General features: G+C 40.1%; 1 protein-coding gene across 2 annotated transcripts; it reads left to right on the top strand.

Annotated features, from left to right (window-relative positions):
- The first annotated feature begins 29923 nt into the window (after positions 1–29923).
- On the top strand, positions 29924–63747 carry akirin1 (akirin 1). 2 transcript variants are annotated; one of them, XM_048557961.2, is made up of 6 exons: positions 29924–30427; positions 48111–48254; positions 53185–53205; positions 54087–54218; positions 58000–58071; positions 60184–63747. In XM_048557961.2, the coding sequence occupies exons 1-6, from the start codon at positions 30232–30234 to the stop codon at positions 60192–60194; spliced, it is 576 nt and encodes a 191-aa protein (XP_048413918.1). In that variant the 5' UTR covers positions 29924–30231; the 3' UTR covers positions 60195–63747. The 2 variants fall into 2 exon arrangements, with proteins under 2 accessions (XP_048413918.1, XP_048413919.1); XM_048557962.2 differs by lacking the exon at positions 53185–53205 and having other exon boundaries at positions 29928–30427.
- The last annotated feature ends 8342 nt before the right edge of the window (positions 63748–72089 follow it).

The raw sequence follows: 72089 nt of genomic DNA, 5'->3' as shown, positions 1-72089 counted from the left end.
AACACCTTGTTAACCGGCAAACTTGTCTGATTAATATTCAGCCTCCCATTGCATCAAAATCTTACATTCTAAGTGTCAATAATAAAGCCTAGGATATGCTATATATTTATTAAATGCTATCTCAACTTGTCCTGCTACCTTCAATGAAGTATGTGCAGATACACACATTTCCCTCTGCTGCTGCACCTTCCTTGGAATTTTATCCTTCATAGTCTATTGTCTTGCCTTTGCCTATTAATTTTGTGAACACTCAATGCCTATAAGATTGAATGTAATCATTGCTTTGAATTTCTATGTATCTAGTTCCTTCTGAGGAACTACATGAGACATGCGCTGACTCTCATAGGCAACAGCACATAACTGTATAAAGGATATGACATATGTCTCAATTAAGAGGGCAGCAAAACTTGCATACTACATTAGTAGCCCGACAAAGACGTTCATCAGTTTGCAGGATTTCCTCAAGTGCAAAGTGTATTAAATTACAACTCTATGGTCATCAAGTCTCACTCAGATCAGCAGTAGTCTTCATAAACAAGAAGCAGGTTCACAGATAACAAAGTGTGGGGCTGGATGAACACAGCAGGCCAAGCAGCTTCTCAGGAGCACAAAAGCTGATGTTTCGGGCCTAGACCCTTCATCAGAGAGCTGAAGCAATTCACAGAACCACCTTTCAATCTGTGGTAGCCTTCATATGCCATATGTATATGCTTCCGCATTCCCATGTGCCACAGTTGTTCTAGGCCCATGTACACCTTCGGGGGGTTCTCAGGGACAAGTGTTACCCACTGAAGACATGGTTACTAGCACCATTGAAGAACTTAAACATTGTGGTGGAGCAAGTTTACAATGCATGGCATAACTTGATACAAGCTGTGAGCCAGAGCCTCCTGTAGATGAGATCCCTGATAGATCTGGGGAAACATTGATGGATGTTCTAGTGATGATTTCTGTGCCATTGCTATTTGCTGTGCTGTATTCAACCTAGTAAAATATGCAAACGGGGAATAAAGCAGACAGGCAGGTGACGAGCAAAGGAACTTGGGAACTTCTAATTCGTGTTAATACCTGCAACTTTGGAGCAAGTAAAGACTGAAAACTTTTGTGTGGAAATTTTAGTCCAGTTTCTTATCTAACATATTCAAAGTGTGGTTTTATGACGTTGAGAAACTTATTTCTAATATTATGCAACAGTCTTAATAAAGAATCCAAGTAAACTCAAGGTACTAGGAGCCAATTGCGTTCTGAATCCATATAAAATGTGCGACGTTTGGAAGGACTTTCCGGCATATTAGTGCCTCTGATGTCCAAGATACGTAGGAGTATTTTAAAGTATATGTAGTTGGAGAATCCTCTTGGTCATCCCTTTCTATGAACTGTTGAAGAAAATGAAGGGATGAGAGAGGGACAGGCCTATTTGTATTAGACATACTCACACACCTCCAATTATTTTCCAGGAGCACGTGTAGAGATAAAATGCGGTTACCTCTAAGTATCTCTGAGGGCATCTGTCTTCGGTGGCTCCATCTTAAAGATGAAGTTACCATGTTACATTATGTCCCTGGAATAACCTTCAGACAAGATCAATAGCAGAAATGCCTTAGTGAAGGTCACCATAGTAAAGGTGGCAATGTTGGTGGACAGGACATAGATTCCTCTGGATCCCTTGCTGTAAGAAATAGCAGCTTTGGCATGCTGGGTCAAGTGGAGACAGAGATCATAGACAAGGGACAAAACAAGAGGTCAGGATTTGAGACTAAAAAGTCTCTGATGATGGCCAGAAAACCAAGTGGAATTGAAGCTAGCAGGCACACAATTGCTGGATACCTAGCCAGACCAAGTGATATAACTGCTGAGATAGAAAATCTTATGGAATGAGGGAAAAAGACAGAGACAGAGAGATAGAGAAGGGCAAGAATTGGAGTTGGAGCAGGAACAGCCATGACTGGTGAGCCAGGGCCATGAACAATGCAGACTTTGGCCACCAATAGTGCTTGAAAAGTTGGGAATGGTGGTGGACTGAACAAGTTGCAGCAGAAGATTTAGGTGGAACATATAAGCAAACGCAGTGAATTTGAGAGGACAGAAGGAGAGAAAATTGTGTCTGGGAGGCAGGGTAATCTTCATTAAGGGAAGGATCTTCTCCAGTGGAACTAGTTACCTGGCTGATTGCAGATCATGAGTTAAGCTCCGCAACAATAACCTGATCAATCTGTAACATCGAGTGAATATGTTAATAGTTTATTCCTCTAAGCTGTTTTTCATTATTTTTATGAAAATTTGTTGCCAGTGGAATAAAGTACCCTGCTTTTATAATCTTTATAGAAAGCATGTGTTTAAATTGCCTGTTACAATCATTTAAACTTCTATGCACATCCTCAACCATTCAAAATCACTACAAAAGAATATATTAAGCTCAGTGAAATAGCAGTTCACCATTGTTAAGAATAGGTTCCTATAATGTTGTATTCTGTGGAAACTGTTAACGGGGTAAGAATATATTTCACGTTTCCTATGTTGTAGATTTTTTCACATTGCAGATTGTTGTGGAGCGTACAATGTGGACACCTGGATCTGTCCACAAATTCCATTGGCTTTGTGAACTGATGCAATTTTTAATTTGTAAGTGTTCTTTAACCAAATACAAAAATTATCCAAAAAATGTCAGTTATCCAGCACTTATGGCTTTAATATTGTTTAAAAGTTGCAGTATTCCAGGAAGCAATCAAAGTGATCAAATATGCATTCTCTGACCATTATTGATAGCCTCCTTGGAACAGTGATGTTGCAGAGGATTGTAAAGGGGTTCAGGTATTCTTATAGATGAAAACATGTCCTCCAGGGTTGCCATCTTCATATCTAAATCTCAGTAAATGCATTCAGCAAAGAGGTATAGCAGACAATTACACATGGACTGGTTGATGAAAAGACACTGAAATCAAGTTTAGTTATGCCAGCTGACTGCCCTTTTTCAACCATGTCTAAGTCACACACAGGTCGAACTAATGAAAGTTGGGACAGATTCTTTTTCGAGATGAAAAATAGTAGAGCAGCTTGTTAGATTTGAAGCATCACAATATCCAGTGACTCAGCTTGGCAAGATCCAGATCATGAGAAAGTCAGTTTTGATACTTGATTTGAGTAGCACAAAAGCATTATTAAAAATTATGTTTAGGCTTTTTTTTATTACCAGCTGGACAGAATCGACAAGGTGCATACTCCACCCAGGATTGGCATCAAATGGTACCTTTTATTTGGATATTGAAAACTCATACTAACTGACTAAAGATAACAAAGTGTGAAGCTGGATGAACACAGCCGGCCAAGCAGCATCTCAGGAGCACAAAAGCTGATGTTTTGGGCCTAGACCCTTCATCACCCTCTGATGAAGGGTCTAGGCCCGAAACGTCAGCTTTTGTGCTGCTGAGATGCTGCTTGGCCTGCTGTGTTCATCCAGCTTCAGACTTTGTTGTCTAACTGACTAAAGAGACTGACTAGAGAGAGTTCTGGCTCAACAGTAGATCCAAGGAATTATTGCAACACTGAGCACTTACTTCCGCCTTTCAAACAATAGAAACTTGCATTATTCTTCCATTGGAGCTATTACTTACCTGTTGCAAAATACATTGAAAAATCCACTATAAAAATAAATATGGTTTCATTTCTTCACCAAAACTTTACTTCAAGTAGAGTCGCAGAGCTGATCTCAGGGATCATCCACTCCTATCAGCTTTCTTTCTCTTTCTTTTATCTTTTCTTCTTTTTACTCCTGCCGTTACTCAATTTTAATTTTTCTTCATTTTGTTTCTTCAAAGCTCGGCAGATAACAGAGGAGGCCTCTAGCAACAACGCCAGGACAAACTGGATACTGACCCACCCGAGCGTGGGGTCTCCCAGCAAGTGAGGAGCACGTCCCAGGCCAACACCACTCAACTGCCCAGACTCACAGACTGATCCAAGGCTCCAAGTCTGCAGCTAGGCCCAGGTGTCTGAAAGAGCAGAAGCATTGACGAAAGGGATGGACAGCAGACTGGTGGCAGTGTCTGGAGAAGCATTGGATGGGGAGCAGGAGGTATGGAACTGGCACATCCCTAAGCCTGTGGCTCCAGCTGGGAGATGGAGGTTGTGGGAGTAGTGGCAGCAGAGGCCTGGAACCATGACCACAGAGTGCATTTTAGAGATCTTGGCTGATGTTGAGCAGCAGAGGAGGACTAAGAAGAAGAGAGAAAAAGGAACTCTATTGCAGTAAAATCTTGCATTATATTCAGTGTTTCAAGATGGTGCTGGAGCATGGCAACACTTTGCAAACAGCATGTGAAAAAACATTTTTTACTGTATCTTTACATGTGACAATAAATCTAAACCTAATCTAATCTAATCCAAAACAGCCAGATTTAACTTTGCATCAATCTGTGTCCAATAGTAGTTTTGGAAAAATGGCTCTAGTTTAAGCAGGACTTCATGAAAATGTTGTCAATCGTAATTTAGATATCCTGTGCCCAAATAGCAATCAGTGGTAATTCTAACTTCCAGGTGTCACCCAATTAACACTTGGACTTTGAGTGTAAGAATTGACGTGGAATCACAAATGCATCTGATTATTCAGGTGGTGCACGTTAATGGTTTGCAATGAAGAAGCACTGTTACATTAAACACAAGCTGCAGTTAGCAATATTTATCATTGCTGTATCTGATGTACTATCACTTTAAGAGGGCTGTAGTTTTAAGAGCTATATATGCAGATAGGCCTAAGGCATTACTCTAGCAGAGGCCAGAGGCATTCTAGACCAAGGATGTCTAGAAATACAACAATTGTATCCAAGCGGGTTTGACAGCATAGGAAATTTCAAAGGTAAATGCTAAATTGTGCCTCAGAGAAAGCATAATTCCATCAATTCCAAAAATGACATGTGGACATACAAGAAAGCTCAAATGTGAACTGGATGATATGGAACTCAAGTGGCATCATCCACCGCATATACCACCAGACAGATAGCTTAGCAATGCTGAGCAGATTGACACAACCAAACAAGGATGCAGACATTTGTGGTAATACTATTACTTTAGGACATGTAGTTGGTACTTTTTTTATTATGTAGAAAAGTTGAGACAGCTACGAAGAGCAGTTTACTTCAAAGCCCATAAAGTAAACAGCTTGTGAGGCCTAGGAGATTTTTTTTCTAAATTAGGAACAATAGAAGTAGCCTGAATTATGCCATTTTATCCTTTTGGTACCTCCATATTATCCAAGTAGACAGCTGGAGGGTCAACATTTGAATTTTAAATTTCAGTTTCATTCTCCAATTATTCTAATATTTGTACTTCACTACTAACTTCTTTCACTACTTTTCTTCTCTTGCACCTGTCATGATGTCACTTTAGCATGTTAACATGTCACTCTCACTAATCCTTTCCCCTGTTTAGAGTACTCACTGCACAATTCACATCACTGAGTTTCTATTTGATTTGATAAAGTCCAGTGAACTTTGCTTGTAATGGTTTCCTAGAGCATATCTTGTCTATGCCAACAAAATTTCAAACTTTGGTGTTTTACCTCCTTTAGTTTTGATTATTTGTTGAACATCCATCAAATGCTTTGCAGCCAATTCAACCGTTTTTACTCTGAAATTTGAAAACAATATTTGAAGCAAGGTCTCTGAGCTTCAATTTACCAATTTTCCATGAATAAATTTAAAAGGTTCTCTCACCTCATGTCCTGCTATTAGTTAAAAGGAACTAAATCCTGTGTGTTCAATAGGAGCATTCCTAATGGCAAATAGTAACAAAAGATTTCCTTTATCCCAAACAATAGGTCATTCTTGACAATAAGCTTGAATCATGGTCTTCAAAATTTGATACAATCTTTCCAATGCACGTTGAGATTGTGGGCACTGAGCAGAAGATGTAATTTGTTTTATTCCTAAACTAGTGGTCACTTACTTGAATATTTGCAGCATAAAATTTTTGATTTTGATTTTATTGTGACAGTATTTTACAATAAGAAATAACAAAATACAAGGAAAATCTTTCATTTACCGCCACAATATGGTGGCATTTTGAATAATTTAAGAATAAGGCAGCAAAAAAAAGATATAGCTTAGAGAGTCCATCAGCCTTAAGCCAGCTGGTCACCATCAATGAAGCCTGCACTGTCATCCGTCCAGCAGCGCTTCACCACTCTCCACCCCAGACCCAACTAACATCAAAGTCACCAATCCTCAGGCGCTGTCTTTGCTGTTGGGCCGATACTCCTCTGCCACAGCCTCACTGTTGCCTGCATCAGAGCAACCAACATCAGACTCATGTCTGTTGCCACTGGACCCACCTCATCAATGTTGCTGCGTAGCCCTTCTTCGCTGGACCCAACCAACAACGAAGCTGCCAATCCTCAGGCACCAGCTTTTGCTACTGGGCCTACCTCATCAACATTGCCACTACCGATGTAGCAGCCGCCGATTCCAGGTCCTGCGTTTTCTCTGAAAAAGTTAGCGCACTCGAGGTCTGCACCCTGGGCCCAGTTTGGGACCCACACCATGGAGAGGAACTTGGATCAAAAACAACTGTACTAAGCTTAAATAAAGGTTATTATAAAGGTTTCATGGCAGAACTAGCTGAAAAGGACTGAGAATAGGAAATTAGCAGCAAAGATAGTTAGGGAAAATGGCAGACATTTAAAGCAATATTTCATGGCTCATAGCTAAAATGTATCCAATGAGAAAGAAGAATTGTAGGGGAAGGAGGCAAGCCAACCTTGGTTAACCAGGAAAGTTTCAGCTAGGATCAAGTTGAACCAAAAATCATGCAATGTGACTAAGATCAGTGGCATGTCAGAACATTGGGAACATTTTAAAAACAAACAAAACATAACCAAAAAAGATGAAGATATACTATGAGGGTAAACTTGCAAGTAATATCAAGATGGACCGCAACTTCTTTAAATATACTAAAAAGGAAGAGAGCGGCCAAAGTTAACATCGACCCCTTAAAGAACAAGGCTGGTGAAGGAATATTGGGGAACGAAGAAATGGTACAGGACATGAATAAATACTTTGCACCCATCTTCATGGTAGAATGCAATAATAGTATTTCAAAATTACTAAATAATTTTTGGGAAGGAGGAAAGCAAATAAATATAATATCACTTGAGAAAAAGCTCTAGGGACAAAAGCCAGTAAAGCCCCTGTATGTGATGGGATGCATCCTAGGATATTAAAAGAAATAGCTACAGAAATAGTAGATGCACTGGTAGTAATCTTCCAAGAATACTTAGATTCTGGATAAGTCCCAAAGGACTGGAAAACTACCAATATCATACCATTATTTACAAAGAGAAGGAGACAAAAACAATAGGCCATTTAGCTTACTATCAATTATTGGGAAAATGCTAGAGTCTAATATAAAGGATATAACATCAGAGCACTTTGAAATATCTCTTTTCGAATCATTATTTCCATTATGTCTCCATTTACCAAGTCACTCTTTAATTTAACTCTCTGTAATGAGACTCATTTGTAATTTCAATGTATATCTACGGTTAATATTTTCTCCTTCATTGACCCCTCTGGAAGGTAAGTAATATCATTTTCCAGCATCAGTTACTGACTTTTACCAGTGTCTCAGTGTCTCTCGATATCTTTATTTACCTCCCTGATCAGAAGCACAAGGAAATGACATGAAATACTCAGAACTTCCAGTAGTCTAATTTTCCTTATCAGTATTCAAAGAAGAATTTCCATGATTGTCGTGAGCCAATTCTCCATTCTTAGTACCTTTATCCTTTCCTGATGTCTCCCTTTTCTGAAGATTCCTCAGACTTTTCTACCCTTGCAATCAATCTCCTACTTAACTTGCAGTAAATGGCTTTGGTGTGTCCAGCTTTAGAATATATCACTTTCTCTTTATCACTTTTTAGTTGCAGCCTTTATTACTTTGGTGTCCTGCTGTCTATTTTTAGAAAACAATATCCTTTCATTCGCAGATTTTTTATTCAGCCAATTTCCTTGTAGATTTCCATATGACCATAGTCTATCTGTATTTGTACGTACTTATAAACTTATGCCGGAAGCTTGTCAATTAAAATTTTGCACTACAGGAAGAAAACTTAACATGGCATTTATAGAGTTTGCATGGGAGAAAAGTACTGCAGGATCAGTAGCTTAGATCTCTCAAATCAGGGGGAAAATGAGAATGTAAGAGAAATGATGATCTTGGAAGAAATAAGATCCATTCATCCTTCAGCCACTTTCTGGCCACCTACCTTCTAAAATGATGTAAAATATCTTTTGATTCCATCTTCATAATTTTTGGTATTAAGTGCTGATTCTTTGTTGGATCAAATTGCTCATTGGAATTAGCACCATCATCCAAGGTGCTATCTCTTCCTTTCTTCTTATCTGTAAAAGTTTCTTTGGCCAACTCATGTTCTCTAAGTTCTTCATTTCATTGGAGTTCAAGTTTTTTTTTACAAAATAATTCCATTACTCTCTACTTTTCCTTCTCTTCATTTTTCATCTTGCTCTGTTTTCTTTTTCCTCAATTTCAATTATCTTTTTTTCTAACTCAAATCTTTTCATTTCTGACTATCTCAGCCAATTCCAGCTGTGGCATCCCAACTTCAGGTTTCCTTTTGACCAATTCTAAATGTTCAATTATCACCTAAAGTACTTCTTCTTTAGGAAATCATGCCTTTACTTCCACTTTCAGTTTACCTGCCAACTGCCTCAGCTTAGATTTTGTCAAACATTGCAAATAATCCAGTTATATCTTCCACAACAAGAAAACACTGAGCAACGTTTAAATTTCATGCAATAGACTTCACTTACAATGCAGCCATTTTATGTTCAGAACCACAAGGGTAGCTGTTAGATAAAAAAAATCTTTTTTAAATCCAATGAATTTAAATCTAGCAGGAGTGTTGAATTGTTATGTTACTAGCTGATGTTATTACTGGACAAATCAGATTGAAGGCTGAAATCTGGTAGATAAATCATAATTTGTTTTTGTTTTACTGAGGTGGTCTTTCACTGAAACAAAAACATGCAATGCCACAGATCTGGATTGAACAATAAAACAGTCTACTACACAAAAGAAAAGAAGATGTTACGGAATAAACCAAACCTTTTTTCTCATATGATTCAATTTGAAAGATTTCAAAACACAAGTAAACAATATAATGCCATCAATTTTACAGTACTCAAATAGCAGAAGCCTTTCTTTATCACATTGATAGGTTTGATTTAACTGTTTATTTCAATTCACAACTAAGCTTAAACTTTATTAGCTTTAAGTAACCCCTTTGTGGTTCTAACCAACAGTCTAGGTCTTGAACTTTCACACTAAACCCTTATGATGAGGTAACTTATTTCCTAACTGTCAAAATTGGCTCCTTTTTCTCAGAGAACCTGTTCTTCACATTGAACTTTAGCCAGGGCTTCTGAAAACTGAAACAAAAAGCTTTCCAAACTATGTTAAGATTATTCCCCTAAGCAAAAAATAAAACTCTGAGACTTCTAAACTGAAAGCAAGCTAATACTCCTCAATGTTTATTTTGTCCAGTCATAAAACTCTGCCAATGCAAACAAATTCCTATTATCAGCTCTGGGACTCTCCCACTTATATTAAGTTTTAAACAAAATCTTGGCTACATAAAAATTGAAAAGTTGATAATTAAATCTGCTCATACATGTAGACCAAAACCCATAAGCCACTAGTTCGAAATCCAAATGTAGAAATTAATTATGTAAATGAATGTGCATAAATTGCATCTCTTATATCACAATGGGCAAAAGAGATATACCATTTATGACAATGTACCTTTAGTTGAATGTTGCATCAAGTGAAGTTAGAGAGTCGTTCAGTGGAATGTCAAATATAAAGAATAGAGGTTGTAGTTCTTAGAAGTCAACTATCTCAGTCTAAGTCTAACCATCTTCTGTTATTTCTTTAGTAACATTTCCCTGTAGTCTGAATCGAGAATGTCCACTGCTAATTTCACATTGTAATGATCATTGCTACTTGTTGGAGACTTAACCAGTCCACACATGCAGCAAGACATGGACAAAATTAAGATTTGGTATATGTCAAGTAATATTCACGCCATCCAAGCGCCAAACATTGATCATCTTCAAAAAAAAGGATTTAACCATCTGCCTTAATAGTTCATGGCATTACCATTGCTGAATACCCCATAAACAACATCCTGGGAGCTACCAATGACCAAAACCACAACTGTACCGCATGTAAAAATAATATGAATATAAGAAAAGTTGAGGTGTTAGGAATTCTAAAGAAAAGATGGAAGTGAGAAGCATGAAATTATGCCGTCCCCTAGTCTTAATATTTACAATTGCAACAAGACTCAAAACTCAAAACAATCCAGGAGAAAGCAATCCACTTAATTGATAGCTGTTTAAACATTCTCCGCCACCAGCAGTTCAGTGACATCAGTGTGTAGTGTATACAAAATGTACTGCAACAACTCACTAAATCTCTTTCAACACAACCTTGAAGAATAAGGACAGCAAAGATGTGGGATTGCCACAACCTGCAAACCTGCAAGTTCTGCTTCAAGTCACACACGATGCTGGCTTGGAACTTAATCCCATTTCCTTCACTGTTGCTAGATCAAAGACCTGAAACTGCCTTCCCAACATATTATGGATATACCTATACTTTAAAGATTACAGTGGTTGAAAAAGGCAGCTTGCTAATCCCTTGACAAAGGCAAATAGAGTTGAGAAAGAAATGTTGGCTTTTCTTGTAAACTCATCCCATTACAGAATAACAACAATGTTAGTTGTGGTACATTTTATGTAAGATAACACAAAGTAACACTTTTTTTGGAATGTTAAATTACTTTACTGCACTGTATATCGCTGTACAGAGCTTAAAAACAAACTATGCTTCAGAAGAAGCATTTCAAATGAAACAGATCAGTCCACATATGCTGTGCTTGCACCAATGTGCACAGGTATGTTCCAAACCATCAAATTTTAAATATCACAGCTCAAAATATTCCCTGCCTGTCTGTCTAAATGCCTTTTAACATTGTTTTCATATTCATTTCTACCACCTCCCTGGCAGTGCGTTCCAGTCGCCTACCACCCTCTGTGTAAAACATTTACCTCACACTACTTCTTTAAGGTTTCCCCACTCTCACCTTAAACTTTTGCCCCTAGTATTTGACATTTCCAGCCTGGGAAAGAGACTCTGACTTTCCTTGCCTCTCATAATTTTGTATATTTCCATCAGGTCACCCCTCAGCCTCCGATGTTCTAGTGAAAGCAATCCATCTTTATCACTTCTAAAACAAAATTCAATCAAATCTGTGAAACAAGACATCTCTTGTACAAAGCCATGCTGACTGTCCCTAATAAGTCCATTCTTTCCCAAATGCACGTAAATCTTGTCCCTAGGAATCTTTGTAAACAACTTCCCTACCACTGATGAAAGGCTCACTGGCCTATAATTTTCTCGATTATCCCTGTTGCCCTTCTTAAGCAAAGGAACAGCATTGCTTTTCTACAGTTTTCTGAGACCTCACCTGTGGCTAAAGAGGGATACCAAGATCACTGTCAAGGCTCCAAAAATCTTCTCCCTTGCCCCTCCCACTACTCTGGGACAGATTCCATTTGGCGCTAGAGCCTTATCTACCTTAATGTTTTACAAGACACCTAATACCATTGCTTTCTTGATATCAACATGTCCTAGAGTAACCCCTCCTAATCTTAACATTATCCATATCCTTCTCCTTGGTGAATATTCATTAAGGACCTCATCCACTTCCAGTGGTTCCACACATGAATTCCCTCTTTTATCCTTGAGTGGGCCCAACCATTCCCTAGCTATCTTTTTCCTCATAATACACATATAATGCATTGGGATCCTCCTCAATTCTTCCTAATGACTTGTTTATTATGACACTTCTTTTGTTCATTCACAGGATGTAGACATCAGTGGCTAGGCTAGCATTTATTGCATATCCCTAGCTATCCTTGAGAAGATGGTAGTGAGTGCCTTCTAAAATTATTTTTGTCCACTTGGAGTAGATACACCTACAATGCCAATAGGGAGGGTGTACAAGAGTTTTGTCTCAACACTGAAGTAATGGAGATATATTTCCAAGTCTGTTGAATGATTGGGAGGGGAACTTGCAGTTGGTGGTATTCCCATATCTTTCGCTGCCTTTGTCCTTCTAGTTAGTTATGGTTGTGGTGTCTAAGAAGCCTTGGTGAATTTCTGCAGTGCATCTTGTAGATGGTACACACAGCTGCTCTTGATTGTTAATGATGGAGGGAATAAATGTTTGTGAACACTGTATCAAATAAATAGGCTGCATGCCCCGGATAGTGTCAATCTTCTGGGGTAAGGTTGGAGCTGCACTCATCCGGGCAAGTGGGGAGCATTCCATTACACTCCTGACTTATGCTTTGTATATGGTAGAAAGGCTTTGGGGAATCCGGAGGTAGGTTACTCAGAGATTGATGCTGGGTCCACTTTCGTTTGCTGTTTATATAAATAATTCAGATGAGAACATATAAGACATGGTTAATAAGTTTGCAGATGACACCAAAATTGGTGGTACAGAGGACAGTGAAGAAGCATATCAAAGATTACAAAGAGATCTTGATCAATTGGGTCATTTGGCTAAAGAGTGGCAGATGGAGTTTAATTTGGATAAAGGCGTGATATCAAATTTTGGTAAAACAAACGAGGGGAGGACTTATACAATTAAAAGTAGACCCTTGGGTCATGTTGTACAATGGAAAGACCTCGTGGTACAGGTACATAATTCTTTGAAGTTTGCATCACATAGGATGGGTAGGAAGGTGTTTAGCATGCTTGCCTTCATTGTTCAGACCTGTGAGTACAGGAGTGGGCACATTATGTTGAGGTTGTACAAGATGTTGGTGAGGCCCTCTTCTGGAGTACTATGTCCAGTTCTGGTCACCCTGCTACAGGAAGGATATTACTAAGCAAGACAGTGTTCAGAAAAGACTTATCAGGAAGTTGTCAGGAATGGAGGGTTTGAGTTATGAGGAGAGGCTGGATAAACTGGGACAATTTTCATCTGGAGCATAGGAGATTGAGGGGTGGCCTAATTGAGGTTTATAAAGTTTATACACGGGGTATAGACAAGGTAAATGGCAGGTGTCTTTTCTCTAGGGTGAGGGATTTCAAAACCAGGGGACATATTTTAAGTTGAGAGGGGTAAGATTTAAAAAATACATGAGGGGCAATTTGTGGTTCATACGTGGAACGAACTGCTTGAGGAAGTGGTGGGTGCGCTGTACAGTTACAATATTTAAAAGGCATTTACATAAATACGTGAATACGAAACATTTGGAGGGAAATGGACCAAGTGCAGGCAGGTGGAACTAGTTTAGCATGGTCAGCAAGAACTGGTTGGACCATAAAGTCTGTTTCTATGCTGTATGACACCACTTGTTGCACGATTCCTTGCCCCTGACCTGCTCCTATAACCACAGTACTTCAATGACTAGTCCAGTTCAGTTTATGAGCAGTGATAATCCCCAGAATGATGGTAGTGGGGGACTCAGTGATGGTCATTAAATATCAAAGGACAGTGGGATAGATTCTAGATGGTCACTGCCTAGCATATGTATGGCACAAATGTTACTTGCCACTTGTCAGCCCAAACTTGTGCAGGCATTGCTACATTCGAGCGTGGACAAATTCAGTATCTGGAGATTCAGACTAGTCTGAACATTGTGCAATCATCAAAGACATCCTCACTTCTGACCTTATAGTGGAGGGAACATTATTGATGAGGGAGCTGAAGATAGTTGGGTCATGGGCATTACCCTCAAGATCTCCTGTAGGGATGCCCTGGAGCTAAGATAACTGACAACCATTTTCCTTTGTACCAGGTATGACTCCAACCAGCAGAGAGTTGTCCCCCGATTCCCATGACTCCAGTCTTACATGTGCCTTCCCTTCATGGTAATTTCCCTTATTTCTGCCTTAAAGGGACCATTTATTTCACTTTGCATTTAATTTATTTAACATTTACTTTCACGGTCGTCCTCTCTTATATATTTGGACAAGTTCTTACAATCTGCTTTTATATTCCTTTTTTTTATTTACAATGTTTATTCTGCTCTTATATTCTATATTTTCCCCTTATAATAAAATTTTTGGTAACACTTTGCTGGTTTCCTAAACTCTCCTAATCCTAAGATTTACTATAATTTTTCAAATATTATAAACATCTTTTTTCTAATCTAATACTATCTTTCCTATATTGATTTCTCTCACTTTGTTTATTAATTGAATGTATTTTCTCAAAAACTTTGGATTATTTCTTTAAATTTATCTTGCTATTTATTTCCCACCGCACATTTTACTTTATCTACCTAATCGTCTTTACTCAGCTTTCCCTAATGCATGTCTAATTGGCTTATATTTAAGATGCTTGCTTTGAATTCAAGCATGTTCAAACCCAATGTGAATTTGTATTGTGATATTGTTTTCCCAGATAATCTTTTAAAATGAGATTATTAATTAACCTTGCCTCATTGCCCAACACTATATCTAAAATATCTTTGTTCTTAGTCAATCTCACAATTTTCTTTTAGGAAATTTTCTTAAAAGCATCCTATAAACTTATATAGATGGTGCAGAAGTACTTGCTGACATCAATGCATAAATCAATGATTCTTAGGTGTGAGTACATTCTCTTTGGTATGAACACAACTAATAGAATGGGCTGAGACTGTGTACAGCAGGATAAACCTCTCGGCGGGGCAGGGGGGAGCGGGAGAGGGGAAAGGGCTCTTAGCAGGACATATCCACTCAGGACGCTTACAGAGAAATTCACCTACCTCAATTCAGCCAGGAATGGTGCATAGATTTCTGCACTTTGTTAAGGAGATAAGGCTGAATTGTAACATATGTCAGCAAAGTGTAACTTTAGTTGGGTTTCATGAAGGATTTCTATCTGAGCCTAGTACGTTTTCTCACAACGTCATCCCAAACTTGGCATTTTTCTTTAATTTCAAAAATATATTTTACTCATAAAAGTCTTTATACACATACATAGTCACTTGAGCACTTTTATTCTATCCAGTCTTTACGTATGGAGAACAAACAAACCCAAGACATTTCGTACTTAGACAAGACTATATCTACATACATTTAAGGCACCGGGAGGGCCCAATATCGGAACAGACCCTTATATAACTTCAGTAGCAAGACCTTAGATGGTGGTATTCCCCCGCTGTGCCTTAGTGATAGCTGTCCCAAGCTTTAGTGTTTCCCTGAGCGCATAGTCCCAGGCCCTGGAATGTTCTAGTGTACAACACTTGGCCGAGGTCAGCACCTTGCTCTGAAAGACCAACAAGGCTCCACAAGGTAGACGCCATCACCTCACTGCTACTCACGCTCCATCTGCCTCTGCTAAGCAGAATACCTCCCACAAAGCATCATGTTCTACTATTCTCTCTATTGCATGCAACAGGGCGGAACTTGTACACTTATTGGTATGGTCCTGGTCTGTGTTGCTGAACAAAGAGACATTGGAGTACAGGCTCATAGATAACAAAGTGTGGAGCTGGATGAACACAGCACACCAAGCAGCATCTTAGGAGCACAAAAGCTGATGTTTTGGGCCTAGACCATTCATCAGAAAAGGGGGAAGGGGAGAAGATACTGAAATAAATAGGGAGAGAGGGGGAGGCAGATCGAAGATGGATAGAGGAGAAGATAGGTGGAGAGGAGAGTATAGGTGGGGAGGTAGGGAGGGGATAGGTCAGTCTGGGGAGGACGGACAGGTCAAGGGTGCGGGATGAGGTTAGAAAGAAGGAAATGGAGGTGCGGCTTGAGGTGGGAGGAGGGGATAGGTGAGGGGAAGAACAGGTTAGGGAGCTGGTTTTGGGATGCAGTCAGGGAAGGGGAGATTTTGAAGCTGGTGAAATCCACATTGATACCATTGGGCTGCAGGGTTCCCAAGCGGAATATGGGTTGCTGTTCCTGCAAGCTACGGGTGGCATCATTATGGCACTGCAGGAGGCCAAGGATGGACATGTCATCTAAGGAATGGGAGAGGGAGTTGAAATGGTTCGCGACTGGGAGGTGCAGTTGTTTATTGCGAACCGAGCATAGGTGTTCTGCAAAGTGGTCCCCAAGCCTCCGCTTGGTTTCCACAATGTAGAGGTAGCCACAACGGGTACAGCGGATGCAGTGTACCACATTGGCAGATGTGCAGGTGAACATCTGCTTGATGTGGAAAGTCATCTTGGGGCCTGGGATGGGGGTGAGGGAGGAGGTGTGGGGGCAAGTGCAGCACTTCCTGCAGTTGCTGGGGAAAGTGTCAGGTGTGGTGGGGTTGGAGGGGAGTGCGGAGCAAACAAAGGAATCACAGAGAGAGTGGTCTCTCCGGAAGGCAGACAAGAGTGGGGCTGGAAAACTGTCTTTAGTGGTGGGGTCGGATTGTAGATGGCGGAAGTGTCGGAGGATGATGCGTTGTATCCGGAGGTTGGTGGGGTGGTATGTGAGGACTGGGGGATTCTCTCTTGGCAGTTATAGCGGGGGCGGGGTGTGAGGGATCATAGTTCCTTGAAAGTGGAGTCTCAGTTAGGCAGAATAGTGAAGAAGGCATTTATTACGCTTGCCTATATTGATCAATGCATTGAGAATAGGAGTTGGGAGGTCATGTTGTAGTTGGACAGGCCATTAGTTCGGCCACTTTTAGAGTATTGCATGGAGTTCTGGTCTCCCTGCTAGAGGAAGAATGTTGTGAAACTAGAAATGGTTCAGAAAAAACTTTCAAGCACGTTTCCAGGGTTGGAGGGTTTGACCTATCGGGAGAGACTGAATAGGATGGGGCTATATTCCCGAGAGGTCCAGAGGGGGAGGGGTAACCTTAAAGAGGTTTATAAAATCATGAGGTGCATGGGTAGGGTAAATAGCCAAGGCCTTTCCCGGGAGCAGGGGAGTCCAAAACTAGAGGGCATTGGTTTAAGGTGAGAGGGGAAAGATATAAAAGGCATCTAAGGGGTAAGTTTTGTGTGCAGAGAGTGGTGCCAGAGGAATTGGTGAAGGCTGCTAAGATTACAACATTTAAAAGGCATATGGATGTGTATGTGAAGAGGAAGTGTTTAAAGGGAGTAGATTTATATAGAATATCTGGTTGGCATGGACAAGTTGACCGAAGGGTTTGTTTCTGTACTGAGTATATCTATGACTCTGACTCAATAACATAGGAAGATGTTACTGAATCACCCAATACCCCCAGTGCTGTATGCCCTCTGTGCTGCCTATTCAGTCGCTTGGGCCTCCTGACATCTCCACCTGCACCAGCACTAACAGCTGTACCACCCATTTTCACCTCTCTTAATCCTTCCCTTTCTTTCACTCAGGAAGAAAACAGCATATAACAATGCCAAGATGAGCCAGGATGGGTGTTCAGGTGTCAAATATTCTTTTCTTCTCCCCTATCAGAAGAAGATCTTGGCGCTGATAGGCAAAGTGTGGGATTGTTCATGTGGGTCTTTGAAAGCTTTCATGTTCTGGAAACTAACTAAAAAACAATGTTCATTGTTATGCTACACTCCAATTATCCACAATGTGCATTTAATATTAACATGCCATAGCTTTTAGCCCTTGATTGTGATATTCTCTTTTGTATCCTGCAGAAACCAGTCGGACATCTAAACTATTTATTACAATGAAAATAGTAGAAAACAAACTAGTACTCATCAAACAGCTTCTTCACTGCACCAAAGTAAAAGAAAACAACAGTAGACTGACAATTGCAGAAAAAAGAGGTACTTCTTCAACTTCATTTGTAATATCTTCCAGGTAACAGTTTACTGTTGCAAACAGGAGTCTGCACGGGTTCCTGGTGAGTGTAATATAAAGATTAGTTTCTCCTTTATTTAGCAACTGATTAAACATTACACTTTAACTTAAGAAACGTTAAGTTTTATTGCAAACATAAAAACCGGATGAATAAGCTTTCAAACTCTTTGCTTTGCACCGTAAGAACATTTTTAAAAATCATTCTTTCATGGGGCAGGGTGTAACCGTCAAGCATTGGTTGCCTGTCCTGAATTGCCCTTCCACTGAGTGACTTGCTGGATGGCTTCAGGGGCAGGTAAGAGTTAACCACATTTCTGTGATCCTGGAGTCACATAGGCCAGACAAGCTAAGGATAACAGGTTTCCTTCCCTAGCCGGCATTAGTGAACCATATGAGCTTTAATGACAATTGAGTCACTATTATTTAGTACAGCTTTACACTTCAGATTTTATAAATTGTACTTAAATTCCACCAACTGCAATGTCTTCTAGATTACTTGTACAATGACATTATCATTATGCCACCATCAATTTCTGCTACATACAGTATCACTCAGGATCCAGGATAACATAAAAAGGTTTGCATTTAACGTTGTTGAATCTTTGGGGATCACTTTAGGAAATTTTATGGTGCAGTGAGTAATGTCCCTGCCAGATGATCTGGGTTTGAATCCCAGGACACAATGGCCAAGGCTAATTCATTTGTATTGCAGCCAGTTTGATTATCAACCCGGAAAATCCTCCCAACTTGTGTTAACAGCAGTTGGTTAGAGTAGATTACTGGATTGGAATAAGATGGAAGGAATGTTGGTGTTTCAACCATTACTATCCATAGTTCTACAACACAACGTGTATGTGAGAGTTCATATTGCCACAACAATTCAGAATTCCTGAGTGAACTCTAACATACCACCACCACAGAACTACCTTTATGTTTTTATAAGATCCCATCGCAGCCTTTGGAAGTGGTAAGATCACAACAAAACTTACTTAATGTTTGAAATATGAAGTAAAATTACTACACAAATGTATATAAACAAATACAGAAAAAGCTGGAAATATTCAGTAGGTCTAACAGCATTTGTACAGAGAAGTAGAGTTAGCATGCTAGTTTAACAATTTTTTGTCATTTATGCTTGTGACTCAAAATATTTAAGTAAATAAACAGCACATTTTCAAAAATATCCATGGTAATAGAAATTATGGTGCAGTAGAAAAATTACGTTAGTGCATTTACACGATCACAGTTTTGCAATTGAAAAACTTAGTTATCTATCATGTTAACTATAACTAAACTCTTGACATAAATCAATGATTATAATTAGTGTTCTACCATGATAACAATTTAAATGAATATTATGGACTGTAATAATTCAAGGCCTATCAAAATTCTCTTCATTCCTATTAAATGTATAAAGACTGTTTCCATAAATGGGTACACGCCTATTATGATATGACATTTGCAACTTTACATGATAGATTTACCATTGGACAAGCCTTTCATCTTTTTATTGCAGCATTTTGCACTGGAGATTGCCAAGCCAACTATCACATTCTCTTGCCCAAGAAAGAGTGGGAAAGCTCTAGACCATGCCGTGTTGATTAAAACCACTAACTGAATTTCCAGATAGACTCATGCATCATTTTATCTTTACTACCCATCAAAAACAATCCTTTATTAACTCAGCCAATAACTTCTGAATACATAGCATATCTAAAACTTCATACATTAATGTGTAATAGAGAAACTATCATTTCAAGCAAGATACGACAGTGCTCCTGATCAATAAAACTATACATTTCACTGAATAGTACTGTGTAGGAATTCATAAAGGGCATCCTTGCCTTTTTCTGAGATTCAGACAGTCACATTATAGTCTGATTCTTCTTCAAAGTCACTTTGACCTTCTGCTGATATAACACAGTTTTGAAAATTGAGAAGGTAAGGCTGAAGTATTTGCAACAATCTTTAACTTGAAGTGCTAAGTGAATGATCCATCTCATCCTCCTTAAGTGTTCCTCTGCATTAAACAGTCTTCAGCCATTTCAAGATATCATGAAATGGTTGCAGGCACTGGATAGAGTAAAGGCTACAGACCTGATAACATTCCATCAATAGTACAATAGAATACAAAGTAATACAATATAATAATAATGATAGAACATACCGCTCCCCTAGCCAAGCTGTTCCAACATAGTTACAACAATGGCATCTACCCGACAATGTGGAAAATTGCCCAGATATGTCTAAACACAAAATCAGGACAAATCCCAACTGGCCAATTACCACCCCATCAGTCCACTCTCAATCATCAGTAAATTGATGCAAGGTGCCATCAACAGGATTATCATGCAGCACCTCCTCAGCAGTAATCTGCTCACTTACATCCAGTTTGGATTTCTCCAGGACTATTCAGCTCCTGACCTTATTACAGCCTTGGTTCACACATGGACAAAAGTGCTTAATTCCAGTGGTGAGGTGATAGTGATAGCAAGGCTATATTTGACCGTGTGTGCCATCAAGGAGCCCTAGCAAAACTGGAATCAATGAGAATCGGGGGCAAACTGTCTGCTGATTGGATCATAGCTGGTAATTACGAAGATGGTTGTTCTTGTTGGAGGTCAGTCATCTCAGCTCCAAGACATCTTTGCAGGAATCCATCAGGATTGTTTCTGAGGTCCAATCACATTCAGCTACTTCATCAATGACCTTCCCTCCACTATAAATGGGGATATTTGCCTGTGATTGCACAATGTTCAGCACCATTTATGACCCCTCAGGTACTGAAAGGGTTCATGTTCAGATACAACAAGATCTGGACAATATCCAAGCTTGGGCTGACAAGTGACAAGTTACAATAGTGCTACACAAAAGCCAGGCAATAACTATTTCCAATAACAGACAATATAACCACCACTCCTTGACATTCAATGGTGTCACCATCAATGAATTCCCCATTATCAACATCCTGGGGGTTACCATTGATCAGTAACTGCATGCGCCAAGCATCACAATGGCTAAAATGGCAAGTCAGAGGCTGGGAATACTGCAGTATGTAATTCACGTCTTGATTCTCCAAAGTGTGGCACAGCATCAACAACGCACGAGTCAGGTGTGTGGTGGAATACTCCCCATTTGTCTGGATGGGTGCAGCTTCAATAACACTCCAGAATCTTCACACCATCCAGGACAAAGTAGCCTGATTGATTGACACCTCATCCACAAACACCCACTCCCTCCACCACTAGACACTCAGTAGCAGCAGTGTGTATTATCTCTAAGATGCGCTGCAGAAATTCACTAAAGATCCATAGACAGCATCTTCCAAACCTATGAGCACTTCCATCTAGAAAGACAGGGACAGCAGACACATGGGAACACCAATACCTATCAATTCTCCTCCAAGCCTCTCACACTGACGAGGAAATATATTGCCATTCTTTCACTGTCACTGGGTCGAAATCCAAGAATTCCCTCCTCAACAGCCTTGTGGGTCTACCTGCAGCACTTGGACTGCAGCAGTTCATGTAGGCAACTTGCCACCATGTTCTCAAAGGCAACTAAGGATGGGCAATACATGGCAGCCATTTAGGAATACCCACATCGCAGAAGTCAATAAAATAAATCCATTCCTGCAATACTTTTTTTTTAATGTTTAAAATAAAATTAAGGAAGTTATAAAGTAGTTTAATATTTTGCTAAGTATGCAGAAGGATCACATAGATTATTAAAATTCCAGTATGTAGCACCTTGGAATGCTGCAGGAGTTCCTGAACAGACTCACTACCTGTTTGCTAACAGTCTGATGTCATTTCAGAGAATCACAATCACTAAAGTAGAAAGCAAGAAATGTATCAAAGATAATAGTAACTGCAGATGCTGGAGAATCTGCAATAACAGGGTGTGGAGCTGGATGAACATAGCAGGCCAAGCAGCATCTTAGGAGCAGGAAATTTGACGCTTTGGGCCTAAACCGTTCTTCAGAATTGTGGAATGGGAAGAGAGTTCTGAAATAAATAGGGAGAGGGGTAGGCGGATCACAGATGGATAGAGGAGAAGATTGGTGGAGAGGAGACAGATAAGTTAAAGAGGCGGGGGTGCACCCATTAAAGGTGAGTGTAGGTGGGGAGGTACGGAGGAGTGGGTCAGTCCAGGGAGAATGGACAGGTCAAGGGGGCGGGATGAGGTTGGTAGGTAGGAAATGGGCGTGTAGCTGGAGGTGGGAGGAAGGGATAGGTGAGAGGAAGAACAGGTTAGGAAGGCGGGGACAAGCTGGGCTAGTTTTGGGATGTGGTGGGGGGGGCAGATTTTGAAGCTTGTGAAATCCATATTGATACCATTGGGCTGCTGGGTTGCCAAGCGGAATATAAGTTGCAGTTCCTGCAACCTTCGGATGGCATCATTGTGGCACTGCAGGAGGGTCAGGATGGACATGTTGTCTGAGGAATGGGAGGGGGAGTTGAAATGGTTCGCGACTGGAAGGTGCAGCTGTTTATTGCGAACCGAGCGTAGGTGTTCTGCAAAGCAGTCCCCAAGCCTCCGCTTGGTTTCCCCGATGTAGAGGAGGCCACAATGGGTACAGTGGATGCAGCATACCACATTAGCAGATGTGCAAGTGAACATCTGCTTGATGTGGAAAGTCCTCTTGAGGGAAGAGATGTTGGGGCAGGTGTAGCACTTCCTGTGGTTGCAGGGAAAAGTGTTGGGTGTGGTGGGGCTGGAGTGGAGTGTGGAACGGACAAGGGAGTCACGGAGAGAGTGGTCCCTCCAGAAAGCAGACAAGGGTGGGGTGGGAAAATTCTTTTTGTTGGTGGAGTTGGATTGTAGATGGTGGAAGTGTCTGCAGATGACGCGTTGTATCCGGAGGTTAGTGGGGTGGTACGTGAGGAGGAGGGGGATTCTCTTTTGGTTGTTATTGCGGGGATGGGGTGTGAGGGATGAGTTGTGGGAAATGCGGGAGACACGGTTGAGGGCTTTCTCGACCGCTGCGGGGAGGAGGTCGCGATTCTTGAAAAACAAGGACATCTGAGATGTCTGGGAGTGGAATGCCTCATCCTGGGAGCAGATGCAGCGGAGGCGAAGGAGTTGGGATTAGGAGATGGCATTTTTGCAGAAAGTTGGGTGGGAGGAGGTGTATTCTAGGGAGCTGTGGGAGTTGGTGGGCTTGAAATTGATATCGGTTTCTAGGTGGTTGCCCGTGATGGAGACAGAGAGGTCCAGGAAGGTGAGGGAGACTTAGAGATGGTCCATGTGAACTTGAGGTTGGGGTGGAAGGTGTTGGTGAAGTGGATGAACTGTTTGAGTTCCTTGTGGGAGCACGAGGCGGTGCTGATACAGTCATCAATGTAAAGGAGGAAGAGGTGGGGTTTAGGGCCAGTGCAGGTGTGAAAGAGGGATTGTTCCACGTAAACTGAAAAGAGGCAGGCGTAGCCTGGGCCAATATGGGTGCCCATGGCCACCCCCTTTGTCTGTAGGAAGTGGGAGGAATTGAACGAGAAGTTGTTGAGGGTGAGGACGAGTTCAGCTAAGTGGATGAGGGTATCAGTGGAGAGCGACTGGTGAGGCCTGCAGGACAGAAAGAAGTGGAGGGTCTTTAGGCTGTCTGCGTGGGGAATACAGGTGTATGGACGTCCATAGGGACTGGATGTTCATAGTAAAAATGAGGTGTTGGGGACCGGGTAATTGGAAGTTCTGGAGTAGGTGGAGGGTGTGGGTGGTGTCACGGACATAGATAGGGAGTTCCTGGGCCAAGGGGGAGAAAATGGAGTCCAGAAAGATGGAGATGAGCACGTTGGGGCAGGAGCAGGGGGGGACAATGTGTCGACCAGAGCAGGAGGATTTGTGGATTTTGGGAAGGAAATAGAAGCAGGCAGTGCGGGGTTGGGGAACGATGAGGTTGGAGGCTGTGGGTGGGAGGTCACCTGAGGTGATGAGGTTGTGGATGTTTTAGGAGATGATGGTTTGGTGCTCGGGGGTGGGTTCATGATCCAGGGGGCAGTAGGAGGTGGGGTCGGAGAGTTGGCGTCTGGCGTCAGCGATGTCGGGGCCAGTGTGCCATACTACAACTGTGCTTCCCTTGTCCGTGGGTTTTATGGTGAGGTTGGGATTGGAAGGAAGGAAATGGAGGGCTGCACGTTCTGCAGGGGAGAGGTTGGAGTGGGTGAGACGGGTGGAGAGGATGAGGCGATTGATGTCTCGACAGCAGTTGGAGATGCAGAGGTCGAGGGAGGATAGGAGGCTTTGGGGTGGTGTCCAGGAGGAGGGCATGTTTTGGAGGCGGGGGAAGGGGTCACTAGACAGAGGGATAGGCTCAAGGTTAAAGAAGTAAGCGTGAAGGCAGAGATGGTGGAAAAACTGCTCAATGTCCAAACATGATGATTGCGGAGGAATGGAATTGTGGGAGATATAGCAGTTTGGATCGGAAATTGGCTTGCTGAAAGAAGACAGAGGGTGGTAGTTGATGGGAAATATTCATCCTGGAGAGCAGTTACTAGTGGTGTACCGCGAGGGTTGGTGTTGGGTCCACTGCTGTTTGTCATTTTTATAAATGACCTGGATGAGGGCGTAGAAGGATGGGTTAGTAAATTTGCAGACGACACAAAGTTTGGTGGAGTTGTGGATAGTGACGAAGGATGCTATGGGTTGCAGAGAGACATAGATAAGCTGCAGAGCTGGGCTGAGAGGTGGCAAATGGAGTTTAATGCAGACAAGTGTGAGGTGATGCACTTTGGTAAGGAGTAACCGGAAGGCAAAGTACAGGGCTAATGGTAAGATTCTTAGCAGTGTAGATGAGCAGAGACATCTTGGTGTCCATGTACACAGATCCTTGAAAGTTGCCACCCAGGTTGACAGAGCTGTTAAGAAGGCATACAGTGTTTTAGCTTTTATTAATAGAGGGATCGAGTTCCGGAACCAAGAGGTTATGCCGCAGCTGTACAAAACTCTGGTGCGGCCGCACTGGAGTATTGCGTACAGTTCTGGTCACCGCTTTATAAGAAGGATGTGGAAGCTTTGGAAAGGGTGCAGAGGAGATTTACTAAGATGTTGCCTGGTATGGAGGGAAGGTCTTACGAGGATAGGCTGAGGGACTTGAGGCTGTTTTCGTTAGAGAGAAGAAGGTTGAGAGGTGACTTAATTGAAACATACAAAATAATCAGAGGGTTAGATAGAGTGGATAGGGAGAGCCTTTCTCCTAGGATGGTGACGGCGAGCACAAGAGAGCATGGCTTTAAATTGAGGGGTGACAGATATAGGACAGATGTCAGAGGTAGTTTCTTTACTCAGGGAGTAGTAAGGGAATGGAACGCTTTGCCTGCAACAGTAGTAGATTCGCCAACTTTGGGTACATTTAAGGTGTCATTGGATAAGCATATGGACGTACATGGAATAGTGTAGGTTAGATGGGCTTGAGATCGGTATGACAGGTCGGCACAACATTGAGGGCCGAAGGGCCTGTACTGTGCTGTAATGTTCTATGTTCTATGTTCTATGTTCTATGACAGGTATTCGTTGATATCTGGGTTGAGGGAGACAAATGTTAGCCCCTTACTGAGGACTGACTGTTCGTCCTCAGTAAGGGGGAGGTCTGGGGGGATGGTGAAGACTCGGCAGGGCTCAGTGTTGCTGTCTCCTCTGCAGCTGCTGGCTGTGGAAGCTGTGGAAGCTGTGGACACAGCGATGTCAGCATCGGTGGTGGATGGAGTTGGGTCGGCACTGATGGGCGGAGTTGCACCGGCGTCAGCTGTGGGCGGGTTTGCAGAGTTCTGTTGGTGTCAGCAGTGGGCGGGGTTGCAGGCATTCCACTCCTGTACGTCTCAGATGTCCTCGTTTTTCAAAGACTGCAACTTCCCCCCCTTCGTGGGGTTACAACAGTGATTTTCCAACCATCTGGGACTTTCCCTGACTCCAGTGACTTTTGAAAGATCTACACCTGCGCCCATACCTCCTCCCTCACCCATCCAAGGCCCCAAGAAGACTTTCCACATCAAGCAGATGTTCACCTGCACATCTGCCAATGTGGTATATTGCATCCGCTGAACTCATTATGGCCTCCTCTACATCGGGGAAACCAAGCAGAGGCTTGGGAACCGCTTTGCAGAACACCTACGCTCGGTTCGCAATAAACAGCTGCACCTCCCAGTTGCAAACCATTTCAACTCCCCCTCCCATTCCTCAGACAGCATGTCCATCCTGGGCCTCCTGCAGTGCCACAACGATGCCACCCGAAGGTTGCAGGAACAGCAACTTTTATTCCGCTTGGGAACCCTGCAGTCCAATGGTATCAATGTGGATTTCACAAGCTTCAAAATCTCCCCTCCCAACACCGCATCTCAAAACAGGCCCAGCTCATCCCCACCTCCCTATCCTGTTCTTCCTCTCACCTATCCCTTCCTCCCACCTTAAGCCATACCCCCATTTCCTACCTACTAACCTTATCCTGCCCCTTTGATCTGTCCGTACTCCACGGACTGACCTATCTCCTCCCTACCTCCCCACCTACACTCACCTTTAATGGTTCCAATCCTGCCTCTTTAACTTGTCTGTCTCCTCTCCACCTATCTTCTCCTCTATCCATCCATCTTCGATCCGCCTCCCCCTCTCTCCCTATTTATTTCAGAACCCTCTTGCCATCCCCCATTTCTGAAGAAGGGCTTGGGCCCGAAACGTCAACTTTCCTGCTCCTAAGATGCTGCTTGGCTTGCTGTGTTCATCCAGCTGCACACCTTGTTATCCAAGCATGAAATGTACGTTTAGTATCACATCTTACATTACAGTTTGGCTGTAAGGTGAAACATGTAATGCTGTTTCTCTTTGATGACATTTTTAAAATTGATGGGTCCCTAACTAGACATATAATTTGTATTTGATTAAAACAAACACATTGTTTCCGATTGTTTAGGAACATAGGACTCAATATTGATAAAATATGTTTTAATTTGTATCAGAGAGAATTGGAAAGACTGTTTGGTAAAAAAGTGATTGACCACTAACAAAACTTGGCCTCCCCCTCCCCCTTCCATTCCTCAGACGACATGTCCATCATGGGCCTCCTGCAGTGCCACAATGATGCCACCCGAAGTTGCAGGAACAGCAACTCATATTCCACTTGGGAACCCTGCAGCCCAATGGTATCAACGTGGACTTCCCCCACTGCATCCCAAAACCAGCCCAGCTCGTCCCCTCCCCCCACTGCATCCCAAAACCAGCCAACCTGTCCCCACCTCCCTAAACTTCCCTGGACTGACCTATCCCCTCCCTAACCCCCCACCTATACTCTCCTCTCCACCTATCTTCTTTTCTCTCTTTCTTCGGTCTGCCTCCCCCTCTCTCCCCATTTATTTCAGAATCCTCTCCCCATCCCCTTTTCTGATGTAGGGTTTAGGCCCGAAACGTCAGCTTTTGTGCTCCTGAGATGCTGCTTGGCCTGCTGTGTTCATCCAGCTTCACACTTTGTTATCTTAGCCCAACAACACTGCTGAGGCTGTACACAACAGAAACTGACAAGTTTGTTTTATCCATATTTTAATTTTGTATAATTTCAAAACAACGAAAAGTCAAGCATCATATAACCAATTACTTTTGAGAAAATTATATGTATTTTCTTCAAGAAAAAACAAAGAAGCTGGATTTGGTAATGCTTGGAACTGTATCGTAAAGTTTGATTCCTGTTTTAAAGACATGATGCAAATAGGAGGCAATAGCCTAAAAGTGTTATCACTGGGTTGTTAATCTGGAAACTCAGTTGATGTTCTGGGGCAAAAACAGAAATCGCTGGAAAAATTCAACAGGTTTGGCAGCATCTGTGGAGAGCAATCAGTGTTAACATTTCAGTCAAGTGACCCTTCCTTAGAACCAAGGAAGAATTTTGAGGGGAGGGTCACTGAATGCAAAATGATAACTCTGATTTCTCTCCATAGAGGCTGCCAGACCTGCTGAGCTTTTCCAGCAATTTCTGCTTTTGTTTCTGATCTACAGCATCTGCAGTTCTTTCAGCTTTTATTTAATGTTTAGGAGACCCAATTTCAAATCCTGCCATGACAGATGGTAGAATTTGAATTCAATTAAAAAAAATCTGGAATTAAGAATCTACCAATGGCCCATTATCAATTGTTGGAAAAAACCCATTTGGCTCACTAATGACCTTCAGGCAACGAAATCTGCCATCCTCACCTGGTCTAGTCTACATGTGACTCCCAACCCATGGCAATATGGCTGAGTCTCAATTAGGGATAAGCAATGAGTACTGGTCTAGCCATTGACACTCTCCTACTGTGAATGAATAATAATACCAAAACACTTTGTCAAACAAAATTGAATAGTAAGGTTTCTCCAGGCCTCTGATATCAGACAGAATAGCATTTAATGGATGCCCACTTACAGTAAAAAAGGGAAAAAAGTGACACAGCATCAAATAGGAACATGAATGATGCATCCTAGACGTACTTCAAAGGAATATATGAAGTGAAAGTGTATATGAAATTAATTAATTGGCCTCTTTCTCTTGGACATGTTTGTGCCCTTACCTAATAAGCTTTTTTTTTAAGAGAACTGAATTGTATGCTTTTGCTGCCACTTGAAACATCAGAAGAAAGTGGGGAAGATATACATATTTCCCCCCTTCAATTTTTGATCTTTTGAAACGCTCACCTGCAGTCAAGAATATGTATTGTGACCTTGGGACACAAGATAAGCATGCAGAAGTGGCTGTTACATCTTGAGTAACTGACATGGAGGAATGCACGGTCAAAATGCACTGAAGAATGGCTCTTGCACATACTGTTGTCCTGACGAGCAAGAGAATACATTTTAAATGATAAGACACTGACACATGATTCACAGAGTAACTTTTAAACAGTCAGTGACATTGCTGAAAGGGAATAAAAAGTAAAATGTATTGTAGATTGGAACAATTTTAGGCTGGGAGAAATACTTCAGAATTCACAAGATGGGTACAGGTGAAGGAAGAGCTGGAGAATCTTTTAAATGCATGCATAATCTGTTGCTGTACTTGAATGATCCATAACCAGTGAAAAATGAGCCAAAGTCCTCAAGGGTTGATGGTACAGTTTTGTAGAAGGAAGGAGAACAGGAGAAAGCCAACAACTCATACAAAATACCACTGTACTGTCTGTATATATCTCCATGTTCTTAACATTGTTGCAAATCTTTTCTATATCCTTTCCAGTTTAATAACACCTTTCCTACAGCAGCATGACAAGAATTGTATGCAGCACTCCAAAAGTGGCCTCACCAATGCCTTGTACAGACACAACATGACATCCCAATTCCTATACCCAATGTTCTGACTAATGAAGGCAAGTGTACCATATACCTTCTTCACCATCCAGTCTACCTGTGATGTCACTTTCAAGGAACTTTGTACTTGCATCCCTAGGCCTCTGTTTTGACAACAGTCCACGGGTCTATGACTAACTGTTTAAGTCCTCCTTGTTTTGTCTTCGAAAAACACAACAAAATGTCAGAAAATTGTTACAAATTGTCGACTGCCTATTTTCGTCAACTTTCGTCTCAAGCCCCCAAAATCAACAGTACCATCTGTTAGAGACAAAAGAAATTGCAAATGCTGGAATCCAAGGTAGACAAATAGGAGGCTGGAAGTACACAGCAAGCCAGGCAGCATCTGGAGGAAAGCTACAGTCAACGTTTCGGGTACTGTTAGTTTTATTTTATGACCAAATTCCATAATGTATTTTATAACTTCCTCCAGTTATTGTTTTTGGAATTAATTGAATTCCGCTTCCATTGGATGGATGGAAACTCGTACTTTAAAAACTGATGGAATTGAGGACTTCCTATTTTGAACGTCAACCAATGCAGACCTGCGAAATAAAGTTGCTGTCTCTTTAATAAAGATATATATGTATTAAGAACTGATGGTAGGTGACTTCATATAAATTACGTTTGCGCATTGTATTTACTTCGATGCTACTAAAGCATTATTTAATGTATTCTAAATTTGTTGCAAAAGTGAAATAGTTTTGATTAGTATAAGTTACGGAGTAAGTGGATTTAGTGAGGCAATGTTGTATGTTATGTGAGTGGTCCTCCCTCAGCAGCGGCAGTGAGTGGAGGTGTCTACATTATGACGCTGCTGATAGTCGGGCTGTCGCTGGTTGCCTGTCCGGAGACGCCATTGCTGTTTGAAAGGCGAAAGCTGCGAGAGGCTGAAGGAGAAGCGCCATAGAAACAGGGTGGCTTCACTCCGCCGTTCTGGAGCTTTTTAACCTTTCCTTACGAGGAAGGACGGTTGAACAGGGCTAATTTCTCCCCAACGAGACCGAAGCGCGGAGGTCGCCTGGTTCACCAGAGCGGTTGGTCGTTACCTTCCGGCCCTGCCCTCTCCTCCCCTTTGGTTTGAGTTCGGTTGCCGTGAGCGTGTGTTGCCGGATCATGGCGTGTGGGGCCACACTGAAACGAAGCGTCGAGTTTGACGCGTTGCTCAGCCCACAGTCTCAGTCCCCCAAACGGAGGCGGTGTATGCCTTTAACAGGGCCCGGCACTGGGACACCATCGCCCCAGAAGTACCTGAGGAGCGAGCCAGCGGCCTTTGGCGGAGAGAGCTCCTCAGCCCATCGACTCACACCAGGTAAAATAACCAGCGGCGAGCAATGGCAAAGCCAGACAATAGCAATGAAAATGACGATTATTTGTGGTATTAAAGGGGGAATTCGTTCAGGCTTTGTTTCGTATTCTGCTTCAATGCCGTTGGACCTTTTGCACCTCTATGACTAGAAGCTTCATAGGCTACCAACGTCAAACAGGCTGAATTTTGCACACTGTAAAGCTGGAAATCGATTTTTTAAAAAAAATAACCATCCCTCAAAACGGCTGCCATCTTTTTAAAAAAAACAGGAGGAGGGGTACTTGACTGCTGCTAAATCTCCCTCGGTGATTTACCGTCTTTTGCTGTCTTAGTATTTTAATATTCTCCGACCTGCCAGTTACTTTGTCTGGGAAGGGGAGAATCTCGTCGAGGTCTCCCGAAAACCCATGAAGGATTAGTTGGCGGAAGCCTTATTCCTTACTTATGGATGTATCTTCACGTGATATGTAAACCCAATTCTAATCCTACTTTTCATTGCTACTTCGATTGTTTTGCACTTCCACCCAAGCCTTCTGCATTAGAAAAAGTACATTAGTGCAGCGTTTTCAACTATTGGCCGTTTCAAATCAAGACAACTGTTCGGAATTGAAATTAAAATCGTTTTCTCGCAATCATCTTTTTTAATAAACAAATTATGCTCAAAGTTAACTAATACCTAATGCATTAAGGATTTAAATGTAATCTATTTAAATTAATTTATTATAGTGAGTGTAGGCTGGTAGCATACTTGTATTAATTTTTGTAAATTATCTTTTAGATACACTGGTTTTTGAACAAAGATCTTCATGAAATCAAAAGTTTCTGGTACATTTAAAATGTTTTAATTGTAGTTTAAATCTATTAAAGAATCCCTGGTACATAGGTTTATTGTTTTGAAAACACTTTCTTAAAACTATTTTTGGAAGTGGGTTTTTTGAGATTAAAACTGCAGGGAACTAATTCATATATTCACTGACTAATGTCAGATTTTTATATAGATAAATGTGTTTCATGTTTGCAAGGTAAACTAAAGACAAATTCCATTTATGAATGCAGAATCTGAAGTGACAGTGCTAAGCTTAGTGGTTTTGCTTCTGTTGATTTAGATACAAGCTGCTGTGTTGCAGAGATTTTGTTTTTGTAGTTTAAATCAGCAATAAATGCTCCTGATCTAATATGTACTGCAGTCTGTGATGGTCGTGCTGCAAAACTTGAGGGAAGTGAATATGAGCCAGTAATAGTAATTAAGTTCATTAAATCTTTCTTTTTAAGTGGGCATAGCCATCCTCTCCCGCACCTCGGATAGGTGCTTGGTCAGTTCAGTGATTTTCACGGTTGGAGTGGAGAGGACTATGAAGATTTAGCATTAATAGAGCTGAACATTTACTTCTCAATTGTGACTGAATTGACTGCTAGATATGAGTTATCGACAACAAATTTTAATATTTCTTAGAACTGCTAGCTCTTTATAAGCATGTTTTTTAAATGTAAAGTTGGCATTTAAATATTTTTAAACTGGAGGTCATTCTCTTTACAGTCTAATTTTATCAGTCAAATAAACCAAGTGCTTAATGGATGTGAAGTTTGAGGTCTGTCAAGCCTGCAGTTCCAACAACATTTAAGGCTTGACGCTATCCAGAACACAACAGCCTGTTTAATTGGCACCACATCGATCTTCGCCAATGCTTACCATCAACAAGATCCACTACAGAAATTCACCAGAGTTCCTTAGGCAGAACTTTACAAACCCATGAGCACTATCATCTTTCAGATGAGTTGATTTAGATCTCCTCTGAGTGTTGCTATCACAAAAGACTTCAGGAAGAGAATGTGTGGCAAATGAAAGCTCCTGGTATAGGGTAACAGGAGCATGGACAGAAGATTTTTTGGCATAATGCAGAATGCACAAACAGGTCCTTTTCTCTGTCAGAAAATGATTATGTAAATGGGTCTATGCCAGGCACTGGCCCTTTACGATCCTCACCAATGACTTTAGATGAGGGAAGTGAAGGCATGGAAGCTAAATTTGAAGATAACAAAGGAAAGTGTGTTGTGAAGAAGACAGAAGGATGTAAGTTGAATGAGTGCCATAAGAACATATCCAATGGATTCAGATCCTTCCCTAAATTAGGAGGCCAAAACTGCACAGAAAACTTGAGATGCAATCCCTCAGTGCTCTGTGTAACTGAAGCATAGGGCGTCTCTTTTTTTCACTTCTACTAAAGCTAGCATTCTCAATTATGAGCTGTAACTACATACTAGCTTTGTGACTAATGCACTACAACACCAAATTCCTCTGCACCTCAGTTCTGCAGTCAGTCATTCTCCTTTTAAGTATTAATAGACTTTTTAATTCTTCCTGCCAAAATTCCACATTTCCCCTTCATTATGTTCTTATGACACTCATTCAACTTACATCCTTCTGTCTTCTTCACAACACACTTCCCTTTGTTATCTTCACATTTAGCTTCCATGCCTTCACTTCCCTCATCTAAAGTCATTGGTGAGGATCGTAAAGGGCCAGTGCCTGGCATAGACCCATTTACATAACCATTTTCTGACAGAAAAGGACCTGTTTATGCATTCTGCCATTGGAGGCGTTTCAGAAGTTTACTAGACTGATACCCCAAATGTGTGTGAGAAGTTGGACAACCTGATTTCTTCTGTAAGAAGAATAAAAGATGACTTGATTTGAAATGTAATAGATCAAGAATAAGGTTCTTATGACTCAGTGGTGTGCAGGTCCCACCTGCACTAGAGGTACACGATAATGTGTAAGCATTTTTATGAAAATCACTGCAAAGTCAAAATTGGCATTGACGCTGCTATTTCTGCAATGGATAAGCCCAGAACTAGGGGGATCGCTGTCTTAAAGTTAGCATTGCACTTTCACTACCCAAGATGATGAGATTCTTGGAAGATCTATCCACCTCGGAAGGTGTTGAAAACAGCATTGCTGGTGTGAGTTGATGGGCTGAGGAGCTCTCTCCGCCAAAGGCCGCTGGCTCGGTCCTCAAGTACTGCTGGGGCGATGGTGTCCCAGTGCCGGGCCCTGTTAAAGGCATACACTGCCTCTGTTTGGGGGACTGAGACTGCGGGCTGAGCAACGCGTCAAACTCGATGCTTTGTTTCAGTGTGACCCCACACACCATGATCCACCAATGCACGCTCACGGCGCTACCTCTGCCTTTAAATATTCAAGTGTTATTAATGAGGCATTTGGAACAAATCAGTCATGATCTTATTGAATGCCAGAGCAGAGTTGATGGGCTGAATAGCCTACTTCAACTTCTATTTCATGTGTTGGTATTACTGGGTTGAAAGTTCATTTCCATATTGGCTTGTTCAAGATTTGCACAATTCGAACATGAGTATAATTCAGTTGGAAAGGCAAATGGAGTAAAGCCAGCTATAAGGTTGTGTGGCACAGTGGTGGTGTTCTTACTTCTGAACCAAAAGGCCTGGGTTCAACTCCCTTCTACTTCCGAGGTGTCATTTCAACTCAGAACAAGTTAATTATAAAAATCTTCATTCCCATGTGAGATAATCTCAAACGTTATAGTATTTGAAGCAAATTTGCTGATGGTTTCAAAAGATTTAAATCTTGTAGAAAATGAGGAGAGAAGGATCCTAGTTTTTTTTGCATATAAAAGATACTGTGTATATTAAATGTAGTTTTGGGGGAAAAAAAATCCTTGTGCTAATTATTAGAACATTTGAAAGCCGTGTCTTCTGATATTAGCATTTTCGTACAAGTAATTTCCTTATGGAAAGGATATAATTGTGGTGCTCTTTTTGAAGTTTCTTTAAACTCCTTGTAGCTTGGAGGATTCTGGTGAATTTCCTGCTTTAACATTGTTACTAGGTATTTGTACAAAGTTGTTACTTCAGTTCATGTGAAATTTTTTTATCTAACTTTTGGGGATGTTTTCAGATGTGACAAAAATTGCCTGCCTTGTTCGTTTTGTGATCAGTGACGCCATGTTGCTAAGCAACACTTCAGTGAAAGTTTGCACCTTAATATTAGAATGTGCAGTCCGAGTCTTGCACCAATCTTCTCTCTCCAGGAGCTAAGTATTTGTTTAGTGGATATATGCTGCGTTGTGGTAGAAATGTGGAACTTTCCTATTTCCTTTTCAAGGAAAAGATGTATGTGTATAGTGAGCAAATGTATACCTGGGCCTTTTTAAAACAAAACAAAAGATTGCAACCAGCATCCATTTCAAAATTTTAAGAATGAAACATTTTGATTAAATTTGAAGCTTATTGTGCTCTCCTTCAGGTTTTTCTGTTTTCGTTCTGAGAATGTATTATTTTTCTAATCAACTTGTTCAGAGATATTATCACACATCTGGAGTAGATAAGACTTGAACCTAGGCTTCTGCTCCAGAGATAGGGACACTACCACTGCACCTCAGGAACCCTTGCAGATTTTGAGTGCATTGCTTTAACAGCTCAGCCCCTCGGATCTTTAGTATTATATATCCAAATAATTTTGGAACAAGGATCAACTTGTTGAGGCTTGTTCCACCATTCAATTAGGTTGAAACCAGGATCTCCAGTCTACATTAGTTCCTGCTGACTTAGTAATTTAATGGTATGAAGTCCTAGATTTTAAATTACCATAACATCCACTGTCTTTTTGGAATGCAAATGTTGCTTATAAATGTAGTTGTTATTGCACTGCTGTCTTTTTTTGAATTTGTAGATATAATTTACCTACAGCATCAAAACCTCTTTTTAATCGCCTTGATTTGGGTGAATCCTTGATATTCTAAAATAGATAATACAACTGATTGCAACCTGTCCTCTGAAAGAACACTTTCAACCCTGGTATATTTTTGTTGTATTAACATAGTATTCAGTCATACAGCATGGAAATAGACCCTTTAGTCCAAGTTTTCAAAACTAAACTAGTCCCACTCTCCAGGAGTTCCTCATGGGCGTCTTGGGTCCAACCATCTTCAACTGTTTCATCAAAGACTATCATAAGGTCAGAAGGGGGGATGTTTGCCAGTGTTCAGCATCACTTGTGACTCCTGAAATGCTGAAGCAGTCCATGTTCAAATGCCAGTAGGGTCCAGATATTATCTGGGCTTGGACTGACAAGTGGTAAGTTACATTTGTGAGAGACAGTCTCCTCCAAGACTAATAGTCTTTACAGTTTTGGGCACCAAATCCAAACTGCATTCCAGATGCGGCTCTGTTAGAATGAAGAATAGCTTCTTCCATGTTTTGAATTCCAGTGTTCTGATTTGAGGACCAAGATCCCTTAAGCAGCCTCGTTGTTGTCGCCATGCTCTAGCTTTTGTGATTTTTTTTTTTTGTTTGCTTATACACCTGAATACATTTGTTCCTAATCGCTTGGTTTCAGAATTTCCTTAGTTGCTGTAAACAATAGAGCCCATGTGTGGAACTATCTGCGGTAGTTTTGACCACTTTAGAAACAAAGGACCAGGCGTAGACCATTCAGCCAGTCAAGCCTGCTGGTTGATTGAACATGATCATAGCTGTTTGAACACTTCAGAATCTCAGATACATTTCCCTGTAACCCCGTACCCCGTTGGTAATCCAAAATGTGTCAATCTACACTTTAAATATGCTCAAAAACTGAACTTTCACTACTTTCTGGCGTTTCCAAACATTCACTGACTGAAGGCAACACCTTGCTTCCATTTACCCTGTCAATCTTTTTACATATTCTGTAGGTTTCAATGAGATCACCCCTCAACTTTGGAGAATATAGACCCAGTTTACCCCATCTCTGCTCATTGGACAGTTTTGCCATCCCAGGAACAAGTCTTGTGGATTTTCATTGCACTGCCTCTATGGTGATAATATGCAGACTGAGATGAGGAGACCAAAATTCTACTCCAGGTGCAGTGTAACTAAACTCTCTAGATAATTGAAACAAGCCTCTTTGACTCTTGTACTCATCCTCTATTGATAAAGGTTAGTATTCCATTACTTTTGTAATAAGTGCTGCATCTTAGCCTTCAGTGCCCTTATTGAGAAGGGCATTCGAGTCCCATTGATCACCTACATTTTGCAATCTCCCTGTCCATTTTAAGATCTGTTCTTCCTCCAATGTGGGGTAACCGTAACTTTTCTATGTTGTATTTCACTCACCATGTTCATGGCTAATTGCTGAGTCTGAGCAAATCCTTATGAAACCATTTTCTGTCTTCCTGTCAATACACACTCCTACTTAACTTTGTATAATCAAGTTCTAAAATATTACACTTGGTCCGATGTACAAATCATTGATTATATATTGTGAACGGTAGGGGCCCAAGCACTGACCCTTGGAATACCTGTCTAGTAACTGTTTGCCAACATGAGAATAACCCATTTTTCCCTATCACTTTCTATCTATTAGCCTCAATTGTTCTCAATTGTTGTATGGACAATGCTAGAATCTGATTTAAGGCTGATGGGTCTATGGTTCTATCTATTTTTATATGCCCTTACTCCTTTCTTAAATGGTGGGATGACATTTACGTGCTCTCAACCTGCAAGAAACTAATTAGCTTCCAAAATTGCATGCAAAGGCACTGACTCTCCATATTCACCACCTTTTTATGCTGTGGGATGTAGGCTGTCAGGTTCTGTGGATTTGCCACCTTTCAGCCCCTTAAATATCTCAGTGCAACCTTCTTACTAAGACTACTTTCCTTCAACTCCTAGTCCTTTTGACCTGTAAAATTTTGTCTATGGCTGTTCAATAACTTGTTTCTAATTTACTTGAATTTCAAAATGTGCTGTTAAAACACTGTTCCTTCAATCAAAATAAAACTTGACTAAAAAACTTAGTGGGATGCCCCTGTCTCGTTCCTAATGAATGAATGTCAAATAACACATGCTGCCTATTGGAGAATGCAGCCTTTATCCCTACATTTCGTACTAACTCCTCAACAGTTACTGATCCAATTTAAAATGTTGCCTGCAGTCTTGTGTGCATTGTTTTCTTCTGGAGTCTAATTTTGTGAAACACTGCCACACGTCACTAAGTGATCTCCCCATTATTACTTGTCAGTCACCACTAATACATGATTTGCTTTTCGCAACTAAATGGTAGCTATTTGATTATCTGTATGTCCAGATTCTTGATTATTGTATCTGCGCTTGCAGTGCCTTTTGCCCAACTTGTTACACTTGTTGGCCTGTAGTTGCCTAATTTTGTCACTTTTCAAATCAGTGTTATGGATGAGACCAAACCACCACAACCTATTAAGAAAGCCTCGACCCTAATTTCTATTATCTTAAAGGCAACTGCATTCCAGATGCAATTTGATTGGACAAGCTACCAGTCTTGAAGCAAAACACACTTTATTCATATACTATAATTTAAATGCAAACAAAATAAAGAAGGAATTGGAATAACTTAACTCTATTGGAAACTTAACAGAACAATTATTTATTTAACTACTAAAGTGACTGTTCCAAAATAGTAACGTTACATAAACACTGTCGCACCTCCCCCCCCGCCCCCAAACTACTTTGCTTTAAAAGCCATCAACGCACAACGATAGCTTCATTTTTAAAAACCTTTAACCTTATGCTACTGATGCATTACGTATACATTTCAATATCTTTAAGAGTACAAACATTCACCAGTACAGTCCACTTCAGTCTGTTTCCCCTGCCACTGCCTATCTTCCTTCAGTGAATTTGCAGCATCATGTCGGCAAATTTGTTCTGTCATCCTGCTATGTACATAATTTTCAAATTGAATGGCTACTTTAATCTCCATCTAAAGAGTGTGGCATTTTTATCATTAAAGTTTTCCAAGGATATTTAGGGGTTATGATCAGTATATACAATTATCTTGGACATATTACAGGAAATATGAAACATTGCAATGCCAGCACCAAACTTGAGGTCTCCTTGATTGTGGAATGTTACTGTTGATGACAATTAAATTTTCAGGAAATAGGTCTGTCTGTCTTTTCTTCTCCTCTTACAAGAGTACTGTACCAACACCCACATTACTCACATCAATAGTCACCTTGAATGACTTTGTGTAATGAGGGGTAGCTCACACTGGAGCAGTGGTTAACACCACTTTCGGGCTCTTAAATGTCCTCTGACATTCCTCCATCTACTGAAATGTTCCACACTTCAGCAAGCTAGTCAGTGGAGCAACCACACTGCTAAAATTTGTTACAAACATCTGATTTTTTTTTATAAAGCACTCAGTCCCAGGAATCATAGTACTTCCCCCTTTGCCAGTTGAATGGCAAACTGCCCAATAACATTTATGTTCACGTTGTGTGGAGCCATTTTCCCTGTCTGATGACATGGCCCAGGAGCATTTTGCAAACTCGTTCTTAGCCAGTATTTATCACCAAGCCCACTTTCCAAAGTCAATCAAATAATTCTGATAGATGCTGCAAATGTTATTTCCATTTGTGACTAAAATTCATCAGGTTGTCGATGTACACCACACAATTGGGTAATTTCAAAATGGGTTTTATTGGTTAGTCTTTGAAATGTGGCTAGTGCAATTTTCATACTAGATGGCAGACTTTAAACTGATACAGTAATGAAAGTTGAAATTTCCTTTGTTCTTTCTGCTAAAATTACCTACCAGTATGCTCTGAATAAATTCAACTTTATCAAATAATTCACCTGTCAATTTCCTCTAGATTTGATTTAATGCCCACTAAACCTTGCCTCCTTTTAAAGGTTCACTTTCTACTGGGAATAACACTACCACTTTTTTTTTCTCCACTGGCAAATTACAAATATTTTATCTTGTCTGCTTCCTGCTTCATCACACAAACATAGAATCCCTACGGTGTGGCAGCTGGCTGGCTGTCTGTCACATCCATGCTGGGCTTGCAAAGAGGATCCCACCCAAACCCACACTTCTACCCTGTCCCTGTAACTCTCCATGTCCCAAAGCCATCACCCTAATCTGCACATCTTTGGACTATTGGAGGAAACCAGAGGACATGGGGAGAATGTGCATACTCTACACAGTTGCCCAGAGCTGGAATTGAACCTGGGTCAGTCCCTGGCACTGAGGCCGCAGTGCTAACCACTGAGCCCCCATGCTGCCATTAATTACTAGTAGCAGGTTGTTTGGGAGTAAGGAAAACTGAAGCCAAAATACAAAAACATTTTTAGATTGTACAAAGATGTAGTTGAATTTTGCTGGACTTGTCATACCTGGCAGAAATTGGAAAGCCTCAGACTGTGTATGGAATCTGTGATTCTACCCACAATATTTCCTATAAATGGTGGGTTACGGAAGGAACTTGATGAACCTCTGCCGGTTTTTTAATTTGCTTATGTGTGGTGGTGGTCTTTACCTCAACAAGACTTCATTTTTAAGGTATTCACATTCTGGGATGCGTTTGGATTCTTCTGTGTATGCTTTTGATGCAAATGCTTTAATTTTTCTTTGTAATTCAGCTAAACTGCAAATATCCATTTTGTCTTCCTCCTGGTTTTTTCTGAATCATTTTAGCAAACAGTTTCTGATAAATTGAACCTCAACTTCCTTATCTTTACTGCTTGATTTCTCCTCTTCACCCTGTGGCTTTACGACCTTGTTGCCATGTGGTCAGGAAAAATCCCAAGATAATTGTTCTGTAACAACAGTTGCCAGTTTCAACTACAGTAGGCACCACTCCTACCTGTGATCCAGGTAGATCATTACCAAGGATAAACTGTTTCTGGAACAGAGAATTTCTCTATTACTCTTCCCATCACTTCACTTTCTTTTCCTCTGGACTCTCCAACCTCCTTTTTTATATAGTGGAACACTGCTGTTATTCACCATGAATTCTACATATGTCATAGAATCCTAGGGTTACTACCTTTTCTGGCAATACTTCTGAATTACATATCTCATCATCTCTCTCCCAAAGTTGACTTGCTTCCATATCTCAATTTTAACTTCTTTTCCTGCTACTCCTGCCAATTTGACCACCACCTCCTTTACTACCTGGGGATTTTCTCTTTCCCAATTTCCAGATTGAAATTGATGTCAGAAGCCAAACTTTGATTTATGATCCAGCACATCATCTGTTGTTTCTGCTGCTAATCTTTAGTCTTACACTCAGCTGTTCCACATGAGTTCTCGCTACCTCAGGAAGTGAATTTTTGAATGACTGCAAAATAATTGTCTCTCTAAGAGCAACATATATTTGGTCTATTTTCAATGCCCTTATCTACCTATCAAAATTGCTTAATTTGATCCTTTCAAACTGAATGTACAATTGAACAGGTACTCTCCTTTAGATTTATAAAATATTGTCTGTAGCCTTCTGGTATTGGCTCATAAGCACTTAAGATGGCATTTTTCATGTCATTACACTACCCAGATAACTCCCCCGATAGTGATACAAATAACCTCACTAGCTCTACCAACTTTGGAACAGCAATGCCCACGTGGTCACAACCCTTTTTCATTTGTTTAGCCACTTTGTTCAATGAAACAAAAAAGGCTTCTGCAGCTGCCTTGTTGAACTTTGGCAAGGCTTGCACATATTCTCCATACAGCCATTCTTTTCTGTTTTTCATTCAAACTGTTCCCTTTTCTTTTTTCCTCTAACACATTGAATTTTAGCCACTTCCAAAGATTCCAATGGCATTCCTGGCAATTGTAAATGCTGAACAATTAATTTACCTTTTTCCTTACAACCCCAACTCCAGCCTGTTTGCCAATTCAAAAAGCTTTGCCTAGCTTACTTTCTGTAAAACTCCCACAGTGACTTCTCTCAGCCCCAGGAAAGTCTTTGACTGAAAGACCTATTACTTCAATACACCTAGTTACGTTAACCAAGTTCAACTCTGAAAGGAGAACACCAACACACGCATCTTGCTGCCTTTGAGTCTAATAATGCCAAACCCAATGTGAAGTTCAAGATTTTGATCCTAAAAATTCAGCCCCAATTTGATACCGACCAAGCCCCAGCAAAATATATTGATAGCCTAGATCCTAAGCTATTTTAAAGGGTGCTAGGCATTGTGTTCCAGATTAATCTGATTGGTCAAACTAACAAAGTGTGGAGCTGGATGAACACAGAAGGCCAAGCAGCATCTCAGGATCACAAAAGCTGACGTTCTGGGTCTAGGCCCGAAACGTCAGCTTTGGTGCTCCTGAGATGCTGCTTGGCCTGCTGTGCTCATCCAGCTCCACACTTTTTGTTATCTTGGATTCTCCAGCATCTGCAGTTCCCATTATCTCTGGTCAAACTACCTGTTTTGAAGGTATAGCATAACAGAATACTAAATTATTTAACTACTAAACAATAACGTCCCATTAACATGCATTTGACAAAAAAATCTGGTGAAAAGTAAAAATAGTTTGACTCACATGCAGTTCGAGCAGCAGGAAGAGAACCCCCAGCTTTTAGCTGCATGTGAGGGGAAAAATTGCCTCCACTTCCACCTTCAAGACCCTAGCAGCAACTGCTTCTGAAAGCTATAACTGAGAGTCCTCTGGGACCTTGATCCCACCCATTCAGGCTACTTATTATTCCAGCATTTTTAAAAAAGAAAACCAAGACTATGTTTTAAGGGCTTTAGAGCAGATTGCTTGGGACTTCTGTCTCAACTTCTCCTTTTAAATAAAACACACCAGGACAAAATACACCCCTTCAAAGCTGTAGTATCATCACTATTGTGACCATTGCAATTTTCTAATCCAAAGGCAGAACTGGTACTGGAGAAATATACAATGTCCTGGTGATTAAAAATGTAGAAGTGATAAAGCTCTGGAATGTTAAGTTCACCTTCCTTCAAAGATTGTCTTACTCAAACTTAGTACCTTTTTGTGACATTGCTTCTCATTTTCAAACCTAATAATGAATTAGATTAGCAAATGACCATACACTATTACCAAATTCTTGTTCTATTACTTCAGTTGATCCTGTATATGACTTTACCCAGTGTGGTATGATTTTGTTAAACTGTACCAAATCTCTTGCTAGCCACATTGGTTTAGGTTTTGTAATGAAAATTAGTACTTGCTGTTGTTACTGTGTAAACCTGTTAACAACTCTGTTTAAATGTGTTTATCTGGTCTTTCCTGGTGTTCTGTTGGAGCCTGTGGATGGAATTGAAATAAAAGTTTCACTGACTTGCTGTGCATGTCAATCATTGCACACTACTTCTTCATTGGATGATATACTAAGTTGTAATTATTGCTACACAAGCCTTAAGCCTTTAGCCTTTAGAAGCCAGTTTTTTACATGCGTATATAACATTACCCGGGTGAGTATTTTTTGCTCTTGGTAAGTTGGTATTCTGATTGTTTCAATGTGCCATAATTCCAGCTTTCTGCATTAGGTTAAGTAATGCTGGTAAAATAACCTAGATTAATTTAGAATTTTATCTCCTTGATATCTCTATCTCAACCTTACACAACCACTGTAATGGTTAAGGCATCACCTGATAGGAGCAAATTACTGCAGATGGTGGAATCTGTTTTTTTAAAAAAAAAATGCTGGAATTCAGCATGTCAGGCAGCATCCATAGAGAGAAAGCAAGGTAATATTTTGAGTCTAGGTGACTCTTCTTCAGGGTCCATAAATCAGCTTACTCAAACACAGGAACAGAAGTAGGTCATTCTACCTCTTGAAGGGTCAGTGAGCTAGAATTGTTAACTCTGCTTTTTCTCTCCATGGATGCTGCCAGACCTGTTGAACTTTTTGAGCAATTTTTGTTTTGGATTTCTGGCATCTGCAGTTTATTTTGGTTTTTATTAATGAATTGTTGATTGGAGAGAAAGCTAACTCTACACAGCAAGTAGAAACCATGACACTTAGTGAAAAGTGGTTTTCACAAAACATGGTGAGATACGATACAGTTTGTCAATCATTCTGAAGCACAAAGTTGAAAGTTTGGAACAATTTGACAAGCAGGCATTACCTCCATAACAGCAGGCAGAGAACAACTGTTGAAAAAAAAACACTTGATGTGATTCAGTGCAACTAAAGCAAAGAACATTTTGTCTCCAGTGCAATCCTGCAGGAAAGAAGAGTTGCCTTTGTCAAGTAGCTAGGCCACAAGGAATTCACCTGCAGTGATAGATGGCTGGACTGCTTCAAGACCAGGCACAGCATAGTATATTTTTGTGCAGTAGGTGGTGAGTAGCAGTAATGGCAGATGACTTGCTGTAAATGGTTCTGCCCACATCCTGAAGAGCTTATATGCCTTGACTTCTTTTTTGTGTTGCATCACTTTTTTTACAGAAGATGAAACATAATAGTGAAAATCTCTTTTTTTTTCTGTAGTCTGGAAACTTACTGTTGCTTGTAATTGGAAAGTCTAAGCTAAGATGCTTTGCTAATTCAGATGCTAGCCACAGTTTTTGAGGCTAATAAAAACCACCTGAATGATTTCCATGTTTTTCTTATTATTGAAGTGTGGATCAGGAATGTCAACAAAGCATATCAATGGAAGAAAGAGAAATTTTTGTCCTCTTATAAGCGGCTGTTTCTCTTATCCTGACATTGCTACCTCGAGTGTCAAGTTGATATTCCTGCCGCCAAACACCCACACAGTTCTAGCCAGTGAGTCATTGTGAAAATGACTACCGACTGTAGCTGATCTGGCTATTGAGGACATCAATTTTTCTTTTAAGGAAGCGAAAATAAATACGACTCTGTCAATAGTGTGGAAAAGGCTGAATGCCGTGCTGGATTCAAATGGTTTTTGACTGCAGATGCCAAGAATGAGGCCAAGCAACCTGCTAACTAGGTACATGTATTGCTCATCTGTGGTCAGCCAGCAAGGAAATTTCCAGCAGAGGCAACTGTAGAAACTTCCATCAAGATGAACAATACTGTATAATCTGCAATGCAATGGCAGATGCAGTATGTCCTCGACCAAGGAGTCCAATGAACGAATGCTAGCCCACCTGTTTCCTTGCTGGTCATGAAAGTCACTGAGGATTTCGTACTACAATGCAAACATATTTGACAACATGACATATCTGTATATTGTACTTGCCTGAAGACACAGCAATCTTTTTGTTTTTTTTAAGCTCAATATGCTGAACTTTTCTATACTTACAACATCTTTCGATGACTTTGTTTATAAATGGCCTAACCTTATGCAAGTACAGTTTCTATCTTCAAAAGAGCATGTTGCAGGCGAATTGGATTACATAGTCCCTATCTCTAAGCACCACTTAACACCAGACTTCTCGGCAGATCCTCTGAGATTCAACTCGCTGTTCGCATCTGAGTGACCATATGGCAGGAATGCAATTTAGTGATGTGGAAATCGAGCTAGTCTGTATGCTAGTATTACTGTACACAGACTTTCTAGGTTTTTTGTAGGTTTTATTTGACTTTTGCAGTAAGAATACAATAAAATACAGTAAGTTTTCATTTACTATGAAATGGCACCATTTTGAATAATTTAACAATTGGTAGGAGGGGGTAAAGAGTCCATCAGCTGTGAACCAGCTCATCACTGTAAACAATGTCTGTGCTGCCATCCCTCCACTACTGCTTCACCACCATTTGCTCCAGACCCAACTGAGAGCAAAGTCACTGATCCTCAGGTGCCATCTTCTGCCACTGGGCCAATACTCCCCTTGGCTACCAACTTGTTGCTGCCTGTGCCAGAGCACCCAGTGTTGGAGTCACATCTGTCTTCACTGGGCCGAGCCCATTGATGTTGCTGTGACTGTCCTTTTAGCCACTGCCTCGCCACCAGTGCTGGACCTAACAAACAACAAAGTCACCAATCCTCAGCGCCATCTTTTGCAGCTGACCTGCCTTGCAGACGTTCCCTCTGTAGCAGCTGCTGATTCCAGGCTTGTTTGATCTAGAAAACAGTCAGTGGTAGGGCCCCCCCAACAAGACCCATTCACTGGGCTCTCGACATCATTGATCCTGTCCAAGCTCAGGACAAAGTAAATTTTAAAAAGTGGAAAAGAAAGTGGCCAAAGCTGACCAACTCCGGGCGTAGGAGCTCTACTCTGACATTTTGGAATTTTTCAGAGAGGGTTCTTGAATCTTTTGACATTTAATTCGTAATGCATGAAGTTCAGATTTTGAGTCCACTGGGCAGTTCTGAAGAAAGATTGCTGGACTTGAAATGTTAACTTCACTTTCTTACACAACGCTGCCAGACCTGCTGAGTTTTTGTAGCAATTTATTTCAGATATTCAGCGTCCACATATCTTTTAGGAGTGATTTAATATCTGCTTCAATGGGATTAAGTTAATGTGTTTTGAAGTTTTTTTTTTCAAGCTGTTCTTGTACTAAGTCAAATTTTCTTACGTTTTCTGTTTTTCTTAAGTTCTTCACGCTGGTGTGCTTATATCTTCTACATTTTCTTTGTCTTCTGGATGTTAGAATAGAACTTTACAGATGTTTCCTTTTATAGTTACCGCTTATACACTATTAAATCTGTTGCAGTATCTTCAAAATTGGATGCAAACTTCAGTACACACTTTGTCCGTAGTTAAATGTCTGGTGGTTCACCATTAAAATGCTTCAGATTCTAATGTCCCTAATGAATATTCTGTTGCTTTTGTTTTTGTTTTTTTTTTCTGGTGGATGGGCATTGAATTTCTTCCCTATTGAAATTGGAAGACATTGTTTAAAAAGGTTTGTTTAAAAGTACTTGGGTTTCTGACCCAAAACGTCAAGCTTTCCTGCTCATCTGATTGCTGCTTGGCCTGCTGTGTTCATCCAGCTTCACACCATGTTATTCCTGGGTTGTTGAAGTGCTCATTTTTGTTGAGACTGTTGACATGAGATTCTATTTTTAAATGAGTTGCTGCATAATGGTTGTGTTGAACGAATACCTTCGTGATATTCAATGTGGGATAATACATGGTTTTAAAGTGGGTGAAAACTCATTGCGGATTGCCGATGGCTTTAAAATTTTTAAGAGGAGGAATGAAATCTGTAAAATGAAATGGACATAGTCATCAACAGAATTGAGGACTACTGCCACTACCCCCCACAGTTTTTTAAATTATGCATTTTTGTACAACAGTGCCACACTGAACACTTAATTGTCAGATTTCCCTTAGTTGTATATAATTTTGTTAAATATTTTTTATCTGGTATGGAGGTACATGTTTTTAATAACTTTTAGTGTTTAAAAGGCATAATGCATGAATTTAACTTTTGTTTCAGTAAAGATGCCTGAGACACTTTTCCCTTCCAACTTATTGTTTGTATTTACACTTTGAGGGTCTTGAGCTCCAGGATCTCCTCTTTACTGATATCTATCCAAATGGAAGCTTTTTCCCATTTTAGCTTCATAAGGATGTGCATCTCTTAAAATCTCATTCATTTCCTGTCGTGCAGAATGCCAGATCTTTTAGGGCAGGTATCCGCTATGGATATTTATCAAGAAGTATTTTTGAAGGCCTGGTAAACTGGGAATGGTGAAACCTGTTTATTAACCCCAATACAGGAAAATCTGTAGAAATGGATGCTCCCAAAAAACCAGCACTCTTAGCAGCTTCAAGTAATTACATTCAAATAGTTAACTGTGTTTGCAAATTATGAACTACAAACAGCCTTCTATTGATAGCACATCTTAGATTTGAAATTTTTTTTGAGTTGCTAGGTCTGTTTTGAAGTTAGTTTCACTTTCCTAACATGGTAGTCCATCAGAGAAAGTAATGGCCTTGGGTATTATCGCTAGACTATTAATCCAGAAACTCGGTTAATGTTCCAAGAACCCAGGTTCAAGTACGATCTTAACAGATAATAGAATTTGAATTCAGTTTTAAAATTTTCTGGGATTAAGAGCCTAATCGTGATGTCAATTGTTGGAAACCCATCTGGTTTACTCATCCCCTCTTTAGGGGAGGAAACTGCCATCTTAACCTGGTCTTGCCAGCACGTGACTCCAGATCCACACCAATACAGTTGACTCCTAACTGCCTCTGGACAATAAATGAAGGCTTTGCATGTACCCTGCAATAGTTGCTCCCATTGATTCTGTCATGGTTGGCAAATGAGAGAGGAATCCAGGAGATTAATACAATTATGCACCTAATGATGTAATTACAAAAATCAGCTGGGGTCTCTGTAACAAGTCAAATTCCCGTTGAGGAATCAAGGCACCTGTCTCTACCTTTTCTTAACTGTTTCAGTTTGTCACTCCTACCAATATTGGGGATAGGATGATTTTCTTTTAGGGGAAATGGGTCATGGGGTGAGTTCATATGATCAGCTGTGCAGGACTCGTCACTTCAACTGAATTTGGAAATTACTAAAATCGTAATCTAGTTGTGTGTCCTAAACTGGCAACAGTTTAGGCAGATTTATAGGATCATGATACAGTCAATGTTTTCCACTTTCAGGATCCTGGTAATACAATGGACTAAGAAATTTAAAAATGAAATTGAAGTTTGTAATTGCGTTTCCATGGGCAGTGCTTGAATATTAGGCCTCCTTTTAAATGAGGATGCTAAGAGAAGGCATGCTGCAAGAGAACTAGTTTCCTCATCTGGTTTATAGGCTTATAATGACCATTTTGAAAATTAGAGCCATGTGATGTAAGTTCCTTGTTTTCTAACTTTGCAAGTTTTGATGAACTTGCATAACATTCCTTCATTTTCATGCAGACTTTATTTAAAATTTGTAGCATTACTTTGTGAAATTTGACTTTGTTACGGCTTTTGGTTTTTCTCATTTTGTCACTTTCTCATTACTGTCTACCTGTTTTCTTTTTTAAATGAAAATTGTAGAGCAGATATTTCAGAACATCAAGCAAGAATACAGCCGCTTCCAGTGGAGGAGACAGTTAGAAGGAAGCTTTAATCCAAGTGAGACAAACAGTTCTGTTGAAGGATCATCTAATACTTTGTTACTAAATGCACCAAGCTCACCAGGTAAGCAAAGATATCCAAAATATGTTTCAGAAATTTGTGTTAATACTTTTTCAGTAGTCTTAATTATGAAATCCCTACAGTAGAGAAACAGGCCATTTGGCCCGTTGAACCCATGCAGACCCTCAAAAGAGCATCCCAGCCAGGACTCCCAACCCCAGCCTATCCTTGTAACCCTGCATTTACCATGGCTAATCCACTTGGACTGCATATCTTTGGACTCTGGGAGAAAATCAAAGCATCCAGAGGAAACCCACACAGACATGGGAAGAATGTGCAGACTCCATACAGACAGTTGCCTGAGGGTGGGATCAGACGCAAGGCCCTGGTACTGTGAGGCAGCAGTGCTAACCACTGAGCCACTGTCCGTAAGTTCAACTAAGTTCTTTCTTGTAAGTTTGCGTGATAGTTTGAGCACTTACTGTCAAGGTAGTTGAGAGGAACGAGGGTTCTAAATTGCAGTACTGCAACTAAAGTTCCAGAGGAAGGATGACAATACTATTCACCACCTCCACTGTCTCTCTGTTTTTGGATTTCTCCTTTGCCAGTTTTGGAAGATGTGGAAGAATACTTGACATGTTTCCTTTGATATATTTGATTCTTATGTAGACATTGACAGTACGAAAGGAAGCCACCTGACCCACTGGGCAGAACCTGTCATTGGGTTAGGTGAGATGCACGGTAAAATGAACAAAGTATGAAAGACTCATCTTCACGATGATCAGCTCTCGCGTGTGCTCTCGCCAAGTAGCATAGTAAGAGTCTTGCTGGGGAGTGCTATCACAGCCACAGTTTGCCTCATTAGTATTCAGCCTCCTGTTTAACCTACCTCACCAGACAAGCTAGATGTTGGGGAAAATTCAAGGAAACTAGTGCGTACTTAATGGATTCAGCTTGCCACTCGCAGCAAATGATCTTCATGTTGCTTACAACCAAACAACAGTGGGCAGCAGGCGTGGGCACTGGCATTGGGTGTCTGCTCATCTGTCACTACCATTCTGGCACTTCTGCTGTTTGCTGGTAGGATATTCCAGCAGCCTTGACCTGTGTTACAGGGTACACCAGCAGCTAGCATTCAAAGATTTGCGCACAGGGACAGGCATCCGAGTTGCTTGCTCTCTTTGGCACTTTTGGCTCCTTTGGCACTTAGCTGCATGTTAACAGCATTCTGCCCTGTTGTGCCAATTTGTACAGTTACAAAAACAAGCACCTTGGGGGTTTTTTGGTGCTAAGCAGTCATCAGTTTAAGAAGCACACGTCTTGCAGTTTGCTACATCAGTCTCTTTCCTGCACCATTTGCAGCAAACTTTTTAGGGCTGTAGTCCTCTCTGAAATCTATGAAAGAACCCATCTGGCATGGTAGGTTGTGTGGCCTTCCATACCACACTCAGGGAATTGGTCATGGCTAGGCATCTAGTTGCAATGTTCTTGGTTGGGTTGGGGATGTGATCCATGCCACTAATCCAAGGAGTGGATCACAATGGGTCAGTCTGTTTTGCGGTGTAGCGGCTAGTGTGGTTGGGATTGAAGCTGCACAAGTGCAGGCGTTGATGTGGATTGACCTTCCTCTACTTATCATTGAAGCTGGGGACTACAGATTCTGGATGAATTATGAAAGGGGGCAGCAAATTTTGCCAGACTGGACACGGTAGATTATGACCATGAGGAGCACCTTGACTTAGAGGCAATGAATGATCACACCAGACCTTAGTCTCTTCATGTGTCTCCTTTCCCAGTCAACCATGGGGATATCTCCAAGAGGATTACAGCTCAAAAGGAGGCCCTTTGACCCTTCAAGACTGCACTGATCAAAAACAACCTAACTATTCTCATTTTACTTGGCCCTTAGCTTTGAATGCTGTGGCGTCACAAGTGTACATCTAAGCTCTACTTAAATGTTATGAGGGCTTCTGTCTCTAGCACCCTTCTAGGCAGTGTGTTCCAGATTTCCCACCATCCTCTGGCTAACTGGTTTTTCTCACATCGGGTCTCTTACCTTTTAAATCTTTCCCCTATTCATTTGATCCCCTGGTGAAAAGTTTCTTCATGTCTTTGTCCCTCATAATTTGTACATCTCAATGTATCCCTTCATTCATTCTCTACTCTGAAGAAAACAACCTCAGTCTGTTCTATCTCTCTCCATAACCTAAAACACTCTCTCTCATCCACACAACATCCAGGTAATCTCCTCTGCAGAGTGTCTAGGGTGGTTGCATCCCTCCTATAATGTGAATTCCAGAACTGTGCACTGTACTCTAATTGTGGCCTAACCAGTGTTTTATACAGTACCAACATAATCTCCCTGCTCTTCAATTCTCTACCTCAGCTGATTAAAGGCAAGTATCCCAGATGCCACCTTTAATCACTTTACCTACCTTCCCTTACTGTTTGCCAGGCATCCTCCTGTTAGTCATTAAATTCTCTTGCCTCGTTTGTCCTACCCAACTGCATCACTTCACAAGTTACTTATTGAATTCCACTGGTCACTGATCAGTCTACCTGTTGCCCTTCTGTAATCTAAGGCAATCCTCACTATTTACCACCCCACCAACTTACTAATCATCCATGAACTTACTGACCAACCACTATGTTCAACCTTAAATCATTTAGATATGCCACAAACAGCAAGGACCCCAACACTGATCCTTGCAGAACCTCTCTGGATAGAGACTTCCAGTCACACACAGACCCCTGGCCATCACCCTCTGCTTTCTACAACTCAGCCAATTCTGTATCCATGTAAATAGGTTGAATGGTGAGTCGGAGTTGAAAGTGTGAAGCCTCTGGAGTTGACAGGATCAACTATGAAGAAGGGGGTGACTTAGGGAATGGGGGCTGCAGCAAACCGATTTGGATCATGCAGTGCAAAGCATGCAGGCTGTCTATTCTTTGGCCATCCTACAGCGAGGAGCCTCTTTGTGCTAGGGAGGTGCAACAAACAATGTTGGCTGGGCAACTCTTTGACAGCTGCACCCTCTTTGCATATAGAGGGAATGAAACTTTAGTGATTTTTGAACAAGAATTGGCAAAGGTGTTGCCAACATACCTGACCACATGAGTGCATTGTTATTTCCACTGCTTCCATATTATGTCCAGTAGGGTTTCAATACTGATCTCCCTCAGGGACCCTCTTCCGCAGCATGAAATGCTAGGTTATGTGAAGTATTTAGCATCTTAGACTGTCTGAAAGTTAATACGTGGAATGTTTTTATACAGAAACTTGGTGACATACAAGTCTTTTTCAGCTGCCATTAATGTGCCCTCAGCGCATTATTATCTTTCTCTCCTTCTCCTGAGTTGGTAAGTCCCTGGGCACTGATGGATTTGATCATGGATCTTGAAAGAATTAACTCATGAGATAGTTGATGTCTTGGTCTAACTTTACCAAAACTCATTAGATTTGGGAAGATTCCTTTTAGTTTAGAAAATAACTAATGCAGTTCCCATATTTTAAAAAAAGGGGTGAAACCCAGAACTCCAGGCCCGTTAGCGTAACAGTTGTCAAAGGGAAGATGCTGGCATCTATTATTGAAGATGTAATAACAAGGCAAATGAACCAAAACTGCCGTTGTTGGAAATCGTACAAAAGCAGATGTTGCTGGAAAGAAAACTCAGCAAGCCTGGCAGCATCTGTGGAGAGAAAGCAGAATTAATGTTTTGGTTCCGATGACCCTTCTTCAGAACAGGCCCTGTGATAATTTTAAGGTAATCAGGCAAAACAAATGTGTTTTTTTTTGCTTGCAAATGTGCCTTGCTTTTATTTTAGAAACGAAAACACTGCAGGAAATGAGTTTAGTGTTTCAATTGGATCACATCTCACAATGGTTTTTTGTACATAAAAGGCATTGAAAATTTGAGAGTCTGCAGAACAATGGCACACAAAAAAAGACACCAACCAATTTTACTTTGCCATGCATTCTACAGTGCCATGCAGTCCACCATGTCATCAATGCAGTCAGACATATTTTGACTGGCAGACATGGTGTGGATATGAGGGCCAAAGGGCGCTTTTGCTTATTGTGAAACTCTCAATTCTGTAAATAATTGTGGAAAAGGAAGTTGCTTCTACAACAAGAAGGCAAGATTTGACTGCAGATGGCAATGCAAGAAGAATGATTGGTGAAAGTAAGAGACCCGGTCTGTCTCAAGGAACCGTTCATCTCGATCCTTTACCCAGGTCAGATCCAGAATACATTATTGGCTGTAGAAGAGATGTGAATAAGCAGTGCAACAGTAGGGAGTGTAAAATGAGCCATTTTTCAATTTGTTGAGCAGGTGAAATGAGACACCTGACACACTGAACATTCTGTAGGAATAGTAACAAAATCAAAACACAATTTGGTTCAAGAGGGAAGAACTGTTTGTGTGGTTTGTATGAAATATTTCATATGGTATAACCAATATTGAAAACTGACCATGTCACTGATGTACAGTTTGAGACTACAATATTTAATATTTTTATTCGGGTGAGAGCTCTTGAATTTTTAAAACATACCTTTCTACTTCTGGATCTCTGGAATCAGTGCAAATGAGTGACTTTTTAAAATGAAAAATTTCATTAAAAAGAATTGAAGCCATGTCTTACCTTAGCTTGAAAAAGCTGTTAGCTCCTCTGGGTCTCCAAACACCATGTTTACTGTCAGACACAACAGCTTCTCTGTAGAGATGAATTTATAGTGCAAAAAAGAACAGATGGCAAAGGGCTTTAATTTTAGAAAATGGCAAGATAATTCCAGCTCTCAAGGCAGATCTTACAAAGTAAAATTGGTTGGTGTCTTTTTTGTGTGCCATTGTTAGTGAAGTATTCAGCAATGTCCACTTGTTTTATAACTTCAGCATTATCAAAAACTATTGTATTTGAATTGGTTTCATGTCTGTAATTGACTTTGAATTCTGTCCTGTGTCCACAAAAATGCATGCATGCCTTACGAAGGAAAGTCACATTTCTATGATGGTAAGTGACAAAATCCCTTTACTGAAGCAGTGTTCCTGAAATAGTATGAATGATCTTGGGAGTAATTGTGCCAGGTTGAAGCCTGGGATCACAAAGCAGAAGATCTGTCTTGAGTTGACTGGTACTTACCATTGACTTAACTTTGAATCATAAAGTTCCTTTTGAGTCCACCTTCTTTGTAAATGCTGACAAATGTGAAATTAGTTGAATGCCTTGGGCTCTGCTAATGAGAGGAAGGGACCAAAGAGAATTTTGGTCCATTGTGGAAAGATGGCATGAGTATGGGCTGTAAACTGCAGCTCAGGGATGAATTGCATGTTCCAGTAGCAACATTGACTTCTGTCATTTCTGTTTTGCTTCTGGAATGTTGGATTAAATTTGCCAACTTTGCAATATTGAACGATTCAATTTATTTTGAACACAAAACTGATCTGATTAACAGGGATAAAGACCATGAAACACTAACCAAAAACAAACGGCCTGGAATCTCCAAGCTTTGAAAAAGAAAGGAAGAAGCAATTCCAATTCCATCCTTATTCTTATGCTTTTTTTCAATATTTCCCTTTATTCTTTACAGTTCAACAATGTCTTTTGAAGTAAGTGGTATATTCGTAAAAAAGCCTGTGTAATTATCTGGAAACTTGCTTATTTTAGGTGATTCTGACATCTTTATCCAAAGATTAAGGTTTCTGCAGTTATTTTAAACTCTGATCATTTCTGGCAGCCATAGTTTGGCTGGTGAATCTAATCAGTTTTAACAAAACCGTTCAATATTGAATGTCTACAGTAATCACCTCCGATTTGTAGGGCAGTGACTGAAACTTTATTCTGTTGGAACTGCATTTGTCTTTGGAACTAAAATCCTTTTTGTTTTAATATAGGGACGTTATCTAAGAAAGACCAACCCTTGTTCACATTACGACAGGTTGGAATAATTTGTGAGCGCCTGCTTAAAGACCATGAAAGCAAGATCCGGGAGGAATATGAACAAGTTCTTAACACAAAACTTGCAGGTGGGAGAACTTGGAAAAATTTGTTCAGTTCAGTGGAGAACTGGGAAACATTGAGCACTGTAGTGTGAAAGTAATAAAAACGTATCAGTGAATCAAGGTTCAGAACTTCAGCAACCATGTTTTAACAGTACAGTAAGTCCTCACTTAATGTGGCCCCCATTTTAATGTTTGTTTTTCTTTAAAGTGATAAGGTTAATGGGGGCTTGTAATCTAAGTTGCAAGGTTCATTTTAACAACTACCTGATCCAATTGATGCCATTCTGGAGTGGTTTTCCTGGTATACTAACTTTAGGGGTCTTCCTTTCCCTTCTGAATGTGTTATCTCTGGGTGTCTGAACTTGGTGGATTCTGAGGCCTGCGTCATGGAACCAAATATCATAAGAATTCAGAACGCCTATTCAAGCCATGATTGATCCAAACCACTCATGGTTGCTATCTGATGGCATTTCTTTGAGAGACCATGATGCTGCAGTTCCTTGGTGGCTGCCACCACCTTCCAGGATCTGCTGTGACACAATGGACTTGGAAAATCTACCGAACTGAGCCACGAATGTTGCCCTGCTAGCCAGGAGGAGGAAGGCCAGGGTGTCATAGCCAACCAAAAGGAGCAGGTCCGTAATGTGAGTGAATCCTGGAAACAGTGGTGACGATGATGTGGTCAGGAATGAGCACAGGCTCAAGTCAATCTAGGTCTTGACGAAGCACTGCCTGCTGTAGACTGTGGCTCCACATTTTGGAGTTCAGGGAGGGGAAGAGGTCATAAGTTAACAGGACAGCGAAGATCAATTGGTAGTTTAAGTAGATGTTACTTTCTTGAATTTTTAAATTTGTACATGCTTTAATTTACTAATGTCAAGTATTTCAACATTCAGGATAGTGTTTGTGATTTTCTGATAAAGGTTTGGTTGTTTCAGTCTAAAGTTAAGTTTCAGGAATGCATCCAAAGCATGTTGAGGACTTGCTATAGTCTATATACACATGGTTTAGCTATTCATTAGATGTCTTTGCTAAAGTAATATCTGGAAAGACAAGACAAGATAGGAATTGGAGTTGGATGGAGACTGTCTGTCTGCAGCTTCGTAGCTTCACTCCACCACCACCACCACCACCACCACCACTGATGCTCAGATCTTTGAAACAGTTTGAACTCTATAAAATCTCTTTCTGCTTTTTGCACAAAATGATTCTTGGTGTTAACAAAATTGGGTGGCATGATCGCTCAGTGGTTAGTGCCAATGCCTGTCGTCATTTTTTTTAGGATGAACTTGGTTGTGTCTTAGGTGCTATGTAAGGATCTTTTAGTGAATTCAGCCCTTTTTATTATCTGCTGCAGCTCTCTGAGCATTTGACTTGGTGCCAATCTCTTGCTTTTCTTTCCCTTGTAGCCTTCGTATACTTTTTTGTTAAATTGTGCAATCCCCTCTCAAATGTCTACCCTCTAAAATTTGCCTTCAGCAAATCTCTAGGCAGTTTTTGTCTTTGTTTTTGTTTCCCACTTTCATTTGCTGCTTTTGCAAAAACACTTCAAATTTGTGCCCTCTAGTTTTTGATCCTCTTAGCAGTGGGAACAGTTTCTTCTAACTTGTCCAAGCATCCTCCCATAATTTCGAAATTCTCGATCAGTCTACCTGAATAAATATAGCCAAGTCCCTCTGTTCTTGCACACTTCAATGTAGTACCCTTTCAGTTTATATTCTCTATCTGTTGTTTGTGTTAAAATGTATCATCTTGTGCTTCTTATAGTGAACTTCATCTCCCACCAATCCACTGACTCTTCCAATTTGCCAATGTTCTTTTGGAGGCTTGCATTGCTGTCCTCAATATACAGTGCTCCCAAGTTTTAAACCATCTGCTGTGCATTAAGGTCTAGACTTATCTTTTAATATGCGAAAGGCAATGGTCTCAATACTGATCTCTAGGGAACTCTACTATAGTCAGTCTTCCTATCTGAAAAATATACACATAATCATTGCTTTGATTCCTGTCCTTCAACCAATTTTGTATTGCCTTTACTACTGTCCCTCTTTTAAATTCCATGAGCTATACTTTTTCCTCACAGCTCTATCATGTGGTACTTGTATAGAGTCTTGCAAGTCTGTGTCGAGCACATTAACAGCATTGTCTTTATCAGTCCACTGTTACTACATTTTTTTTTAAAAAAGCCCAAGCACATTAGCTAGATATGGTTTACTTTTAAATGCATTTTGGCTCTTCTGAGTTAACCCCTACTTTTCTACATGACTACTAATAATCTGATACTGGAAGTGTTCCAACCAGGGGTAGGGCAGAAAGACATGTCTGGAATCCATTCCAGCTGAGATGAGATTTGTCCCTAATATTGTTCATACTGTACTGATTCATACTGGCCATTTAGTCAATTCCATCCCAGCCTAAATCTGGCTGCTGTGGCTAGATACACCTCTTTACAGCGATAGTAGGAACTGCAGATGCTGGAGAATCTGCGATAACTAGGTGTTGAGGTGGATGAACGGTCTAGGCCCAAAACATCATCTTTCTTGCTCCTCTGCTGCTTAGCCTGCTGTGTTCATCCAGCCTTACGTCTTGTTTTCTCTGTACTTCTTTGCACACGTTATGACCTTGAAGCATTGAATGGTGATGGCAGAGGCTCCAATTCTTTGTGTGGCTGACCAGGAATCTACTGCTCTTGTTGCCTCCTTTTTAGTGTATATTGGGAGCATTTACAGGTTAATACTGTCTTTTTGGCAAATGTTATGAAAGTACATTTCCTGGTCATCTAGCCTGGATTGAGATCCTTAGCCTGGGCTATAATGCTTCCAGTAGAGTATTTGATAAACTTTGATCCCAGATGATTAGACTGCTGTTCAAGTCAGACCCCAGAATGAAACTTGGCTTGGTGGATTTTTCTTGTTCTGTTAAATAACATGCTCTTGTCACTGGGACATAATCATGCAAGGCTGCAGATTTTCTTTGAAAGGAGTTATTAACTAGAAATAATAAGTAAAACCAAAATTTCTACATGGAGAACACATCTTAAAACACCTATCAAATCAGAATCTTAACCTGCTTCCTGTCCCAATCCATCTGTAGAAAGTCAAATCCAGAGAACGTGCACCTGTATATAAAGTCTTTTGAGTTCGATTTGCTGACTCCATTTGTTTCCTGTGAACTGCAATTATTCCTTGCGTCATTACATACAAAAAAAGTTAAATGTTCTCCTGGCTTTAAACTGCAGATTTGTAACCAAACTTTATTTCTTTCTTTCTAGTTTGGAAACTTCATAAATTACCCTTCTGAGGTTACTGCATTTTACCTGAGTTGCTCTCTACTCCTGTAAAGAGAGCCAAATCTGCTCCAATTTCTCCCCTAAACACCACCAATCTCTGTTTTCTAAACTAAAATTAATTCTTGATTACTCTGAACTGAAAACAAGCAAATGTCTTTTTGAAAACCACCACCATATGAACAATTTTCCAATGACCCTGCAGGGGTTTCCACCCACCTGCTTTCTGAGCAGTTCTGTATTAGGATCTGTTCCAGAAGGGGACACTGACTTATCTAAAAGAAAATTTTTCAACTAAGTGACCAACATCCAAGTGCAACCAATTTGAAATCCAAACTCCAAAAATGATGTATTAAACCCATTGTGTCACACTTGCCCTGAAAATGACAAAACAAAGATTCTTCTAAACTTAATATAATTGTGTAATAATAATAATAACAGGGTTGATCAAATTGAATCTAGTTGTTTCAAACCAAGTTCAGTTTCATTCTGTTTTAAAGAGACTGTTCTATTTTTCAGAACAATATGATGCTTTTGTGAAATTCACACACGACCAGATTATGAGACGATATGGAGAACGACCTGCTAGTTGTAAGTATAGATTACTTGTAGGTTTCACAATTCTTAATGCATTCCATTTTTTTTACAAGTGTAATGACAAGGAAAGGCATTGGACTTGTACCTAACCCCTCTTGCCACTTGGTTAAATTGTGAATACAAAATGCCTACATTTCAGATTTCCCTGTTGTAACACTGGCTGTTGAATCCAGCCTTACCTTTGGTGATTGTTAGAGAGACCAAAGCAATTTAATACCTTTCTATATTTATTGTAGAAATATAAACTGCTACCAGTTCTTAGAAATTTGTACAGCATTGACACTCTTTAAAATACTGCCAATAATGTATGGAGCAGCAGATTTTGAATTCATTCGAATATATGCAGTTAGGAATAATTGAGTGTTTCTGGTTGGGCACTAGTCATTCTAATATTGTGGTTTAAACTGAACTAGAACTGAAATATTAAATCTGTTCACCTTAGTCATTGAGAAACTTGTGAATTTCTTCTCTAACATTTTTTGGTCAAGTGAGTGTCACGTTGTCACTGCTGTCATTATTGTCCAACCCTATTACACCTGAGTTGTTGCTAAATAATAATGGTTGCACAGTATGCCATCCAGATGACACTTGACTTGGGATCTAGGGGTTGATCAAGATTACTTAATATATTATTGTCTCTGCTCATGTAGGTGGGAAAGGCATGATGGGAGTAGTCAAAGAAGCTTTGGCATGCTGTTGCAAACCGTACTTTAGATAATGCACTTTGTTGTTACAACCTATTAGTAATGTGTTTAGACTGCAAGTCCTGGACAATATGATTAGTTTTGGCAGTTATGCATAACCAGGCAAGTGGTGAATATTTCATCAAGCTGTTAACTTTTTTTTTTGCATTGAAGATCTTGGAATCAGATGAGCCATTCACTACAGAGTTTTCAGCTTCTCTCCTGCTCCAGTTGTCATAGGATTTTAAAGGCTGCTGCTTTAAGCTTGTGATAAATAGTGGCTCTTTTGAGTTCTGTTAAATGCTATTCGTCAAACATTACAGTGAGCTAGTCAGTATTTTCTTGATAGAGATGTTCATTGCCCTAAAACCTGCGTGAATGTTATTCAAGAAAGCATTTGAACACAAATCTGGAGCTGATGTGCAGAGATGAGTATTTCAGAAGCAAATAAGCAATTTGGAGAAAGTAGATGATCTTCAGAACATTCTGAAGTTCAGTATTCTAGCTTTTTTAAATGAAGTCGATGTAAGCATCAAATGATGGCTTCTGCCAGGTTATGTGAAGTTAATTGAGTTGTGTAGATTAGGGAAACGGAGTCTGTGCATAATAATTCATTCTTACTGTGTGTGACAACCATTATTATTAATAATAATATTATTATTGACTTGAATCAGTTTTACAGCATAGAAACAGACCCTTCAGTCCAACTCATCCATGTGTACCAGATATCCTAAATTTTTAATCTAGTCCAATTTGGCCCATATCCCCCTAAACCCTTCCTGTTCGTACACCCATCCAGCTGCCTTTTTTAAATATTGTAACTGTATCAGCTGTGACCACTTCCTTGGGCAGCTCATCTTTACACACCCCATCCTCTGCAGTGAGTTAACTGGGCTCATCTTGTTTTGAAAAACCTGGTAGCATTCTGTCCACAGCTTGAAGGTGAAGAATAACTGTAATGAGACACTAGAGGGCAGCTAGCCTTTTGTACATTACTGATATCAATAGAAGTGGAGGTGGCAGTAATATTCAGTTTCAGTTCTGTGAAATAACATACATTTATGAATGGATTTGATATAATTTGGTTTTGATCATTATTTTTAATCTTGTAAAGATCGAAAGCTCAATCATTTGTTTTTTGGTTGATTTCTGTAATGATCCTGTTCTTTTGCAACTGTATGAACTACTGTAATCTTGCCTACTGAAGTTTATCTCTGCATAATTTTAGATAATGTACTTCCCTAAATGTAAGTGTTTTGATTACTGATGGTCTTTATTAACGTGTGAATGGTGAATTGCAAGAACTTGTTAACTGGACAGTCATCCAGCTTTTAAAATTTTTAAGGGTCGGTGAAATGCAGTGCTTCTTTTTTCCATCAGTATACACTGTCTTACAGTACTTTTTTCTTTCCCCCCTTTACAGATGTATCCTGAAGCATTTTGTGATTGAACGGGTGTTGGCTTTCGCCTCAAGTCAGCTGCTGTACTTACGAGAACTAATTTTGGTGCCATGTTTTACCCACCTTCTACTTGAGGGATTTTAACTCTTCACTGCTGGCCCACCCTACCTCTTGTAAAATGAAACAAAAAGACAAAAAAAAATCTGACTTTACCAGTCATTGTGCTATCAGTACAGAGATTTGTCTACTTTCCACTGCTAACTCTGCTACTGTGAGAATAATCTGCCATTTATTTCCAGTTCAAGAAGCTGAATACCAAGCAACAGTTAATCTGCTTTTAAGAAGTGGCACTGAATATGGGATTGTTACCGTACAAACCTTTTGAAAGGATTAAAGTCTGTCACAAGTGATTAAAGTAGAAATTTCAGTTTCTCTGTATTGATCTGAAAAATGCAGTGCACTACAGTAATATTGCAGAAATCTCCCTTTTTTGTGTAGAATTTTTAATGTGGAGCATCATTACCTGTCAGCTACAGACATCTGTAATGCTGTTACTTCGCAGTAAGTGGGATGTGCATATCCAATCTAGTCACTCAATTCCGTGTTTGAACTGGAGACCTTCAAATTGCACACTCAACCTGGTCTGAAGCAAAAACTGACTGAGCCAGAAATATAAACATCCATGGCTCACTGGTCGGACACATGAAATGTATACTCGTGAAAGTCACTAATAACAATGCTAAAACATTTTTTAGTCTCAATTAGGCATCTAAAGAGGAATGGATAATAATGTCAGGGATCTGTTTTATTTCAAACTTTCTTCTGGATGTAGAAAAACCAGTAATCATTTGTGAATGGTACAAAGGTTTAAACTGGGTTAAATGGCCTTTCTTAAATAGTCCTGTTCTTGGTTTAAACTCAGTTTTGTAGAGTTTGTCTGTTTGAACAATAGTATGTTTACCTGTTGCGCCAGGAGTTTTAGATTGGCTTTCAATTTTATTTCATAACTTTGGCAATTAGATCTAAGATTACTTGAGCTAACTCTTTAAAGAGTTGCTTAGATTTAATTTTTAATTTTAGAATACTTCTGAATCTCTAATTGACAGCATTGACCTTTTTTAGCTCAGCCGATATAACACTGTACAATTCTGTATAAGTGTTTCTAATCACAAATCGGATTAGATCCTGGGCTGAGACTCAAACTGGTCTGTTTGGGGAAACAAATTGGCTCATGTAGGACTCTTAATTTGCATATCCAATCAAATGAACTCAAATCTAGATGTTTTTGCCATTGTCTGATGGCTACAGTATCAACTTCTTACTACTTCCCTATCCAATTAACAGGCTACAAATAAGGACAAGAAGAGGCATTTTTACCAACATTGGGAAAATAGAATTGTCATAAAAATCTGCAGGAATAACAGGGATGTTTGGCTGTTAGAATAAATTGCAATGAATGTTTGTTTGTTTTCAAAGCATAACTACCGAAAAATTGCAACTTCACCTCTTTGTCTTTGTATGTTTCTTACCCTGTGTAGTGTTAACAAGCTTTATTTTTAAAGGGGGGGGAAAAAAAATTGAAAAATACCTAAACTGGACATCTGTCGATATCCAGTTTTGGTTTGAACACCTAAGGATTCCACATTCCCGTCTCTCTTTTTTGGTTGAAAATTGATTTGTAACCTACATCAGTCTTGCATTTGCTTGTTTGCCAGAGTTTTGTTGCCTAGTTATGACGTCCGATGACTGACTTGTGTTTAATAAATCTAGAGTGGCCTTATAAACATTTTATGTTTTGGGATTATAGCATTGTCAGAACCAAGGATGCACACATGCTTTTATAAAACATGGCTACTGTATAGAATATGGAAGTTGCAATAACAGTTATACACCGTACTAGTGAAGATCCTACCCCTTTTGTGGTATTCATTATTCAAGGAAGCAGTACAGTGAACTTCCAAGTAGTTAATTGTCACTGGAGACAGTACTTTATCTGTTCTTTCCTCCAGTTACGGGCATTTTTGTAAGCATGCAGTGGCAGTTGTTGGTTACGTTTCAGTGTAAATTTAATTTGAACAAAATTTCAGACTTCAATTGAAAATTGTGGATTTAATAGTCACATCTAGACTGAAAACAGTCATAACCTGGTGCAGCTGAAGGTGACTAATTGAACTTTGAACTTTGGCTCTGCTCATTGGGAACAAATGGCTCAAGGCCTCCTAAATTTGACAGTGTTAGACTGGACCATTAGTTTGACCACAATTGAGCAGTTCCCTTTCATCTTGGATGGCGTGATGATTGAGGAAGGTGCATTTTCAAGTGATATTGATTCGCACAATTGTTTTTAAAATGCTTGTTCTTTCAAAACCTTCCAGCATTTTGATCTTTCCAACTCTCCTTTAAAGCTCATACGTCTTTTAAAATATCCCATTACATTAAACAGGACTGATTCTGAAGTCACCTATTTTTAATTGGAGTAAAGTGGTTTTAGTTTTCAAGAATCCTTCGTGTAAAGCTAGGGCTTAATCAATCTTTTTTAAAGTAAACTCTCCACTAAGAGTGCCTTCCATTCAACAGTAACTCTATATATGTACTATATCAATCCTTCAAGGAAGGTTTTAAAGAAAAGTCCTTTGCCTGAACTACTACATCAGAGATGAGAGAAATCTTTCCTCTCAACGTCCCATTTCTTCACACTGCACAAAAGAACTTGTCATGGAAAAAGCAAAATTGGAAAATAATTAATTTATTGAATGGAGTGTGATGTACTAACTAATTGTTGTGAGCAAAGATTACCAAAATAGAATGTGATCTGTTTTCCAAAACTGGTACGTCAGTTAATCTTGGTGTGGGTGGAGAAGGTGGGCAAAAAGCAGAGGAAATGCATGAGTTGGCTAAGTTTTTTTTTTGAACAAATCTTGAGTGATAGTAAAGCATGTTTGTTTTTTGTGTGTGTGTGTGTATTTTGGGAGGAAAGCTTTCCTACAATCGTGTTGATCCTGTTTTTAAAAGTCTTCCCTGTCTTATTCTTTTTTGTTTTATTGCCTTCCCTGAATATTATAAATTGAAATTGAGTTATAAAATATCTAGCTGGTTTTTGGCAGTACACAGTGCTAGTTCATTCCTGTTACATTAGAATATGCAGAAAATTTTCTGAATATAAATGACAGAATAGAGATCAGAATTAAGACTTGTGAATCTCACTTTTTTAGAAGGTTGAAAATTAGTCTGTGATTAGAACAGGTTAGTTTTGTTATGATGTCTATTGCAACATGAATTGAAATCCCAGGAATTTAGGTTTTAAATGAGCAGAGAATGACTTGTTCTAATCACACACAAGCACTCTATTTTGCAATCATCCTTTTTATGTGCTTATCTAACAATTACAGGACAGTTAGTGACAAGACTATTGGCCCTCCGTAAAGCAAATGTTTTTGCCCCTTGAGATAATATTTGCTACTTGCTGAAGTGTTCTGTGTATTAGATGTATTGTTTGTGGATACTGCATCTCCTTTGTCTAGAAAATTATTTTACTTCAGTAAATGCCACTTGTTTTATTGAACTCATTAAACAAATACAAATATCAACTTGATTCCTAATTTTGTACATTTTGGAAGGCTTCAGTAAGTTGGTCTTTCATACTGTGCAACTTTTTTCCTTTAAAGTTGTTTTTCCTGACTGGTTTTAAAAATTGCTCAGTGAATTGCAATAAATGGTTAGACATTGCAAGTAGTCTAAGGTTTGTTGCAGTAAACCAAAATAAGTTTGCCAAAATTATTGGCCATTACAAAGGACTTGGAACAATAAACAAACACTTATCTTGCAGATGAGTTCCCAGCATTTCACCTTCTCCTGAATTTAATATAGTCCACAAGTGCACATTGATAAATGTAGAGCAGTGATTCTGAAACAGCAATCTGAGAATGTTTGCTTGTTTGTTTATTTTAAAGGGGTCTGTCAGTGACTCCCTGCCTTCGCAGGAAACCGTTTTGAAAATCTCTTTAATGTCACACTCAAATTTACAGAATCTTTGACTAGTTTTGTCTTCCAAGTCAACAGTTGACACCTGGTATAGCATTGCTCTTGCAGGTTGACTGAAATTTCCTTCTCGTCCTTTCTTGCAGCCTCTTCCTGGTGGAATTGGACTTGGTCAATTCTTGCCTATAATTTGTCATTAGTTAATCTTGGGTGACAGCAAGCATTCCTATTTCTTCTCCATTACCTCCTTAGTTCTTAAAGATCCAAACTTGGTCACCTTTTGTTCTTTATCAGCACGTTATCTGTGTTTTGCATTATCCAAGGACATGCTGTCAGTTTCTACATGTTCACTGATGTGCAGTTGTACCTTTTTCACCTCCTTTCTTTAATCCTCCACTGTCTATTTGCTATCACGTTGTTTTGTCTTCTGTGAACTGTAACTCTTTTCCCTCCAGATAAATGATGTAAAGGCTGTACAGTTTTCTGACCCCGAACTCACTATAAATGCCAAATCTTTAGGTTGAACAACATTATTTGCTTGTTTGTTAAAATTCAAACCTGTATCATACATGTTGTGAAGATGACATAATTTTTCTTTCTCTGGAATTACTCTTTCTGCTCCTTTAGCTTGTGTATATGAACAAAGGGAAAAGTTCCAAGGATGGATTCTCAGGGGATTGCACAAAGATGAGGAAGCACACCATGAACCGATTTAAAGTAAGAGGAATTTTTGTGCCAACTAAGCTCTGCTGTGGTCTAGAGGTGTTGACTGTTGAATGTCTTTGTCTTTTTTAAAATTATCCCTGATCACCTTTTGCAAATCAACATGCAACTGATGCATTGCACAATTCTCCCCTCCCTGCAGGTTTTCACAATCTGCACACCATTGTATTGTCAACTTTATTCAGAATTTGTTTGCTGTATTAATTACATTCCCCTGATAGCAATGAATAGATAACAAAATTGCATTGTTTTAAACCTTACTGCTGTAATAAAACATTAGCTCACTTTTATATACTAAATTGCAAAGAAATACATACTATTTTTACATAAGTGGCATTCAGATAACACATGAGGTTTGCACTGGTAAAATCCAACAGTGCTCAATTTTTAGTTGTGGTTATAATTGCCAGGAGTTAATAACGTTATTGTAGTTGAACACTCAAACCTTTAGTTTGCATACACAACACTCTCTCAAAATCAATCAATGATACACATTTGTCTGCAGAAGCAGAATCAAGTAGAATGATTTGTGAAAATTAATCGAGCTATTAGAAGTAGAAATTACCCTTACATTTCAAATAATAGCTTTGTCTTCTATGTCCGACTCTCTCTTTTCTTTTTATTGACTTTAGCTGCACCTTCAATATCATAATTCCAAAAAAAATTCATCTCCAAACTTCGAGACCTTGGACTCTGCTCCCTGCTCTGCAACTGGATCCTGGACTTCCTGACCTTCAATCCATAATGATAGGTGACAACATCTCTTCCACAATAACCTTCAGTGATAATCTTCAACACTGGTGTCACGCAAGGCTGCATACTCGGCCCTTGCTATACTCCTTATACACGTGACTGTGGCTAAATTCGACTCCATTTTCAAATTTGCCATAGTAGGTCAGATCTCAAGCAATCACGAGACACAGTATAGGGAAGAGATGGCATGGTGTAAAGACAATGAAGTCTTCCTCTATATCAGCAAAATGAATAGAGCTTGTCATCCACTCTGGGAAGCGGGAGTGGAAGACTGGCCATGTCTCTATCAATGGTGCTGAAGTCAAGGCGGTCAACAGTTTAAAGTTTCTGGAAGTAAATATCACCAACAATCTATCCTGGTCCATCCACATCAGCCTTACCATCCAGAAAGCACACCGATGCTTCTGTTTCCCTTTAGAAGGCGAAGGAAACTTTGGCATATCCACAATGACTATCATTTCTTATGGACAAACCATAGAAAGTATCCAATGCTGATGTACCACAGCTTAGTATGGCAACTGCTGTGCCCGAGACTGCAAGAAATTGCATAGATTTGTGAAATGCAGCCCATTTCATCCACAAAAACCAACCTTCCTTCCATAGACTCTGCCTACACTTGCTGCCTCAGAAAGGCAGCCAACATAAATCAAAGACCTTTCCCAGCCCGCTTATACTCTCTCTGACCCTCTTCCATAAGGCAGAAGATACAAAAGTTTGAGAAATGTACCAACAGATTTAAAAGCTTCTTCCCCATTGCAACCAGTCTTATGAAGGATCTTATCATATTACAGTTGATCTTTCTCTGCAACTTCTCTGTAAGTTGAATGCTATATTCTGAATTCTGCTCTATTACCCTGAAATACTTACGTAAGGTATGATTTGAGTGATTAGCATGCAGTACAACACTTCTTTCACTGTCTCAGTGCAAATGATAAATCATATCACCTCAACCTATCTCACCTTCCCTACTCCATGATCTTAAGATCATTTGAAATACTACTCATTGTATCCCCTTCAATTCTGATAATGTCATCCAGTTCTCATTTACCTACATTGAGCAGGACTAAGAACCAAAATTTTGAAAGGGAAAATAAGTGTATCTAACTCCAAAACCTTTCACTCAAATCATTGTGTTACAATTGACTGTCTGCCTCTGATTCATTTTTAAATGTCACCTCCGTTCTTCCTACACTTGTTGCCAAACTGCAGTGGCTTAGTTCCCTCTCCAAATCCAACTACCAGCAACTGTCCCATCTGCCTACTCTCAAGTGACAGTAAAGTGATGTAAGATGCCGTTAGCAGTGTTATCAAGACCTGCTTAGTGATAATTTGCTCAGAGGCCAGGTTTCTGCCAGGGCGCCTCAGCTCCTGACCTCATTACAAGTCTTGGTTCAAATATGGACAAAAGAGCTAAATTTGAGGTGTGAAGAATGTGATAAGCCCTTGATGTCAAAACTGCACTTCGGTGTGGGGCATCAAAAGCCATAGCAAAACTGGAACCATTGGGAATTGGAGCAAACTCTCCCTGGAGTCTTAACAGGCCTTCAGAAAGATTAGTTGTTCAAGTTCATTCTCCTGAGTTCCAGGATATCTCTGCATGTGGATGTCTGGGTAGTGTCCTACATCTTCAGCCGGGTCATCAATGACCTTCCCTCCAGCATAAGGTCAGAAGTGGGAATGTTTGCTGATTTGTGCAATGTTCAGTGCCATTGACTGCTTCAGTTTGAAGTAAATGTTCAAATGTGACAAAATCTGGACAAAATCCAGGCTTGGACTGACATCTGGCAAGCCAGCATTTGTAGGATGCAAATGTTACAATACTGTAAAAGGCAGTCGAAACACAACTGCTTGATATTCAGTGTGTTATCACTGAATCTCCCCGTCAAAATTCTAGGGTGTTTCCATTGAACAGAAACTCAGTTGCATTCTTTATATTAATACAGTGGCTACGAGAGCAGGTCAGTGTAGGAATTCTGTAATGAGTAATTCATCTCCTGAATCTCAAGTTGGGAGTATGATGGATTGCTTCCACTTACAGCCCAAACAATATTCCAGAAGCTTGATGACACCATCCAGGACAAAATAGCCTGCTTGATTGGCATCACATCCAATTCAACCATCATCAATGCTCAGTTGCAGCAGTATATATTTTCTGCAGATAATATACACCGAAGATCTAAATGCATGCACACTTCCATCTTGAATCATGAGGCCAGCGGATACATGGGAACACCACCTGCAAGTTCACCTCCAAGACACTCCCCCTTCCTGACTTGGAAATATATTGCTGTTCTTTCACTGGGTCAAAATCCTGGTATCCCCTACCTTGTACAGCTTTGTGAATCTCCTTACAGAGAGCACATGGATTTCAGTGGTTCAAGAAGGCAGCTTGCCGCTGCCACCTCCCAAGAGCAACTAGAGACTAGCAGTAAATGCTGGCCCAGCTTGTGGAATGATCACATTCTGTAGATGAATTAAACTCTTCAGTTACAGGTTCTAAATTCTTTTATTCACTCCCTCCTTTAAACATGTTTTTAATCCCATTGCTTTGACCAAACTTTGTCATCTACCATATTCTCCACCTATTTTTCTAACCCCTTTGAAGCAAATTGAACCTGTAACGAAATAATTAACCAAAAATTGCAAAGTAAATGCAAGTGGTTATGTGCTTGCTGAATTTTTTTGAAATGAGCTCCATCACCTGTCAGCAGAAGCAGCATCCTGTTATTTACATTCATAATTTTAAACACAAATCTTGTTTCAGCCTTTGGTCTAAATACAGCAGTTGCTTCTCTGGTCTGTCTAGACTGTTGAAATCACTCATCACTGAAGTAGCTCTGGTCAATCTCCTTTTGTGTCTTGTCAAGACCTGGACATCCTCTGTTAATTTGTCACAATCCAGCAAATGGCAAGTTTTTTTTGTTTTGCTTAGTGTCTTTCTGAACAGTACCAGTTACTAACCAAGCTGGGAGTCCCCACGTACACTTGTATTAACTTGTTCTGTTTTGAACTCCTTTCATTTCCTGCACTCTGGAATTAGATGGGTACTTCCCAAAAGTTGATTTGGAGATGCTGTTCACAGATAAAGGACATCTGGCAAATAGAAGGCTTTCGACAGTGTGATAGAGTTCAGGTCCAGTATGTTCCTGTTAGAGTGAAGGGCAAGACTGGTAGGAGAAGGGAACACTGGACGACTAGAGATATTGAGGCTCTGATCAAGAAAAAGGCATGTCTGGTATAGGCAGCTGGGATCCAGTGAATCCCTTTGAGTATATGGATGTAGAAGTACACCCTAAAAGGGAAATCAGAAGGACAAAAAGGGACATAGCTTTGGCAGATAAGGTAATGGAGAATTCAGAAATTGTACAAGTGTATTGAGGACAAAAGAGTAACAAGGGAGAGAATAAGGCTCATAAAGATCAATGAGGTGATCTATTACAGAGCCACAAGAGATGGGTGAGATTCTAAATGAATATTTCTCATCACTATTTACTATAGAGACAGACATGGAAGTTGGAGAGCTCAGAAGTAAAAGTGATATCTGAAAGAGTCCAGATTATAAAAAAAAGTGCTGGTGGTCCTAAAGTGCATAAAAGTAGATAAATGCCCAGGACCTGATCAGGTATATCCCAGGACATTGTGGGAAGCTAGAAGACATTGCAGAGCCCCTAGTGGAGATACTTGTATCGTCAACAGCCATGAGTGAGGTGCCAGAAGACACGTTGGCTAATGTACCATTATTTGAAAGGCTGCTAGGAAAAGTCAGGAAACTACAGAACGCACCTAATGTTAGCGGTGGTGAAGTTGCTAGAGGAGCAAGGACTGCTTAGGGATAAGCAGCATGGCTTTGTGCATGGGAAATAATGTCTCCAAATTGAGTTTTTTTTGGAAGAAGTGCCCAAGAAGATTGCAAGTAGTGAAGTTGATTCCTCCCTGGATTTTAACAAGGCCTTCAGGGTACTAAATGGTAGACTGGTCAGTAAAGTTGGATCGCGTGGGATCCAGGGAGAGCTAACCAATTTGATGCAAAATTGGCTTGACGATTGGAGATGGAGGGTGATAAAGGGTTCTTCAGACTGTGGAGGCCTGTCATCAGTGTGCCACAAGGATCAGTGCTGGGTCTACTTTATTTTCATCCAAATCATTTTACATAAATATCATAAGAGGCATAGTTGGTAAGTTTACAGATACCACCAAAATTGGGCTAGTGGACCAGGGAATGGCAGGTGGAGTTTAGTGCAGGTAAATGCAAACCGTTGCATTTTGGTAAGCCAAACCAGGGCAAGACTTGCACAAATAATGGTGGGGCCCCTGGGGCTTTTCTCAAACTGAGAGACCTTGAATGTAGATACATAGTTCCCCCTTGAAAGAGGTGTCACAGGAGGAAAAGTTGATTAAGGCTTTTGGCATGCTTCCTTGATTTGGTCAGTATTGAGTCCAGGGGTTAGGACCTCAAGATATGGCTGTACAAGATATTGGTTAGGCAAGAAGGATATTATTAAACTGGAAAGGTTGCAAAAATGACTTGCAAGGATATTACTGAGGTTTGAATTAGAAGGAAGGCTGGCTAGGCTGGGTGTCTTACTGTGGTGTGTAGGAAGCTGTGGGGTGACTTGTAGCGTTATCTATATATAATGATGAATAGCAAAGGCCATTTCCAAAGGGTAGGGGAGCCCAGAACTGGAGGGCACAAGTTTAAGAGGGGAAAGACTTAAAGAATCTGAGGGGCAGGTTGTTCACACGTAGGGTGGTATGTAGATGGCATGAGCTGCCAGAGAAAGTGAGAGGTGGGCACAATTACAACACTTTACAAGATATTTGGACAGTTATGCGAATAGGAATGGTTTAGACGTATTTTGGTCAATCACGGGTAAGTGGGACGAGTTCAGTTTAGGAGTTGGGCCAAAGGACCTGTTTCTATGCTGTAAACCTGTAACTCTAACTCCATTAAAAGTAACATTTTTGTTTACCTTGCCTCACATTCTTGCCAAATTGCATCACTTCACACCTTTCTTATTGCATTAAATTTAGACTATCAAGTTATGCAATTGACTAGTGTGCGTCTACTGCTCTCTGAAACGAGGCAGCACTGTGACGCAGCAATTAGTGCTTTGCTACACGATGCCAAGGACCTCTGGTTGATCCCAGCCTTGGGCAACTCTGAAGAGTTTGCTCCATCAATTTCACTGGAGATCAGTTTCCTCTAACAACTGTGGTTATGATTGTTTCCAAGTGAAAATTAATTCTGCTTTGGATAATAGTCTGTAGCTGGGTTGACCTGCCTATAATTGCGTGTTTAACCCCCTTCAATTTGAATAGAGTCCAATCTTCAGGGTCCCACTTACACCTCCATGAAAATTTGAAACCAGAATCTCAAATACTTCTACTCTCATCCTCTTTGCATTTTGGGATACAGCCTATTTTGTGATTTTTTTTTAACCATTTAAGTGTTCTTCCCTCTTTTATTTTTTATCTATGCAATTTCTTTATATTCTTTTTCTGAAATAGATTAGCAGCATCCTCTCCAGTGAAATTAGATACCTGACAAAGACTGCGATACTGAATCAATGTTCTGTGCCACCATAGATTTGATCTTCTGTTGGCCTGTGTTCAGCCTGCTGTTCCTCAGAATATTTTTTTGTTTTTTTTTCATAAATTGTTTTGATTTTAATGTTTTGTTCTTTTCTCATACTTATGGCTCTTTTTTAAATTTTCTTTCAGTTTCCTCATTTCTGTACTTTCTGTATTCTATTTGATTCTCTGCTGTAATGAACCTGATAGCTCCTTTAGTTGTCCGGGGAACTCTAGTTTTGGTTGCCCTTCTTTGCCACCTTGGGAATCTGGGGCAGTTGATGAATTCAACAACATAGACTAGCTGATTAAGGAAGCTGTAAATATGATTAGTTTCTGGATATATGTCAGACAGTAAGGTGAGTGGTGTTAGACTCCATCCCACTATGTTAACACACTTGAGCACTAGATCAGTCTAAAGTTTTGACTTGTCATGACCTAAAGTAATTAAACTTTATTATAAAAGTAAAGTTGCCATAGTACTACTAAACCATAGGTTGCTCTCATTAGGGGTAACGAAGAGGGTCACCATGCCCTCGGGTAAGGGGAGAGATTGTGAAGGAGAGCCCTCTGTGGTAGCCTGAATTAGTATGGGAATTGAACACTCTGGCATCATTCTGCATCACAAACTAGCTAACCATCCATTCAATAGAGCTAACTGATCCCATAAATTATTTTATAGGATATAGAAATGGTGAATTTCTGTATTGTGCCATGTTGTGGCGGTGTTGAGCTTGACCTAATGCAATGCATTATGTGCATTAGCCCACAAAGTGGTGTGGGACTGATCATGATCATGCATTTTTTCTTGATCTTTTCTCTTTTTGTTAAATACCGTTTGTCTGATGTTTCAATGTTTTAATTTTATTTTCCAGCTCAAAAATATACAGCTTTTAAAAATGTT

This window comes from Stegostoma tigrinum, chromosome 24 (genome assembly GCF_030684315.1).
Source record: "Stegostoma tigrinum isolate sSteTig4 chromosome 24, sSteTig4.hap1, whole genome shotgun sequence".
NCBI lineage: Eukaryota > Metazoa > Chordata > Chondrichthyes > Orectolobiformes > Stegostomatidae > Stegostoma > Stegostoma tigrinum.
Note: the sequence above shows the minus strand (reverse complement) of the source record. Positions and strands in the feature narration are given on the sequence as shown.

Excerpts from the sequence above, each read along its gene's own strand:
- akirin1 (XM_048557961.2), top strand. The coding sequence starts at position 30,232 with ATGGCGTGTGGGGCCACACTGAAACGAAGCGTCGAGTTTGACGCGTTG. Across the intron at positions 30,428-48,110 it reads AGCCCATCGACTCACACCAG|AGCAGATATTTCAGAACATC; the intron begins GTAAAATAACCA and ends TGAAAATTGTAG. Across the intron at positions 48,255-53,184 it reads AAATGCACCAAGCTCACCAG|GAAAGTCACATTTCTATGAT; the intron begins GTAAGCAAAGAT and ends TGCCTTACGAAG.